Genomic DNA, 72,089 nt, shown 5'->3' on the forward strand with positions numbered 1-72,089 from the left:
TTCTGATTTAATGCATCTACTTCAAATTGGCATAATTTGATCTGATCCAAATTGATGATAGTTGTTATTAAAATTATGATGAGAAATTTTTTTAAGGATGGGCATTTGTTTTTTTTTTTGTCGATTTTTTCGAATTAATTAACAATCTCTAATATCAATTAAACTGATTGATTGATTTAGAATTAACATGCTTAATAACAGATAATTCAATCAGTTTAGTTTGTCAACCAACTTACTTTTTTTTTGTATATTATAGAAATATATTTTAATATAATATATATTAAATAATTCGTTGATCAATTTGATCGTGACCATAAACAATAAAACCACTTAACCAACACCGATTTAACCGAATAGATCAACTAAATCAATTATAATTGATTTCTGCTCACCATTTCAATTAATATACAAATTTATTATTAGTTGAATATGGTTGATCAGATGACCCTAACCATGTAATCAAATAATAATAAGAAAAAAATACAACTTATAATTTAACGACAACAACTAATGTTATAATGCATAAAACCATCATAATAAAATGACTAAAACCATAATTAAACCTAGTAATACAGTTTTTATTAGATGAAATATGGCTCGAAAATACTGTAAATTGATGTATGGAATGAGGACCAATCTCATTTGCTGATTCTTCAACAGATCCAGCTAACTCGTTTCCTTAAATAGCTTCTTCTTAACTAATCCCCCCTTTCTGTTTTTAACCATATTTCTCCCTCTTGGAAAACACATTCGCCTTTGTTTCTCTAGCAAACCCAATATTAACAATGTCGATATAGATCTTTGATTTCATTTGCTTTTTGTGTGTGTGAAAATGGCGAAAGGAGTGGTGAAACAACGAAATTCGAGAAGATGTTTATGGTGCATTGTGGCGATAGTAATATTGGGTGGGATAGCCGGAGGAATCTATTATGTAGTGAAGAAGAAAATCCTTGATAAAAACTCATCATCCACTTCTTCCCTTGAGGATAAGTATAGTGATGCTCTCAAAATCGCCATGCAATTCTTTGACGTCCAAAAATGTAATCTTCACTATGTCTTTCTTACTTTGTGTACTTACTTCGGATCAAATTTTCAATTTTAGGAGGTAGCACCTACACTTTTATTTGATGTTATGACGAGTTGAAATGGGTTACTTTAAGAAAAAAAAATCAATGATATTTTAACCTAAATAGTTAGTTGTATTAATTATGTGAACTAATTATTGCTATTATACTCCATTCAAGGTCTAAATATTGAGATAGGTTAAAATTTTTTTATTAACTTACTACGTCCTAAAAGTGTATGTAAATACAATATTATCGCAAGTTTTCCAATGCTTTGATTCGATACCCTTTTGATATAAATATTATATGTTAAATTTATTGGTCCCTGATTATTGGTAAGCTAATGGATAATACGATATGATGGAGAAGGAATTGAAGTCTTAAATCCTAAATTTGAGCATGTATACACCTGTTAGGATAATTATCATCACCGGCACAAAACTTGAATGGGTTTGGGCCGGATCCTAATGAGCTCACAAGCTAAGTTTGCTCTCCTGCGAGGTTACACGTGCATAAAACTGTATAAATACGTGTTGAGTCTAGAGTAAAATATGTGTATATGCATGAAGCCTATCTAGTATGTCATGTCAATGAATAATACCCATATCATATAAATATACAGATACCACTACTTGAGGGAGATAGAGAGAAACACTCAACAACACTGTTATTTTACCTATGGCTACAAATTGTAATGATATGATATTGTTCTAATTTTTTTTGGCTTCAAATATTGTTATTATATATTAATTTTGAGGTTTGGTTTGTTTGTTGATGGCAGCCGGTAAGCTAGTGGATGATAAGATACCGTGGCGAGGAAATTCAGGGCTTAAGGATGGGAGTCAAGCAAAGTTGGATCTTTCCATGGGGATGTATGATGCCGGTGACAACGTTAAATTTGGTTTCCCAATGGCATTTACTGCCACTGTATTATCATGGGCTATCCTCGAATATGGTGAGCACATGGAGCATATTAATCAAAGGGAACCTGCTGAAAATTCTCTCGCGTGGATCACTGATTTCCTTCTAAATGCTCATCCTTCTCAAAATGTGCTCTACATCCAGGTCATCATTCTCTTTTTATCTCTATCTATCATGTAAAATTACCATGGAAGTTTTTGTATTAAAACTTAGATTATATTTTATTTTTTCTATTTAAAAATAAATAAATTAGTTATTATATATAAGATTAAAGAGTAAATTAATCATTCGGTTAAAAAAATCATTCATTTTTACAGTTAAAACCTAGTCTTTATACATTAGCATGAGATATATGTAGCATGCCATATGTAATTGTCTAGTTACTGTCAGTAAAGCCGATTTTTAACAGTGGAAATAAATAAAAAAATTTTAATAGAAACGACCAGTTTGTTTTTTGATCTAAGGTACATATATTAATTTGTCTATTTTTTGAGTAAAAGGGGAAAATACAATCGGAATCCTAATATATAAGCCTCCATAGTACTTTTACCTATTTATCCTTTTTATGATAAATATTAGTAGTCATCCTACTATTTGTAAATTTCTTTTTTGGTCACTCAACTATGTGAAGTTACAAACTAACCGTTCAACTATTCAATTTTTTCTTTTTTAGTCAACAGCTTGCTAACAATGGCAACTTTTAACATTGGCATAATAGTAACTTTAACCATACACAATTATACATTATGTCAATTTAGTCTTGATTCTAGAAAATTCAACCCTCAACATTTACAAATTGTGTAATTTAATTTTTTTTGTACAGTTTTGCTTTTCTTTGTGATTTCATTTAAAAAACTAAAAAAAATTATCAGCTAATTTAATTGAAAATATACAAAAAAGAAAGGAAACACCCAAAGAAAAACAACATTGAAAAAAAAATTACACAATGTGTAAATATTGAGGGTTTAATATTTTTTAGAATTAAGACTAAATTGACATAACTTATAAATGTTAATGGTTAAAGTTGCTATTATGTCAATTTAAAAGCTACCACCCTTAGTCAACTGATGATAAAAAAGACAATTGAATAGTCGAGTGAATATTTTGTAATATGATATAATTGGGTGATCACAAAGAAATTTACTAATAGTTAAATTACTATTAGCATTTTTTTTCCACTTTTGGATTTAATGTATACGTATACATGAGTTAGATTTCTATTAGCGTAGTGTATTTTTGTTTTTTACTCTTGGATTTTTGTTTTTTACTTTTGGATTTAATGTATACATATACATGACTGGTTACACCATTGAGGCAGGTAGGTGACCCTAAAGAAGATCACAAGTGTTGGGAAAAGCCTGAGAAAATGACAACGAAGAGGCCTCTCAAACTGGTGAACTCAAGTAAACCAGGGTCAGATGTCGCGGCTGAAACAGCTGCGGCTCTGGCTTCGGCATCTCTTGTGTTTAAGAAAACAGATTCGACGTATTCGAGCACCCTTCTTAAGCATGCCAAGCAACTTTTCACTTTTGCAGACAAGTATAAAGGGTCTTACACTAAGAGTCACCCTGAAGTTGCAACATATTATAATTCAAAAGGATATGGAGATGAACTCTTGTGGGCTGCAAGTTGGCTTTACCATGCAACAGGTGACACAACATATCTTCGATATGTAACTGAGGAAAATGCTGATAAATATGCCAAAGTGGATGGTCCAACATGGTTTAGCTGGGATAATAAACTTGCTGGAGCCCAGGTGAGGTTCTCTAGTCAACCTTCGTGTTATAAACATAGAGCTAGTTTATTGTTGTAGTCGAAGCGTGGTTTTGATGAACACAAGCATTAGACAAAATGCCCATGTTCTCAATATTTATGCACAACATATAGTGAGTGTTTGAGAAAAAAAAAAGTAGCATTATTGATGCAAAGAGCCTGGAGGAGGAATGGAAGGTGGTGGATGTAAGACGGGTTTCACCCGAGCGGACGGAGTGCTGTCTGGTTTGGGTGTTAGGTGTTCTTGTGCAATGGTTTTGGGAGGTTAGAAAGGTGTCGATTGTCTCTACCTCTCGTAAGGCGATATGGGTTTATATAAAAACATATCTATGGTACACATAACAACTTTTGATTGGTTCACTTGTTTCTGTAAAACACCTAGAAAAATGAACGATATGATGTTGTAAGGTATGCAGGTGATAGGAGATGATTGTCCCATCAATTTGAATGGAAAACGTAGCCAAAAAGGGAATAAGAGTCCTTGGACCCTCTAGATGAATGGATTAATTGCTATTTTAGTATCTTCTAATCGTAAATAGTTCAATTTAATTCTTTTTAACTTGTTTTAAATAAAAAATTATAATTATTGCCCCTTTCAAAGTTAAAAAGTACAATTGAAGTCATTTTAATACAAAATTTTTAGCTTTGGCCCTCCAATTTTTTAGTTTTATCTCAACCCCATCACACAATTCTTAGCTTCGCCTCTGCTGATAGTGCAGCTTCCCGTTCCCTAAGTCCTGACGTTCATTGTCCACCTATCGTAAGATAACTGGCCTCTTTGTTCAGATTTGATATCTTGGCTTGCATATGCTTCACTTTCATTTTCATTATAAACCACAAAAACTATTGATCTGTTCTTGTTTTTTGCTAATTATGCTACATTCATGCAGGTTTTACTTTCCAGGTTAAGCTTTTTTGGTGACAAAGGTGCCAAAGGGAATTCTGGAATTGATGATTATAAGAAATCTGCTGACGAACTAATGTGTGCTCTTCTACCAGATTCCCCTTCTGCCACAGCCAGCAGAACAAAAAGTAATGTCTTTATTCAAACCTAAATTGTCTTAAGACCCTTATTATCATTAATTCATTTGCAATAATATTGATGCAGGTGGTCTTATATGGATCACTAAATGGGATTCTCTACAACATCCTGTTGGGTCTGCATTTTTAGCTGTTCTTTACAGTGATTACATGCGTGCATCAGACAATGAAATACTAAGTTGTGGTGATGATTCATTTGAACCATCTGATCTTAGAAAGTTTGCACAATCACAGGTATGCCATTCATGTTGTATGATAAATATGTGCATAAAACCAAACATTCTCTACTATGATTTAAATCTTAAATGCATAATAATAAATTTAATTTTCAATGTTTACATTTTTTTATCAATTTGACTGAATTTAGCTATTAACATTTTAAAAAGAATCGAATTTGACCATCAATCATTTAAAAAAAGTTGAGTTGTTGTATTTAAAACAGAAATACTGACTAAAATGTTATTTTTTTTAAGATGATAGCTTGCATGACAATTCATTTGTATTCCATGCTATTTTTTTGAATTTTTTATATTTTTTAAATTATTTTTCAATGTTATATATAAGACAAATTGTGTCATATCATCATTAAGTACATATGGGCTGCCATGCAGATTGCCAAACTAACATCATTAAAAAATTAAAGTTTTAGTCATTATTTTTGTTTTTTAAAAAAAAAGAGATTTGACTTTCTTTTGAAAGATTAATAATCAAATTTAGCTTGAAAAATAAAAAATCAAGGTCAAATTAATAAAAGATATAAATATTGAGGGATAAATTTATCATTATGCTAATTTTAAATTAGTTATCAAACTTTTAAATGTTCTAATTAAACCCTCAAAGTATCAATATCATATTAAACAAGTCTCCTTTATCAATTTAGCGTCAACTTAAAGGTTAAATGCTAGCTTAAATTTGATTTTAAGTATATATACATACATATATATAAATACATGGATCAAATTTTAAACATATGTTTACTTATTGCATATATAGTTTTGATTAGATTTAATGGTTTTGTAACCAGGGGCCTAAGGCAAAAGAGGGTAGATTTGCCGATTAACCCCTTCAAATTTTATGAAATTACATATTAACATAATGATAAAATTTTATGATTCATCTCTCACTCTTTCCTAAATCAATTTTCTGATTTGGTCCCTGTTTGTAATAACACTTTTTGGTGCAGGCTGATTATGTGTTGGGTGATAACCCCATGGACATAAGCTACCTAGTGGGGTATGGTGATAAATACCCAGAATTTGTACATCACAGAGGAGCTTCGATCCCAGTTGATGCAACCACTGGTTGCACTGAAGGGTTCAAATGGCTTAGTTCAAAGAAACCTAACCCTAATGTAGCAATGGGAGCTCTTGTAGGGGGACCTTTCAAAAATGAATCATTCATTGATTCTAGGAACAACTCAATGCAAACAGAACCAACCACATATAACAGTGCTGTCCTTGTTGGTCTCCTTTCAAGTTTGGTCAATACATCTTCCCCGGTTAAATCCTTAAATGAAAATTAGCCATAGTTAGTAACATATGTTACACTTGTGTTCCTTTTACTATATGCAGTTGTACCCATACGTTGTTTTTCCTTCAAAGTGTAGTTTTATATTACAGTTTTTGTTCTAATTGCTTTGGTTTTTTTTTTTTTGGATTTGTATGTAGTTTTATTGCCCAACTTGAACTAATATTAGGCCTATAAAAAAGGGGTATTGGATGCTGACCCAATCTCCTGGTCATCAAGTCTTTAATGTACAATTGAGGATGGAAAATTGCATTAAAGAAGACCTGGATTGATGTTATAGCCTTTTGGGTACAATTAGAGGTGAAAATAGAAAATTGTTTCAGGAGTTGGAGATGAATGATAAAATTTTGGGAGTCAAATTTGTAATTTTAGGTAAAAGTTATCATGGAGATCCTTGTACCAAATGTCAAATTGTATTTTTTCCTCTCTACTAAATGAGCAAATTATTCCTTGTACATTAGATTAAAGAGCAATTTTGTCATTTTTGTTAAAAATTTCATTCATTTCTACTGTTAAAACTAAAATGACTGGCAAAATAACCAAAGAGACACAATAACATGTAGAGTGTCACGTGTACCTCATGTTGACGTATAGGAACCAATTTTTAATAGAAAATCCAATTTACTATTTGAACTAACATACAGAGATTAATTTGCTTTTTTTTTAGTAGAGGGAGCAAAAGATATTTTGACTATTAATATAAATACCTCTATGATATTTTTACCGTAATTTTATCATTATATTAACTTGTAATTTTATAAATTTTGAAAGATTAAAGTATAAATTTTAAAATTTGAGAACCAAGTCCATTTACCCATGGCTTGTCTACACCCTCAGGTCTAGTACCTACAACACTTTTGTTGCATCGTGGGATACTGTCCATAATGGGCCTTCCACCATGCTACCAAATGGAATAGAGCCCTTAATTGGACAAGTTAGGTTTGTGTTGAGTTATTTTGTGTTTAAGTTTTGTATGTTTGTCATTTATATTTTTCGAGTTAGATTATTTTATTTTTTTTCATTTAAGTTTGATATTTAAGTCATTTTTTTAAATTTAATTTAAATAAATTTAAGTTATTAATATTTTGTAGTGAAATCAAATTATATTAAACTTAAATTCAAATTAATTAAGTTTTCGAGCTTAGTTCAAAATTGATGTATCTAAAATGGAAAAGGTTATCAACCAATTGTTGAACTTTTCAAGAGGCTGCGGAATGTAAGAGGAGCTAGGGGATCGAGGCTCCTCAAATTTAAAAGCTTTCATAAAACCTCTAAAATTTTCAAAAAAATCCCATTAATCTTTTCAAGATTTTTAAATATTTTAATTAGATCCCTTAATTTTTTTTTGAAATTCTCACTAAACCTTAATTTTAAAAAAAATTGAAAAAAAATAATTATACCCCAAACTTATTAACAAGTTCCGTCACGGTTTCCAAGAACCTTCATAAACATTTATTTCTCAAGTAGCTATATGGCCTATTGGTTGGGGGAGGAGGGGGTTATAAATTTTGGTTATACAATCATAATCTTCATCTACAAAAATGTCAAATTTCGAGGTTTTTCCAACCCAGGACCCCCCAGTGCAAAACAAATCATCAACACCAGCTGGCTTTGGACCCCCTTCCAATACAAAAATGTTGCTTCCATAAATAAGAAACAAGACATACAGTTGTGTAGTCCACCATCGTCCCAAAGCATGCCATTTATTGTTCCCTCCTCCTTACACACTACATGTGCTTCCCTTTCTCCGTTTTATGGTACTTCCGTAAGTCCGTCACAGTTTCGGTTTCAATTTTTTAGCTGTCAAAATGGGACCATTTCCCCTCTCTTTGTTTTCATTTCGATTTAATATTATCTTTTAGAAATAATGTTGTTCAAAAATCGATTCCAGTAGTTGATATGAATCATAAACTTGTTTGACAAATTTTCATTAGTGTATGTGTGTATATTTCTAGTGGAGCAATCAACTTTTTCATTTCTTTTAAGATTGTCTTTTGAAAATGAAATTGTTTAGAGATAGACCACAATACTTAATGTCAATACAAGCTCGATTCACAATCTAAGATTGTATTTTTCGAAAATTTTATGCCTTCAATTTTTATTTTTTTGGTTTCGTGTGGCTTTGTTAAATTGCCATAACATTTTTCATGAGTGAATATATATATATATGGTTGAGAAGGTAACATTTTCATTTCATTTTAAGATTGTTTTCAGAAATCAAAAACAATACTTAATATCAATACAAGTCTAGCTGACAACTTAGGATTGGGTTTTTCAAAATCTAACCAATACCAAGCTTGATTGACAATCTAATATTGGGTTTTTCAAAAAGTTTATTCCTTCAACTTCTTTTATTACATGTAGCTTTGCTAAATTGTCACAATATTTGAAATTTCCATCGGTGTATGTGTATATATATATCTAGTCAAGCAGTCAACTTTATCATTTCATTTTAAGATTGTCTTTTTGAAATAAGATTATCTAGAGATCGAACCAATATTTAATGTTAATCATAAATTCAATTGACAATCTAAAATTAGATTTCTGAAAAAGTTTATGCCTTCAATTTTTTTTGTCTGACTTGTTAAATTGTCATCATATTTGAAACTTCGACCACTGTATATATATACATATATTTTTCTCCCTAAGCTACCACCATCTTTTCGTTACGTAAATATGGGCTATCTATGCATAGTTTGCTGGTCGATTGTGTTTTGTAAACTCAACCTAATTAGGATTATGTCTGTCATGACCCGACCTAACCCGTTAGATCATATCTATAACTGTTCTATTTGGATATCAATCGATAGTCATTTCGGTAAGTGCACAGCTTTGTGTGTGAAGTTATTAGTTTAAATTCGTGGAGGTGCACCAGAGGACCAAAGGAGAAATCAGAAATCTTTTATTTAGAAGAAGAGATAAATATTATAAATTGTTGAGGGCCAAATCCAAATGTTTTATATTAAAAGGGCCTAAATTGAATGGCAAAAACAATTTCTTCATTCGTTTTTAATGACATGGCCCAATTGGTCGGGTTGAGACTTCATTTTCTTGGCTTTCATGATTAATAAAAGTCAGATTATGCCAACAGTTCCTGGCAGAATTTTAGATTTCATTTATGCACTTAAAACAACTTTTTCGATTTAAAAAATTATAGTTAACCATATTTTTCATCAAAATTTATTTTAGATTTAATTTTTTAAATTAAAAAAGTAAAACAATTTAAATAAAAAATTTAACACGAGGACAAACCGACCCGCATTGCCTTTATTTTTTAAAAATTATTTTTTTAAATTAAAAAATAGTAAAAAGATTATTATTTTTCTCATAAAAGTTTATAATTTCATTTTTTTCCCAACTCGAAATATATTTTTTATGACACTGTCGAAAATCAATAAAACCACAAGAGCATGCGGAGTGGCATGCAGATCCTTGAAATGGAGGCAGTCCAATAATTCTTACAACAATTGACGAGACCAGACCTTACTAATTTGTCTTAATGGGCAAAGGTAACATGGCATTCATGTGCCTACATTTTCTTAATTTATGATGAAATATATTTTTTATATTTATTTTATGATTTATAAAATTTAATATTTTTGAAGATTATAATTATCTTATTTAATAATATAAAATTTTACTGCCTTTTGGTGATTATATTTGGACCCACCTCCGTATTTTTGCATGTGTTTTTCAATTTTCTTTTTTTGCCAAATCACAGTTCAATAAACAAATTAATTTCAATCATAGAACATGGTTTTTTTGGTTCATATGAATTTTATCTGCCATTGTTCAAGTCCTTCAATTTTATCGTCCAGGCGTGTTGTACTACTAACTTTTTTTGTTTTTTACAAACTATAACTATCAATTGAATTGATTCGAGTTGGCTTATTAGTTGATTTGATATAAATTTGGGTTTTTTAATTTTTAAATCATTTCAAATTTAGATTAGTTTTAGAATTATAATAACTTAGGATTCGTGTTACTTGAGATCCGATTCATTTGATTTTGTTGGTTGGGTTTTTTTAGCTTACTTCATTTCAAATTCAATACTTGAGTTCATGTCATTTCGGATAATTTCTTTTGATTTTTTCCAGTTCGAATCTTTTTTGAATTTGGGATACACATATTTAGATCATTGACATTTTATGATTGTTGTACTAGACAATGATAAAATGGTAAAAATCTAAAACTCCCTTGACCCAACTTGAAACCAAAGATAATTGTAACCTATGACCTACTTTTCTCTATTACCAAATACATATATGACTTAAATATCGAAAACTATCCCGAAGCATAAATTTCGGTGTCCTTAACTTACCTTCAACATTTAAACCCATTCCACCTTCAGTGAAAAACTTCTTTTAAGCTTGATCCATCCAAAAATATACAAACAATGACCAAATACAATTAAATCAAGTTTATATTTGATTTTTTCCAATCAAATTTGAAATAACCCCAACAAGTTCTGGTAGTTAATTTTTTTTTTAAATGGAACCTAAAGGGAAAAGAAAGCTGCCTTTGTTTAGTTGATTTCAACTCTTAGTTCTAGACCAAGAACATGGGAGGCAAAGCTAAAAGAGAGAGAAGTTGTCACTTGGATCATAAGGACCACAATAAACAATGTTTTTTGAATTAAATCGGTGATCGCACTAGTTAAGTTATCGATTTTCAGTTCAATCAAATTTGATTGGTCATTTGATTCAAATAAAATTAATTATTTAAAAATTTTATAAAAATTATAAAGCTGATTCAACCAGTCTATACCAATTCTCAAATTAAACGTTTTTTTTTATTTTATTTTGGACCATGTACTAGTCCGTTCCAATTTCAACAAACTTACAATAAATACAAGGGTAAACTACACTAGTAATCACCCAATTATGCTTAGTAAATTTCTTTTTGGGTCACCTTACTATGAAAAGTTATAAAATGGTCACCCAACTATTCAATTTTGTCTTTCCTAGTCACCACCTAGTTATCAGTGGCAGTTTTTAAAATTAGTATGATAGCAACTTTAACTCTCAACTTTTATACATTGTCTTAATTTAGTCTTAATTCTAAAAAATCAAACCCTCCACATTTACACATTGTGTAATTTAGACTTTTTTGTAATTTTTCTTTTCTTTGTGACTCTTTTACCTAAAAAGCTTAAAAAAAATTTATCAACTAAATTTTAAAGAAAATATACAAAAATAGAAACACCCAGAAATCCAATATAATAATTTTCATCTTTTATTTTTCTTTTAAAATTAACCCTTAATGTCACAAAAAAAAAACAAGATTGTAAAAAAAAGGGACTAAATTGCACAACTTGTAAATGTTGAGGGTTAAAGTTGCCACCATTAATTAATTGATGACCAAAAAATATAAAATTAAATAATTGAGTAACTATTTTATAACTATTTTATAATTAGGTAACTACTAATATTGTTGAACTTGAATATAAAAATATACCATACCAAGATATCATTTTCAAGTATCAATGAGGATTGGGGGCTATTCTATTTTAACTCTATATCTTTATTATTGTTATTATTGATTAAACTTTACAGATTTAATAATTTTACCTCAGCTAGCTTCTTCTTGTTGTACCCCTAATCTATTCGATAGCTGTGAAAGTGATTTTTAATAAAAAATGTACGTTGAAGAGTCATTTTCTAGCTCTCTCCACAAAGGACTACGAAGCAGCAACTTCACTTTATAGTGTAGATGATAGCTGCAGCCTGTGCCATCCATGTGGCTGCCATAAATTCGATAATTGCATGAATTTCTCGAGTAAATTCAATTGGTTGAGCACTCATTAGCTCGAAAAACATTAAAATATGAGTCTTGCCAATAATTTCATTTGGTGGACATCAATAGTTATGTGCAAGTAATAGAGTACTTTTTGTATTCTAATTTGGGCAGATACAATTTTTCTTGTTTAGCAGTAGAGAAGAGAAAAATCGGAGATAAAAGCTGGGAACGGTAGTTGAAAGTTAAAACGAAGCATGCAAACAGCAATAGCATCTAAGCCATAAAAAGGCTAGAAAATGAAACAGAAAAGGAAGCACGTACGCACATGCATGTGAATCACTGCTATATTTTCGTATCTGCCAATCGATTCTCGGAATCCCAAGCTCCTGCTGGTACACTTTCAGTACATACAATATATATATACAAAGATTAACCATGAATGACCTTATCCTAGGTACAAATATTTTGTTCCATTTACTTTAAAAAATAGATAAATTCGTTACTATATGTTAGATATAAAAATAAATTGGTTCTTTTTATAAAAAAATTATTCATTTTTATTGTTAAAAATTAGTGTAGTTGACGGAATAATTAGACAATTACACGTGGCATGCCACCTGCACCATATACTAACGCACATGAACTAGTTTTTAATAATAAAAATGGATGAAATTGTTAACAAAAGGACTAGTTTACTATTTGATCTAACATACAAAAATTAATTTACTCATTTTTTTAAGAGAGGGGCAAAATGTAATTTGACTTCTAATACAAGAGCTTCGATGATAATTTTACCTTTTATTATAAGTTTTAAATAATTACAAATTACAATATAAAATGGAAAATTAGATTTGAGGAATGGGATATTTCAATGGAAAATGTGTGTGTCATGTTATACGAAAAAAAGAGGACAAAACCGAATCATTTCAACTTTGAAACTATAAGAAAAGAAATAGCTTCCCAAGGAGGAAAATTTTCACTTTAACTAAGGCAATAAAGCAAAAACAGGTTGTGTTGTGTTAGGCTTTTTTTTTAACCAAATATTATTAAAAAAAATTAAATTATTTATTTAAACAATATGTGCTTGAAAATATTTATAAAATAATGTTAAATTTAGAATTTAGTCCCTATACTTTTATTTTCAATAATTTAGTTTGTCTACTATTTATGTTTTAAAATTCAAATTTAATTGTTAACACTATTAAGTTTTATTGTTGTCAAATTTTTTGATGTGTTATTTTGAAATTAAAAAAAAATCACTCTGTAACAATGTAATTAAAAAATTTAACAAAATAATTTTAACAGTATTAACGATTGGATCTAAATTTTAAAATATGAAGAATAGAGAGACTAAGTTCCTAAAAATAAAAGTACAGGTATTAAAATTTGATTGGCATGGACATTGTTGCCTTTGCAGGAGGACATATGTTCAAGTGCATTAAAGCGTATTATCCTCTTATTTATAGGTTAAGAACGGACTATAGGTAATTATAAGCATTATGTAAAAAAAATCAGATATAAATAGAATCTATAATAAAATTGTTTTAAAAAAACTCTAAATTGCCACCATTAATAAAATTTGAGAATCCCAAGGTAAATTTTTACCCCAAATTCTACCATTGGTAACTATTTGGAACATTATTTTGATAAAGATGGAAAATCTTTGCAACTTCGTGATCCCAATAATTACAATTTAGAGTTTTTTTTAATCAATTTAATCTTCTAAAGATTTTTTTAATATATTTTCAAAATAAAAAAAAAGACTGTTGTGTTAGATTGGTGTAGCAATATAGCACCTAATGTCAACAAAAATGGTTGGTTCCAAACATCCTAGTTTTCTCTAAGGCAAAGGACATGTAATCCAACAAAGTTTAAATGCAAATGCAATGAATAGGAAACATAGGGAGATTAAGAGGCCGGCCGGCCTATATTTCTCATGTACTACAATTAACTACATCACTAGCCATAGTGGGAATAACTAGTGATTTGGTTGAACATTAAACTATGTTAAATTAGATTCATCACATGCAGAACAAATTATGTAATAAATATATCTATAAAATATTAATGTAAAACTAATAAAATTATGAAATGTTTAAAATCATATTATTTTAGGTTTAAATCTTATTATATGAATATATATTTTTAAATTTTATATAAAAATATAAATAAAATAAAATATACTCGTAATAATATTTTATTACTTTATAAAAAGGGATAGTATTAACTCAATCAAAAACTTAAAAGGCACCAACCACAGCATTGTAATTGTTATAGATAAGTAAAATTTTAAGCTAATTGAGGTTTTAGCCTATCAAGTTATAATTTGACATAGATGGGAGGAAAATACGCTTTAATGCACTTGAATCCACGTATTCTTGTATTTATAATAATGTTTATACCAATTGAGTTAAGACTTAATTTGTTATAGCATCCAAAATTTTAATAAACAAACAAACGGATTGATTGTATTTGTTGGATTTTCAAGTGACTAAGGCTTTATTTGATAAATTGTTGAAAAATTTAAATTCATTGAATATTAATATTAATACTTTCAATGAATTAATTTTTTATGATAATCTAAAATAAAAACAATCTAATAGAATTTTTTTTTATAAAAGAAAAGTGCGGAATATGATAAGTAAATAGGAGCCACTCATCATTTAATGAGTAATATTTTCAATTACTTCAATTTTATTTTAATATTATATTATTTTATAAAAAAATTTACTTTTAAAAGTTTATTGAAATGTTTAAAATTTAAGAATAGAATGTAGAATATATTTTTTAATTATTAAATAATCTAATTAATTTTAAGTAATGTATAAAAGAGAAAGAGGGACCATGATGTTGTTTGGGAGGCGCAAAGCCAAAGGAGGTGTTATCCTAATATTATCTAATTATGTCAATTAAAATAGACCAATTATCAATTGAGTTAGTGATGCAATGACAAAAGACTTGTGTTAAAATGAAGCCTGAATTCGACCCAAGTTTCCAAACACAGCTAAAAACAAGTCCCTAGGGTCTAATAGAGAAAGAGGGGACCATAATGTCTTTAGGGAAGGCAACAAAGGGGGTGTATAACTATAATTCCAATAAGGGGTTTGCCCTTTCAAACATGTACTGTGAACTCACAAGCTAGGCCCTAAAAGAAAAACTACACACCCCCAAAGTCAAGTCCTTTAATCCCCCACATGGCTATGTTTTCTCTTACAATTTCATCCATATATACCCCTTTTACCCCCCCTTCACTCTTTCACACACCAACTCTCTAAAAGCTCTTCACTTTCTTTCTTTTTTCCCTTTCCAATCTCTCCCCAAAATAAAAAAAAAAAACATCATGGCTATCGACAAGAAACCAAACAGATTGCCTCAAACAGCTGTTATCAAACAAATCCTCAAGAGATGTTCAAGTTTGGGTAAGAAACAACAAAGCTACGATGATCAACAACAACAGGGAGGGCTGCCATTGGATGTCCCTAAAGGTCATTTCGTTGTGTATGTTGGTCAAAACAGGAGTAGATACATTGTCCCTATCTCTTTCTTGACCCGACCCGAATTCCAGAAGTTGCTCCATCAAGCTGAAGAAGAATTCGGGTTTGATCATGATATGGGTCTCACTATTCCTTGTGAAGAAGTTGTGTTCCAGTCCCTAACATCCATGCTCAGATGATTTTTAAATGGTTAGGCTTTTTAACGAAAATGAAGATGAAGCTGCTCCATTTGCTTCTCTGGTTACCTTTTTTTTTTTGGTTGAGTTGTTTTATGTAACTCTGACCCGAAAACCCATGAATGTTATTTAATTTATCTGGGTTTTTGTTTTCGTTTTTTTAAATTTTGTAAATCTTGAGAAAGATTGAAAATTTTCCTCATTGAGGTGTGGGTTGTAGCATCAACTACTAATGTACCCTTTGAGAGAACCTAATATCAACGATTTGTCTCTTTTTTAATGTTTGTGGTTAACTCGAAGAGCTGAGCAGTTAACGACTGTTTAAAAAAAATAGGTTAATATATCATTTGGTACTTGACTTTAGTTTCAATATTCAATTTGGTATATGGGTTTCTTTTGTTTCATTCTAGTACCAAGGCGAAGGTAAAGGGGCGTCAAGTAGTGGCCTTGGTCCCTTAAAATGGCAGATTTGTCATTTAGCCTTTTAAATTTTATAAAATTATATAATAGTATAATAGTAAAATTCTACTTTGACCTTCTCAAACTTTGTCCCTTTTGTTATTTGAGTTTGGCTTTAATATCTAATTTAGTGCTAAGATCAAATGGCATCATGTGGCTCAAAAACAAATATATGACATCTATGTTCTAGATACTTAATTGGAATACAAAAAAGCATAGGTACAAAATTGAAAATTGGAGTTAAATTCAGACACATAACTAAAAAAAAACTAAAGTATCAAATTGAATATAAAAATTAAAATCAGATGCCAAATAAAATATTAATCCAAAAAATTATCAAACTAGACAGCCCATTGGAATGTTTCTGGCAGAGATGAAAGTTATCAAACAAAAACTTACGAATAAGGGGGGGAAATGGGGTTAAAAACAATGGTAACTTTGCTTTGTTGTAACCATTTTATTTTATATTTTATTACCAAACCTTGTCTGATATTGCAACTATGGTTGAAACACCAGATAATAGTTGTTCTTTTATTTCTCTTATGTTTGTACATTTGTAGCCAAAAAGGCTGAAAAAAGCTGTTTTCCAATTTCAATTGGTCATTTCCAACTTCCAATCCTTTGAAAGTTTCAACTCTTTTCCTCAACATATGCAGATCTTACATTACAGCTGCATCTAAACATTGGAGTCCGTGAAAATATTTTTATGTTTTATACCAATTTTTGGTTCAATTCTGATTTTAGTCCTTTTTATTTTATTATGTTGGAATTTAAGATTTAAGTATTGTACTTTTAATCTGACATAATTTAATTTTTTTATTTTTACCATGTTATTGGTGAAATCAACTTGAATTATAAATATTTAAAATAGAAGGATTAAATGTCGAATTTCGACATGATAGAATGACTAAAACCATAATTTTTTATATTCCTTCACTTGATTTCTTCAAAATTTCATTCATTCATTCAGACTAAAACAAAAAAGAAGTCGAAACCGCCATGCACGTTGATCCATCAGCATCCATCAAAGGATTGCCCTACGATGGGACCCACAAACAAAAAAATCTACTAGTAGATATGGTGATGATGATGATCAGATCACGACTAGCACTGGCCTTCAGTCAAGTCAAGTCTGATCACCAATTTGGCCGGCTCAGATTGGAGATGGAAGTTCTATTATTTTGATGAAGGAGATCGAAATTTGATAGCTGTAGATATACAACAGTATTACAAAGTTACCTCAATTTCAATTTTAAAAATTGTAATTAAAGATAATTAATTATAATATTAATATTTTTTTATCAAATCGTATATAATTTTAATTTGTATAATAACTAATTCACCACTTGATTTAATCATTAAAATAACTCAAGCTTTAAGTACAAAACCTGAATGAAAAAAAATATTCAAACCTGCAACAAATCTACCCAAAAGAACCAGAACTTGAAGTAGTCTTAACCTTAACTCAAGGGCAAGGAGCAGCGGCCTTAGCAGCCTAAAAAATGAAAAATTGCTTATAATATTCTCTTTAATTTTTGTTAGTATAGTAGTAAAATTATGATTTGATCTCACCCAAAAAAAATATTTATTTTTAGCCCAAAAAACAATCTGCCGGCTTTTGTTAGCGTTCCATCTTTAAATTTAACTCTAGAATGGTTCCCGACCCACACTTTGTGTTGAATTAATTAATTTTTGATGTCAAATTATTAAATAAATATTTTAAGGTTAAAATATGCCTCAAGTTCTTATATACACATCGCATTCATCTAGAATTTAATTCTCATTTTTTTAGGAATTTAGTTACTTATTTTTCTGTTAAATTTGTTGCTCTGAAATTTGACATTTTAAATTTAAAAAAAAATAAAGACTCGTTAATAACCAATAACAAAAAAAAAAGACATAAGGAAGATTAAATCTTAACCATGATTATATAAATTAAAAAAACAATAGAGGACTTAGAAATGCACATTCTTTTTTGTATATAGTAGTATAGATAAGTAAAATTCCAAGAAATATCAAGTGATGAGTAAATAGTGAAGCACGTTGCATTTATAGGGAGAAACTCAAGTTTGAACCCTAGTTATGGCATTGTGAAGAGGGGCGATCATAATCCAAAAACTTATGTTCATTAATCATAAATTGGACAAGAAAAATATATGGATAAATATCAAATTTATATATGAATTTTGATTTGGTGTAATTATGTACATGAAATTTGAATCGTGGTTTATATGTGTACATAAAACTTTGATTTTGATTCAATTGTATTAAAAAAATGAATACATACATTTCTTTCATATTATATTAATATAATTGTTTGTATATGCAATATATCAATGTAAAATGATGTTAATTAGATTCTATTGTAAATAATTTGTGAAAATTGAATCAAATCAAAATTTATGTATAAAATTGCACAAAATCATAGTTCATATATGACACTACCAATTGGATCAAAGTTAATGTATAGTTTGATATTTATCCCAAAATCATTACTAATACTAAACTAAATTCTGAAAATTTTATTTTTCTATTTTTTTTATAGATTTTAGTTATTTTTCTAATTTATTTGGACCACACTTAAAAATAAAAAAAAGCTATACAAATGATCACCCAAGTGTAATTGGATTAACTTGCAGTTAAAAAAACAATACTATATCGTACTGACCGGACACTACGAAACCTTGGATGCAAAATTGGCTATTGGGTTAGCTTATGTGTTAAAATGTTAAAGAAATTTGTTGACACCATTTTTTTGGATGAAAAACGGGGTCGACTTGGGTTTTGAAAATGAAAAAGGGAGTCGCCACCAATCCTTTTTGAGGTGTGATTGGGTCACCTGGGAAAAAGGTTGTTTTTAATAAATAATTTGATTTTATTAAAACAACGGTTTTGGTCTACGAAATTTAGAAAATGGGTTCGGGAGTCGGTTACGTACGAGGAAGGATTAGCACCCTCGTAACGCCCAGAAATTGGTACCTAGTTGATTATCTAATGTCTTGATGTCGAAAATTGAGAACTTGAAAGAACTAAAAATACGATCCTTGTATTAAAATGAAAATTTTTGGAAAAAGGAATATATTTCACGTTAATCGAGAAAGAGAATCATATCCAGTAAGTTAGTATACGATATCTCAAATTCTCGATACGCGAATGAAAAATGCTTATTTAAAAGATATTTTAGCCATCTCGGATTTAAAAATGAGATCACAACCAGTAAGTTAGGACGTGATTTTTAATCCCGAGGTCGTCTAAAATTTGAGTTTAGAAAGATTCGTACATTTAGATTTATCGAGAGAATCGAAACCCAGTAAGTTAGGGCATGATTTTCTCGAATCCAAACACGAAATGCCATTTTAAAAAAATAAATTTTGTTATATCGAGTAAAAATAAAGCACAAAATTATAGTGAAAGCAAATTACATTATTTATGCATGGCAAAATCATAATGAACATGAAAATATAAAACGATGCAAGCTATAGCAATCAACATGGACGATCAAACTTACAACATACAAAATAACAAAATAAAAAACGAATAAAGTTAAATCATTCATTCAAAATAATAACAAAATGAAATAAATAAATAGCAAATACAATTAAGTATGAAAAGATATATATAGACATGAACTAAGATATGTGTATACATGAATTAACAAAATATATAAAGTATATTTTATATAAGATAAATAAATATGCGTATATATATAAATATGTACATATAGGTGTATAAAACTATGGAATACGAAGATAAAGGAATACATATAAAAAGTAAGTGTATGTATATTGTAAAATAAAAGAAAAAGTATACATGTACAAACTAAAGTTTAAAACTAATGAAAATATACATATGTATACAAATAAATATGTTAATTTATATACATACAAAAAATATATTGAAAATGTGTATGTATATGCGGATTTGAAAAATATAAAAGGGTGTATTTTAGACTATAAAGATTATATATAAATATGTATGTATTTATGAAAATGAAAATGTGTATATAGATATATATATAGGTACATAAGTTGTAAAATATAAAAATATATATCTATGTACCGGAAGTTTAAATAAAATCAATATAAATAAATAGGTAATAATAATAACAGTAATAATAATAATAATAGGACTAATTCAAAACGGGAACGAAACCTCAGGGTTGAAATCAAAAATAAAACAGAATAAAGGATCAAGATGTAATATGCGCGAAAAAAGGGGGGACCAAAATGGTAAATGCCCCGAAGCCCCAAAACGCAGTGCAGCATAGGGTCAAATTAGAACAAAGACAGAATTCTGGGCTACATTGAAAAATAGGAAATAGCAAAATAGGACCAGATTGCAACGCGCTACAAAGTCGGAGGGACTGCGCGCGCAAATATCCCATTTAAAGAAGACACGCGGATCCTTCCCCTGGGTCGGGTCACCGCGCGGGTCAGAGCTCAATACGACGTCATTTTGGAGCCACTGATCAGACTCCAAACGGCGTCGTTTCACACATCAAGCAAGGGCCAAGAAGAACCCTAATCGGGCAGCCCCCATTTCATTTTCTGAGCAATCAAGAAAACAACAAAAAAAACAAAAAAAGGAGAACTGAGAGCCCGAGTGCTCTCCTCCCTACATCTCTCTCGACCCCTTAGGCTCAGGCCGCCATCTCCGCCTCCATGGCCAATGGCCGGAGTTACGCGAGAAAGGCCTCTAAGCCTCCCAACTTTGCTGCGTCCCCGAAGGCTAAGCCTTCTCAACCGCAAGACCAAAAGGAAAAGGGATGAGATGCCCCTTTCGGCTCGAATCCGACGACGGCAAGGGTGGGGTTCCGACACTAGCCCGTCGAAGCGGTAAGGTATTTTCTCCTCTCCCTTTCAATTCTTTTTTCTTTGTTGAACGAATACGAAAAAAAAAATAATAATAAACAAAAAATAAACAATAAACAATAAATAAAGAGTAAAGTAAATAAGAAACAAGAACAGAGAAGAATAAATTGGAGTCAACCTTTTGATCTGTTTTTCTTTTTTGGATTCAAAAACGCTGTCCCTTGGAAATGTACAGAGATATTGTTTTGCTTTATATCCAATTTACATTGTATTTTTTAGTTGTATTCTTTGCACTATCTCTTGTGTGCTCCGGCTTTTTCTGCCATTTTGCAGGTGTTGATGAAGCTAGGCACGGTGGGTGGCGATGGGACAAGGCAAACGGCAGAGGGATGGATGCGGCGCTAGGTTTGGCTAGGGTTTCATTTTTCTGAAACCCTAGTTGGGTTTTTAGGGGGAATTGGGCTCCAGATTTGGGCCGGTGTGGTTTGGGTATTGGGCAATTTGGGTCTGAAATTTTGGGTAGTGGGATTGGGCTGGTGGGTTGTTTTGTAATAGGTTTGGGAAGGGTTAAAATTGGGCTTGTACAGCTGCCCTCTTTGCTTGTTGTCGTGTAACGATAACAGAGCAAAGACTAAGAAAGCCCAATTTTGCCCGGTCTCGCCGAGTCTCGACTTCTTGGTGCTTTTCTTCTTCATGTAGCTTCATTCCAGTCCACTGTCTTGTCGCTTCAATCCATTGCACTTCAGGGATGTCTGACTTGTATCTTCAATCTACTCTGTTTACAACTTCAGGGGGACGAGGTTTGTGGTTTAAGTCTACTCCACTGTAACGTCAGAGAGATAAGACTAGCTATGATAGATTTAATCTGACCTACTGCAACTTCAGAGGTATAGGCATTGGCGCTTCGGCCCGCTCCACAACGTCAGGGAGATAGAATTACTGGCTTCAATGTACTCTACTGTAATCACAGGGAGGTAAAATCTGCCATCTTCAATGTGCTCCACTTTGGGAGATAAGATCTGAAACGATCTACTCTACTGTAACCTTAGAGAGATAAGATCCTTTATTTTAATCCGTTCCACTGTAATCTCAGGGAGATAGGATTACTAGCTTCAATCTACTCCGCTGTAATCTCAGGGAGATAAGATCTGAAATCTTTCGGTCTGCTCCACTGTAATCTCAGGGAGATAGGATTACTATCTTCAATCTGCTCCGCTGTAATCTCAGGGAGATAAGATCTGAAATCTTTCGGTCTGCTCCACTGTAATCTCAGGGAGATAAGACCTGATGCGATCTACTCTGCTGTAACTTCAGAGAGATAAGATCCTTTATTTTAATCCGCTCCACTGTAATCTCAGGGAGATAGGATTACTATCATCAATCTGCTCCGCTGTAATCTCAGGGAGATAAGACCTGAAATTCTTCGATCTATTTCGTTGTCGATGCAGGAAGGCAAGATCTTCTATCTTTGATCTGCTTCACAGTCAGCAGGATCTGATGTCTTCATTGATCTGTTCTCTAGGGAAGATGACCTGTATAATGAACCTGATTATGCCTAATGATTAGGATGGCATGATCTAAATGAATCAAATGCTCCTAACTAGACATGTGTGAATGGTGTTTGCATGATGTAAAATTTTATTTTTTTCGAGAATGATCCCACTTAGGTTGTCATTACTCGAAGTTTATTAAGGCTTTGTGACTAACGTGCTACGACGCCTTCTTGCTTGACTGGCTTTTCTGAAGAAACATTTAGCGAGGTTGCCCCTACCATGAACCTCGAAGTTTAATCCATTGGGGTGCTAAATTTTGTACCATCATTCTCCCACTGTAATCCAAGGGTAGAAATATGTGGCTTTTCCTCAATCTTCTCCTATCACTATTCGAGGATACATGACCTGAATCGTTCTAGCTCCCCACACCATTCTTAAGGTGTCGTACTTATGTGCAAATGAAGGATCTCTTCTCCGAGGTAACCTCTTCCTATTGCCTGATAATCATTGATTGCTTATTTATTTAGCTTTGTCATTAACATAACATCTTGTCATTTTGTTCAATCAATGCATTTGACGACAAAATCCAAAGAGAAAGTCCAAACTTAGACTCTTCCTTCTCAAATTTCCAACCTTTAAAATTGGCGTGTTCTAAACAATAGTCCTGTTTCAGGTTCCTATATTATTTAGAACATTTCAGAGTAATATGCAAAACTTCCTTTGTGAACGTTTTATTAGTCCATTAATCATCATTCCAATGCAACATGTTTGCAAAAAGGTCATAACAACGGATAAGAATAAAGTTGGTTCTGATCATAACTCAAATAAAACATCAAAGATGGCGAGAGAAAGGTAACAAAGAAGTGGATTGAGAATGTGTGTTTTCACAAAAAGAAAGGAAGAAAGAAAATAAAAGAATGTATTTTCAAGAATACACATAAGAATTAGGTGCCCCAGTTATCGCAGCTTGAGTTTCTCTGTACAAACTTTCCGAAGACCCTTCTGAGTTTGACAGGTGTTCAGGAAATCTACAATACTCTGTCAATGTTCCAAGACGTTGCATATCCTTTCTTATTGGTTCAAGTAAAGCAAGATCATCATATCCCCCCGATCAAAATTTGATCCGCTCAAGTCCTGATGTTCCAATCCTGCCCAATACTTGAGTCGCCCTTTTCGGGTTTTCGACTCAAGCCCTCTTTGGTCTCAAAGTGCCCTTTACGGGTTTTCACCTCAGCCTCTCCAAAGTCTCCCTTTTTTTTTTAGGAAGCAAAGCGCCCTTCACGGGTTTTCACTTTGGTTCCCCTTTCTTTCAAGTGAAGTATTTCTTGACGGAGTCTGCGTTTACAGGATTTGGTAAACTTTTGCCATCCATCTCGCATAGGATCAAAGCTCCACCAGAAAAGGCCATCTTTACGACATAAGGGCCTTCCCAATTTGGCATCCATTTTCCTCTAAAATCTTTTTGCATAGGAAGAATCTTTTTTAGTACGAAGTCCCCTTCACGAAATTCTCGGGGGCGAACCTTTTTATTATAGGCTCGCATCATTCGTTTCTGGTACATTTGCCCATGGTGAATAGCTCTTAGCCTCTTTTCCTCTATTAGGTTCAACTGATCGTACCGAGATTGGATCCAATCGGCTTTATCCAACTGTAGCTCAGATAACACCCGTAGAGAAGGGATTTCAACTTCAATGGGTAATACTGCCTCTATTCCATAAACCAGAGAAAAAGGCGTTGCCCCAGTAGAAGTTCTAACAGATGTTCGATAGGCAAGGAGAGCAAATGATAATTTCTCATGCCAATCCTTGTAGGTTTCAGTCATTTTCCCCACAATCCTTTTAATGTTTTTATTGGCCGCCTCCACTGCACCATTCATTTTTGGACGATACGGCGATGAGTTATGATGCTTAATTTTAAATTTGCTACAAACCTCAGCTATTGTGCTATTATTCAAGTTCATCGCATTGTCGGATATGATCCTCTCAGGCATTCCATATCGACAAATGATCCCCTTTTTCAAGAATTTGCTGACTACTGCTTTCGTGACATTTGCATATGAAGCAGCTTCCACCCACTTGGTAAAGTAATCAATTACTACGAAGATGAAGCGATGCCCATTAGAAGCCTTTGGTGATATTGGCCCAATAACATCCATACCCCACATGGAAAACGGCCAAGGAGAGGTCATGACGTGAAGAGGTGAAGGAGGCGCGTGTATTTTGTCTCCGTAAATTTGGCATTTGTGGCACTTCCTGGCATGGTCAATACAATCTCCTTCCATGGTGGGCCAATAGTACCCAAATCTCATGATCTGTCTGGCCATCGTGAAACCACTGGCGTGCGTCCCACAAATACCCTCATGGACTTCTTCCAAAATTTTCTTGGCTTCCACAGCATCCACACATCTTAACAGTACTTGATTCTTCCTTCTTTTATATAACACTTCTCCATCTAAGACATATTCAATGGCTATCTTTCTCAGAGTTCTCTTGTCATTCTCTGTTGCTTGATCAGGGTATTCCCGATTCTTCACATATTGCAGGATACTCTGATACCAAGGACAATTATCTTTTCCCTCCTCCTCAATATTGCAGCAATTAGCCGGGGTCTCAGAGATACTCATCTGAACAGGCCTCATTGCCTCAAGTCTATTCACCTGAATCATCGAAGCTAGAGTAGCTAATGCATCAGCCATTTGGTTTTCCTCCCGTAGGAGGTAATAGAAGGTGATATCGTCAAACTTCTCAGCCAATTCGAGAACTAGTTTTCTATAACCGATTAGCTTAGGATCTCTAGTCTCCCACTCCCCTTTGAGTTGGTATATCACCAACGCTGAATCCCCGTATACTCTCAGCACTTTGATGTTCCGTTCAATGGCTGCACGAATGCCCATAATACATGCTTCATATTCTGCCATGTTATTTGTACAATCAAAGTCCAACTTGCTAGCAACAGGATAATGATCTCCACTTGGGGATACCAATACTGCCCCAACTCCATTACCCGTAGCATTTGAAGCTCCATCAAAATTTAACTTCCATACGTGATCCATTTGAGGATTTTCTTCAGTATTCGCCACATACATCAAGTCCTCGTTTGGAAAATCGAAGTTCAAAGATTATAGTCCTCCAAGGCTCTACTAGCTAGGAAATCGGCTATTGCACTTCCCTTTATGGCCTTCTGACTGACATATACTATATCAAATTCTAAAAGCAAGATCTGCCATCTAGCCATTCTCCCGTTCAAAGCAGTCGATTCCATCATATACTTTAAAGGATCTAACTTTGAAATCAGCCAAGTCGTGTGATACTACATATACTGCCTCAGTCTTCGGGTTGCCCAGATTAGAGCACAACACAACTTATCAATTGATGAGTACCTCATTTCGCAATCGGTAAATTTCTTACTGAGGTAGTATATTGCCCTTTCTTTCTTTCCCGTCTCATCATGTTGGCCCAATACGCATCCCATGGAATTCTCCAACACTGTTAGATACAATATCAATGGCCTATCTGGACTTGGAGGTGATAAGACTGGGGTATTAGCCAAGTACTACTTTATCTTATCGAAAGCCCTCTGACACTCTTCATCCCATTCACCCGGATTATGTTTCTTTAAGAGCCGGAATACTGGATCACATTTCTCTGTCAGTTGTGAGATGAACTGAGCAATGTAATTCAGCCTCCCTAGGAAACCTCGAACCTCCTTCTGAGTGCGCGAGGGAGGTAAATCTCGTATTGCCTTTACTTTGTCTGGGTCAACCTCGATCTCCTTTTTGCTAACTATGAAGCCTAATAACTTCCCTGATCTGGCTCCAAACGTGCATTTGGCCGGGTTAAGCTTGAGCTGAAATTTCTTTAATCTCAAAAATAACATTTTCAAGACCTGAACATGCTCTTCTTCCGTTCTAGACTTCGCAATCATATCGTCAACATAGACTTCGATCTCCTTGTGCATCATGTCGTGAAACAAAGTCACCATAGCTCTTTGATATGTTGCTCCCACATTCTTCAATCCGAAGGGCATTACCTTGTAACAGAATGTTCCCCATAAGGTAATAAATGTGGTTTTCCTCATGTCTCCAGGATGCATGTTTATTTGATTGTATCCAGAGAAACCATCCATGAAAGAAAACAATGAATAGCCCGCCGTGTTATCTACCAAAGTATCAATGTGAGGCAGTGGAAAGTTGTCCTTTGGACTAGCCTTGTTCAAATCCCTATAATCCACACACATTCGTACCTTTCCATCTTTTTTGGGAACAGGGACGATGTTGGCTACCCAATCCGAATACTTGACCTCTTGTAAGAATCCAGCGTCGAATTGTCTTTTGACTTCTTCTCTTATTTTCAACACAATGTCAGGTCTCATTCTCCTGAGCTTCTGTTGAACGGGTTTACAATCCTCCTTTATGGGCAGACGATGCACCACAATGTTAGTACTTAGCCCAGGCATATCTTGGTACGACCACGCGAAAACATCTTTGAACTCTCTGAGCAAATTAATGAGGTCTTGCCTTGTCTTTGCGGTGATTTCAATTCCAATTTTCACCTCCTTTCCATCCTCTAGGCTCACTATTTCTAATGATTCCCTATGAGGTAGGATATGCTTATCCTCTTGTTCCACCATTCTTAACAAGTCCGGAGATGCATCATAATCTTCATCATTTTCAAAGTCGCGGGATCCCTATAAACACACTTCTTGCTCAAAAATAGGCTCCGCGTTTGAGGCAGCGTCACTCATGTCATTGATATCTGAAGACCTATGAGGGCACATCAAAGAATATACCAAGAATATATAAATTTATGAATATGTTTGTGCAAAAGAATTACAAATGAAAGAATTATTTGTAAGACAATCAACCAAATAAAAATGTAAAGGAAAAAAAAGTGACTGATCGAGATGAACGTAGACACGTATTTCATTAAAATAATGATACTTAGGCCCAATGCCTATTTCACAAAAGATTTCATATCGTTTCTAGGCCAACAAACAACAGGAATGTTTTGAGCATTACTCTGAATAAGCCCTAAAGACTACAGGGATTTCTTCAGCAGCCCAATTGTTTAGCTCGCTTCCAGGCTCATAAGGGCGGATCTCCAACAAGGCCCTCCTTTCCGTTGCTTCTATGGCGTTGGTATAAACGTTTTCCAACATTCCTCCCATGCCGCTACCGGACACTCCACATTCAGAATGAATAAATCCTCCCGACACAAAAGATGTAGATATGTGGGGAAAGGTTAAAGGCTCACACTTAGCTTCATGTCCATTCAAACGCGCCCTTCTTCTCTCTTGTCTCTTCTCTACTTCTTTCTTCTTCTGCTTCATGTCTGGCTTGTACCCTAAACCAAATCTATCAAACTTTTCCTTCGGTATTGGTGCCTCAATCCTTCCCTGAAGATATTTTCCCAATCCTTTCCCGGGCAAGGCTCCTCTTCCTACCATCAATCGTAATCCCATCTCAGTGGTCCTGGATATTTTCGGTACTGGAATTCTATTTCCCTCCGCAATAAACATCGCGTTCACAAATTCTAACGACTGAAAAGAACATTCTAGTGCCTCATCGTTGATGTCCACATAAGGTGCATCGCTGGTCATCATTGCGGTAATATCCTCCTTTGCATCTATTGTTACCAACCGATCCTCCGATACCAACTTCACCTTCTGATGTAATGATGAAGGTACTGCCCCTGCTGAGTGTATCCACGGTCTCCCCAATAGACAGTTGTAGGAGGGTTTAATATCCATTACCAAGAAATCCACCTCATAAGTGACTAGGCCAATCCTTAATGGTACCTCAATTCTCCCCATAACCTCCTTTTTTGTTCCATCAAATGCCCTTACTATGCTCTGGCATGCTTTCATGTGCGAACTGTCTATTGGTAATCGACTAAGAGTGGACAAAGGCAATACATTTAGTGCAGATCCATTATCAACCAAGGCCCCCGGGAGTGTGTACCCTTTGCATCGGACAGTAACATGCAGGGCTTTGGTAGAACCTCTTCCTCCGGATGGTATTTCATCATCATTGAAGAAGATAAAATTGTCAGCACCAATATTGTTGATCAACCGATCCAGCTTGTTTACCGAAATATCGTCAACCACATATGTTTCGTTTAGCACATTTAAAAGTGCATTCCGATGTACTTCTGAGTTTAAGAGTAAAGCTAGTACAGAAATGCGGGCTGGCTGTTTGTGCAGTTGCTCCACAACACTGTATTCACTGTGTTTCAAAAACTTCAAAAACTCCTTTGCCTCCTCTTCTTTTATTGGTTCATTTACCAATGGCTCAACTTCTACTGCTTTCCCTTTCCTCTGTTCTTTCTTCCAATTCTCTTCCCTGGACGACTCTGCTTGAGCGTCATATCTTTTTCCATTGCGCGTGTAAGAACCTATTTCCTGATTCCTTTCTGCTTCTTTTCCCAAAATGGTCACATTACACCCGTAATTCCACGGCACCATTTTGTTATCCTTATAAGAGAAATTTGATAGTTTCTGGATTACAATTTTCGGTGTTACCTGAGCCCTAACCTCATTACCCTTAGGGCGTGAGATAATGACCACAGGATGATTTATTCTTGGAGCCTTTGTTCCCAACTCTGTCGCGCATATGCTCCTCATTTCTTTCGCATCTTCATAAAACCTCATCTCCTTGTTATCCATCATGCTTTGAACCAAAGCCTTGAATCTTTCACATTCTTGGATTTCATGCCCTGTTTTATGGTGAAATTCACAATAATTTCCCATCTCATGCCCTTCTTCAGAATCTGAAATAACCAACCCTCTTTTCGCCATTTCTTTCCAGACCCGTTTCAATGGAGTTTTTACTTCAGCAATGTCAGTCTTGACTTCTTCTCTCGTACCTTCGCTAACCATATTCACCCCCTTATCTGCGTGATTAGGTAACGGATTCTTTGCGTTAGGTGAGTTGTCAAGTTTGACAACACCTAAATTGATAAGTCCTTCTACTACCTTCTTGAAGGCAGTACAATTTTCTATCGAGTGCCCAGAAATTCCCGCATGATAATCACATTGCGCGTTCGTATCATACCATTTTGGATACGGGGGTTGTAGAGGACTCAAGTAGCGAGGAGCAACAACATGTGCATCAAACAAAGTCTGATACAACTCCTTGTATGACATCGGGATTGGCGTGAATTGGGGCTTTTCAGTAGTTTGCCTAGCTCCCGGCTCTTGTCTTGATGATCCCTGTTGATTAGCAACCACTTTCTTTGGTTGATTCATGGTAATTGACCTACCATAAGTATTCACATTATTTACTTCATTTTCTCTTTTCCTCGGGGGTGCCCTCCTATTATTTTCTCCTCCATCTATTTTTCCACTATTGGGTTAGCTTATGTGTTAAAATGTTAAAGAAATTTGTTGACACCATTTTTTTGGATGAAAAACGGGGTCGACTTGGGTTTTGAAAATGAAAAAGGGAGTCGCCACCGATCCTTTTTGAGGTGTGATTGGGTCACCTGGGAAAAAGGTTGTTTTTAATAAATAATTTGATTTTATTAAAACAACGGTTTTGGTCTACGAAATTTAGAAAATGGGTTCGGGAGTCGGTTACGTACGAGGAAGGATTAGCACCCTCGTAACGCCCAGAAATTGGTACCTAGTTGATTATCTAATGTCTTGATGTCGAAAATTGAGAACTTGAAAGAACTAAAAATACGATCCTTGTATTAAAATGAAATTTTTTGGAAAAAGGAATATATTTCACGTTAATCGAGAAAGAGAATCATATCCAGTAAGTTAGTATACGATATCTCAAATTCTCGATACGCGAATGAAAAATGCTTATTTAAAAGATATTTTAGCCATCTCGGATTTAAAAATGAGATCACGACCAGTAAGTTAGGACGTGATTTTTAATCCCGAGGTCGTTTAAAATTTGAGTTTAGAAAGATTCGTACATTTAGATTTATCGAGAGAATCGAAACCCAGTAAGTTAGGGCACGATTTTCTCGAATCCAAACACGAAATGCCATTTTAAAAAAATAAATTTTGTTATATCGAGTAAAAATAAAGCACAAAATTATAGTGAAAGCAAATTACATTATTTATGCATGGCAAAATCATAATGAACATGAAAAAATAAAAACGATGCAAGCTATAGCAATCAACATGGACGATCAAACTTACAACATACAAAATAACAAAATAAAAAACGAATAAAGTTAAATCATTCATTCAAAATAATAACAAAATGAAATAAATAAATAGCAAATACAATTAAGTATGAAAAGATATATATAGACATGAACTAAGATATGTGTATACATGAATTAACAAAATATATAAAGTATATTTTATATAAGATAAATAAATATGCGTATATATATAAATATGTACATATAGGTGTATAAAACTATGGAATACGAAGATAAAGGAATACATATAAAAAGTAAGTGTATGTATATTGTAAAATAAAAGAAAAAGCATACATGTACAAACTAAAGTTTAAAACTAATGAAAATATACATATGTATACAAATAAATACGTTAATTTATATACATACTAAAAATATATTGAAAATGTGTATGTATATGCGGATTTGAAAAATATAAAAGGGTGTATTTTAGACTACAAAGATTATATATAAATATGTATGTATTTATGAAAATGAAAATGTGTATATAGATATATATAGGTACATAAGTTGTAAAATATAAAAATATATATCTATGTACCGGAAGTTTAAATAAAATCAATATAAATAAATAGGTAATAATAATAACAGTAATAATAATAATAATAATAATAATAATAGGACTAATTCAAAACGGGAACGAAACCTCAGGGCTGAAATCAAAAATAAAACAGAATAAAGGATCAAGATGTAATATGCGCGAAAAAAGGGGGGACCAAAATGGTAAATGCCCTGAAGCCCCAAAACGCAGTGCAGCATAGGGTCAAATTAGAACAAAGACAGAATTCTGGGGCTACATTGAAAAATAGGAAATAGCGAAATAGGACCAGATTGCAACGCGCTACAAAGTCGGAGGGACTGCGCGCGCAAATATCCCATTTAAAGAAGACACGCGGATCCTTCCCCTGGGTCGGGTCACCGCGCGGGTCAGAGCTCAATACGACGTCATTTTGGAGCCACTGATCAGACTCCAAACGGCGTCGTTTCACACATCAAGCAAGGGCCAAGAAGAACCCTAATCGGGCAGCCCCCATTTCATTTTCTGAGCAATCAAGAAAACAACAAAAAAAAACAAAAAAAGGAGAACTGAGAGCCCGAGTGCTCTCCTCCCTACATCTCTCTCGACCCCTTAGGCTCAGGCCGCCATCTCCGCCTCCATGGCCAATGGCCGGAGTTGCGCGAGAAAGGCCTCTAAGCCTCCCAACTTTGCTGCGTCCCCGAAGGCTAAGCCTTCTCAACCGCAAGACCAAAAGGAAAATGGATGAGATGCCCGTTTCGGCTCGAATCCGACGACGGCAAGGGTGGGGTTCCGACACCAGCCCGTCGAAGCGGTAAGGTATTTTCTCCTCTCCCTTTCAATTCCTTTTTCTTTGTTGAACGAATGCGGAAAAAAAAAATAAACAAAAAATAAAAATAAACAATAAATAAAGAGTAAAGTAAATAAGAAACAAGAACAGAGAAGAATAAATTGGAGTCAACCTTTTGATTTGTTTTTCTTTTTTGGATTCAAAAACGCTGTCCCTTGGAAATGTACAGAGATATTGTTTTGCTTTTATATCCAATTTACATTGTATTTTTTAGTTGTATTCTTTGCACTATCTGTTGTGTGCTCCGGCTTTTTCTGCCATTTTGCAGGTGTTGATGAAGCTAGGCACGGTGGGTGGCGATGGGACAAGGCAAACGGCAGAGGGATGGATGCGGCGCTAGGTTTGGCTAGGGTTTCATTTTTCTGAAACCCTAGTTGGGTTTTTAGGGGGAATTGGGCTCCAGATTTGGGCCGGTGTGGTTTGGGTATTGGGCAATTTGGGTCTGAAATTTTGGGTAGTGGGATTGGGCTGGTGGGTTGTTTTGTAATGGGTTTGGGAAGGGTTAAAATTGGGCTTGTACAAAATTGATGATGAGTAGGTTTTAACTTTTAAACCCTTTTCGGGATTTATTTATTAAAATCAATAGTTAGATGGCGAACATTGAATAAAATTAAATAGTGTAGTTGGTCGATGTATATAATTTAATAGAACTTTAATTTGCTTAGGGACTAGGCTGCGGTGATCTCCTTCTTTTCTATTTTATACATTACATTACCTTTTTCTTTTTCGAGTTTAGTTATCTCGTTTACTGAAAAATATATAAAAATTGTAAGAGTTTTTGTTTTTTTAAGTTTTATTGTATATAAATTTTTATCTTAGTTGATATTCGGTTGATTCACGATACTAATTTAATCAAAAATTTTAAGTATACTATAAATGATAATAAGTGAGTTTTTTTATTGGCGAGTTTTAACAATAGATTGAATTATTTTTAGATTGATAAACGATTTAAGTTTAAGTCTAGAGGCGAATCTTGAACTTGATTCTTGGGCAACTCTTACGATTTATGAATAATCAATATTTAACAAAAATTCTTGATCAAATTATAGTTTTTTTTCTTTTATTATACTTAAATTTAAAATTTAATTACGATATTTTAAATTGTTGTAATTTAATTTAATTAATTTAAAAATGTCTTAGTATTTTAATCGATATTTTACGGTGTTAATTATTTATTTTAGCAATGCAAATAATTATATTAAATATTAAATATCAATTTTAAATGTAGTAAAGGGATTAAAATTGGAATTTAACCTAAAATTGGCATGCATGTGAATTCAGGGTTGTTAAAATTTAGCCAGAATAAGCTTAGAATTAGATGGCAATTGGCTGGTTTCTACTCATTGGATTCCTTCAAATTTTCCATTAAAAAACAATAAAATAACATAAAAAGAAAGAAAAAACTGAGTGGAGACGACATTTTTCTTGGGAAAATTTTGTAGTAATGTTTGACCATGGCAGAAATTTCAAGGGTTAAACAGTAGAAAAAAACATGGCTGACGGCTCCTTAGCTTCGACTTTTTATAAGTAGCCCTAGCAACACGAAAACCATAATAATAATAACATAAATAAGACAAAAAGATTTAGTGTTTTCTATCTTGCCCTTAAATTCGTTATCCAATCATCAACTGACATTACAAATTTTGGTTCTCAAAATTAATGCACATATATTAATCTATAGGCGTTACACCTTAAACCTACCTCACCTCAACGGCAGGCTGATTTTTGTTGTACTCTTTTAAAGAATATTTTCCGTTTGATTCACTCAAGCCATACGACTTTGATTAGTCTATACATGAACTCAATCTACTTTAATCTAAAATGCAATTTCTTATATAAATTTTGATTTAGCCTATGAAACTTCAATTACAGTTTACATGTATAAACGAATTTTTTATTTTGATTTAATTATATATATTTGAAGAAATAAATACATATATTTATTTTCATATGAATTAATACAATTATTTGTCTATACGATATATCAACTTTAAATGGTGCTAATCCGATAATAATGTCAATGATTTGTGAAAATTAAATCAAATCAAAATTTTATGTATAAAATTACACAAAATTAAAGTTCATATATAACATTACATATTGAATTAAAACTGATGTATAATTAAGATATTTTAGAATACTAATCCAGCAAAATTTCAGCCTCATTATCCTTCATCTTTTACTTAATTAATACATGAAATGAAGTACATTAATAATGCTTATAATCTTGACAAGATGATGAGTTAAACTTAAATTTTGAAATGACTCACTCTTCTACTCGACATAGCATATGATATGATATGTCCTTACTGTATATATTAGTATTAATCTTTTAATTGTACAGTATTAAAATAAAAATATAAAGAAATAATTAACCCGTTTTATCAACTTGGATCTACTAGGAATTAAATTATATAAATTTATAGAAGGATTAAATCACATGCAGTGTAATATACTCTATGTGAACGAAGTTATGACCTTTCCAATCGGGTTTAGCTATTAAAAGGTTAGAGGCTTAGAGCAAATCTTAAGTTAGACTTTGGTAAATTTTGTTGTCTCCTTTAGCCCTTTAGTTCTTCCTAAAAGTAATGTTTATGTAATTGGGATCTTTCATACACGTACGTCCAAAATCATTCAAATCAAGGATAATTTTCTTATATATTGGTACAATGTACACAGCACAATCAAGGACAAATCATTATCATACATGCATATATCACTAGCACAATTCATGTAGCTCCATCATAATTACAATAGGGTATAAAGTGATAGGGTGAATACTTTTGGCCAAGTCCTAATTAATTAATTCTCAAATGTCGTCTATTGAATTGACTCTAAATTTACTGATGATTATCAGTTTTAAAAAAATGAAATGAAATATTATAATATATAACCAAATATAAGTATATTGGTTAAATTAAAAAATAGAAGAAAAATGGTTTTTGGATTATAATCACTATAACTCCATGTGATTGCATCAAATCAAGTGGTATACTGTTTAACTATTGTGCATGATTGAAGGGCATAATGCTTTTCCCGCAATAAACCTTCATTAACAAGATGAGCTAATCTCTGCTTTAATCATGGGAAAGTAAACTAACCTTATCGAAGGGTTAATTCCATCAAATGTCCTCAAATTATTGTCTAGATTCAAAATTTATCCTTAAATTTTGAATCGTTTAATTGAGTCAATAGAATATCAATATTTATCAATTAGGTATTTCCATCAGCCTAATCGTCAATTCAGGCATTAAATGTCGGTTTGAATCTGACGTGGATCGTATTTAAAATACTCAAATCAAATTGTAAACATGCGTATATTTACCGCATGGATTAATAGATGCAAATGTGTTTACAATTTGATTAACACGTTTTAGATTTGATGTGATATTGAATGCTCAAACTAATGACTAAACTGATAGAAAACATGATATTTTGAAGAATCAATTAATTTAAGCTTACCCTAATATTTAAAAAAAGTTTGCCAATAAGAACGACACACGTGACACTTTTTGAAATGAAATGAGATAAATATAGTTTAAAGACTAAATTGTGGTTTAAGCCATAAACGATTGTGAGAAAAGCAGTAAAAAGAAAAGAGATTTGAATCAAAGATATGAAGGGTGTAGTGGATAAATAAACCCCCAAAAACCTCTATATATACAGATGTGTACATAAATATATCACCTCACAAGATTATGCATATATCATAACCTTGATTTTTCATTCATTTCGTTTTCAGGGTGCAGCCAAGAGATTAATTTTAATGGTTGAAACTAAACTTTCATTACCAATCTGATTTATGACCTCTACGTACTATCAAATCAAAATCCATTTCTAAGCCAAAGTTTAGCTCACTAAAGGCAAATAGAATTGGAAAACTAGAAAAAGAAATGAAAAGAGATTTCAAAGAAAATAGTAAAAATATAGAAATGTTTTAGTACTATTCTATAAGTTGTGAACCAAATTGAAGTAACATATTGAGATCTTTTCCAATACGCAAACTTTAAATTTCCAAATTATTCATCTTCTTTATGCCAATGTAGGTTGAAAGTTGATTGATTTTTGCCTATAAAGATATTCGTTTAGATAAATGTTCAGTTGCAGCTGGAGATAAATCTAGAAATTTTTTTAGAATGGGTCACAATTAAATTATAAATTTTTGAGAAGTTGAAATATAATTTTATAGTGTATTAGTTTAAGGTTGCATCATTTTTTAAAAGGCCTAAACACTTTCTTTCTTTTTTTTTTCATTTTGGAAGATTAAAGTGTAATTTTACTATATATAAATTTATAATAATTTAATGATTTTTAAAGGGATTGAAATTATTTTTAGGGGACGGGCTAGGGCCCTGCCTGCCTCCTTTGCATTCGTCCCTTGTTGCAATTGGACTAAGTAACTACTGTAAGTAAAAAAAAATTGGCACCAAAAGAGTTCAAAAACTTCCTACATCCCAAAGAGTTAATCCACTACGACCAATAGGATATAAGCTTCAATTTAAGTTATGCTCATTCACCAAATAGTAATCTCATCCTATACTTTAAAGAGGATCAAAAAGCTTTGATGTAAATAGAACAACGATAATATCTTGCTTACAACAAATTTGCACAAAAATAAATTCCTCACACAACCAAAATAAGTGTTCTCTGAATCTCATAAATAGAACAATGACAAACATTCACTTAAATAGATATTTAACGGCTTATTAAAGTATAATTGATATGAATCAACACCTCAAAAAAATAGTCTTTGGTATAGTGTTAAATATGAAATGAAGTGACAAGGATCTTGATTTGAACTTCTAAGGAAAATGAATCTCTTATTATAAGAAAATATGATCACATTAAATGTCTTCAAAAGAATTCTCACTTCACTTTTAACTTTTTTAAAACATAATCTCTTTAAATAAGATAGATTTATTACATTACGACTCTTGAAAACTATCATTGCTTGATCCAATCTCTTCTACAATTATAATCTTGTGATTTACTTACTTAAAATCCTCAAAAATATGTAAATAACCAGCAAATAAAGCTCGCTATAATGTTCTGCCAGCTTTTTCTTAAGCTGCTATTAGCATTGTAGTCGGCAGTAATAACTAACGCTAACATAAGTTGTACGACTTTCATTTATTTCTAAAAATCAAAAGTTATAAAGAATTCAAGTCTTCGTTTTAAATTTTGTCAACGAAGAAAATAATGTTAAGAGAACGTACTTCCTTTCAATGATTTGATTTAACTCGACTATTAATTTAATTGGGTATCAACATAACCAAACTAAAATGTATTTTTAAATATTTTAAGACAAGGAAAGTCCCTTTATGTTGGGAGGTTGGCTTAGTTGTAGGGCATAAAGACATGTTGGTGTTCAACAATTAGTTGGTGTTTCTTATTTTAATGAAATAACACAAATATGTATTTATGGAATATTTATATATATCTAAATATCTTGTAAGGGATAATGTCTAAAATTACATATAAATTTTGGTTCAATATGTAATATTATATATGAATTTTAATTTCGTATAATTTTTTACAATAGATGTTGATTTGATTCATTTTTCATAAATTACTAACACAATTATCGATATAATATTATTTTACGTTAACATATTATATACATAAATAATTATATTTATTTAATATAAAAGTAAATTGATTTATTTATTACTTTAAATTTATTTTGTTAAATCAAAACCAAAATTTCATTTATACATTTAAACTATAATTAAAATTTCATATGCATAATTGTACCAAAATAATATTCATATTAAACTAAAGTTAATGTATAATTTTGACATTTACCTTTTTCTTATAATGATTTTTACATACATATTGATCTTCTTATGGAAAACTAATGATATAGGGTAATTATTCAAAATCTAATATCCCAAAAAGTAATTTAAAGGAAACACAAGGTTGATGCTTTTGTATATAATATATAATAATATAAAGTATTTGAAATAATATATATCATTAAAGTTTTATTATGCTTTTATATGAGAAAATATTTGATACTAATAAAGTTTTTAAACCCTACAAGTAAGATCATATATATATAATAAAAAAGATAAATATATTATAAAATTAATAGAAACGTGCTTATATATATTAATATACATATGAAAATAGAAGAGAATTCTTTAATATCTTCTCTACGTTTAAACTTTACGAGAAGGACCGGAAGGATGTCATTTACTCTTAATCTTGGTTGCAAGTAAGGGTTATATAAACTTTGATTGGTTGTTTGAGTCCCCACGAGTATTTTTTATAATTAATATTATACACAATGCTAAGACTTCTTCCATAAGTTCTTGCCGGTTGTTTTTCCACCAACCAATATGCTCTCTTCATTAACCGTGCATGATTCTCTACGAAAATTAGGGGCAAAACCTTAGTACTTTCAATTGTTGGGGAAATTTTCTGTTGTCCAATAGACAATATTCCGAAAATTTCTCTCAAAAGAGCCACCCCTAACATGTATAAATTTTGTTTAAATATTTTACTTCAACTATCAAACTAAAGTACTGTTTCAGTTAAATCCTTTTATCAATTTGTTATGATATTGTTCCTATATTAAGTTCGCATGCATTAATACAACATCTAAATTAACACTTAATGTTAAAATTAAATCTTATATGATAACCTATTTAAATTTTATTTTATTATTATAATTCACCAAATAAAAATATCAAAATTTTACATGAAATAATCTAAATAAAAAAATACAATAAAAAAATTTCAAAATCAATCAATCGAATTAAAATTCAACCTATAATTTAAAAACCTTATATACAATTGACTCTCCTAAGAAAACACAACCTTGGTACGTGTAACGTAGAAATGGAAGCACATATAAAGTCATGGGATGGGATGGGATGAAAAGATGGGGGACTAGATTGAAATAACTACTGAACAGCTCAAAGATTGATAAAACAGACAAGACATCCACATTCATGATTTCAGTATACAACTGTGGAAAGGGTCTTTCAAACAGCGTGTCATTTCATTCCCTTAATTTAAATATTCAATAATTTAAGATAATCATAATCATAAACATTTAATATTTAATATTTAATTTTAAAAATAAATTAAATATTAATAATAGTGAAAGACGTTAAAATATACTATTTTTTTATTTTTAAAAAAATTAATTTTAAAATATAAAATTCAAAATCCATCCAATTATCCAATCGATAAGACAAGTCCCAGCGGGCGTGTTTTTCCCGTCAATTATAGAACAGGGGAAAGCAGCCTTTTGACCTCTTCAATGATTGCTTTACATTCTTTAGCATGCCTACTAATTTTTGCTATTAATTTTTATATTTGCGAATATTATGTATTTAGTTTTTATATTTATAAATATTTTTTAATTTTAAAAATTTTAGTTCTAATTTAAAAAGTAGTAATTAAATTTATTTGATTAAATTTAATTGTTAGTCTTGTGTTTTGCGCACAATTGTAGATTTTGGTTTATGTTTTTTATTTGGTGAGGATCGAAAATTCAAAATTTGAAATGTATAGGTATTAAAAAAGAACAAATTAAAGTATAAGGATTAAATCCATAACTTTTGCAAAGTATAGGGATTAATAGCAAAATATAACCTATTATATTAGGAGAAATCTTGAATTTTTTTTATCATATTCAATATACAATTACTTATTTAAAAAATATTATTTATTTTCGTGGTAAAAATTCCTCTTCAATTCCTTTTAGTTTTAATATTGAGTAAATTTGTCATTTTAAAAAAATTAGAGTAATTTAATCCCTACAAATTTGGAAAGTGAGCAACTAAATACAATGCATTACGGTGTTAAGGCTTTTTGCCAGTTGTACATAATTTTGATTGTTGTAATAACAAATCTAGCCCGCAACAATTGCGTAAATGTGTAAAAATTGAGGTTAAATTTTTTTTTAAGAATAAAGACCAATTTGACAAAAAAATGTAAACATTGATACCTAAATTTATTATTATACCAATCAAAATTATATATAATTGATGTAAGACATAAGCACCCTGATTAATATCCTTAGTTGCTCATTTTTAAAATTGACATACATCAAATTACTCCAATTTTTGGAGAGTGACCAATTTGTTCAATTTCGAATTTGAAATAAACTAGAAATATTTTTTTTACCCTTTACCATTAATGTTTGAGGTTTATAATTATTTCTTTCAATACTATCATCATTAAAATTTGAACGTACGTTCTTTCTTTAAAAATATAATCTACTCAAAGAAAAATATCTAGTAACAAGTAGATAAATATTATTATATATTATACCAAATATATAATAATATATAATGATATAAGATATAAAAAGATATCATCCAAATGTTTAGATTTTTTTTTTGTAGGTTACGAGACATTGGAGTGTGAGCCCAAAAGGACATATAGGACCAAAATCTGTACTGCAATTTGCAAGCCATCAATATGTAGTTGCTTCTCCCATTCTTCATCCTTACAATGGTGGGTCGAAATGGTTATAGTACATATGTTGTTTTTATCTATAACCAAATATTAGATGTTTTTATGTTTTGTCTTCATTGTGTTTTTTCTATAGTTTTAATGTGGTTAGATTGGTTTAGTTAATATTAATTTGTATTGGCGTGTATTGATCTATACCAATTAGTAAAAAAAATTATACTCAATTACTTTAATATTTTTATTTTGATTGCTCAATTGTAAAAATTTTTGGAATTTGATTCTATGAATGACTAAATCATAAAATGGAAGTATGAAGTGACTATTTTTTTTTTTTTTGTCTTGAGGCTTACTAGCCTCAATCAATGGCGGGTTTGATTTCTGTTCTTCATTGGGTGTTTCGTATCTAGGTTTATCCTATTCTTCCTTCTTGTCCTACTGCGCCTTTGGCTTCTCCTCAACTATGTCTGATTTTTGCTTCATCGCAAATTTCACCGGTGCTAGAGGTGCTTGCTCATCAATGTATTCACCTTTAATTTAAGAAAACACACTATTTATTTTCAATTCATAATAAAAAGGAGTTTCTTCCCCAACATTCACATAAATACTGGGATTATACGTCGGAAATGAGATTTGGGTTTGAAGAGACTGCAAATTAAGTAATTAAATACATATAGATTCTTATGTTGTACTCTTTTTGATATATTAATGGTCAAATTTATCATTATGCCAACCTTAATCTATAACTCTTAGATTAGATAAAATTAAAAAAAATAAGCTAAAATTAAAATTCGTTGCAATGGTATCAGTGGCTAATCCAAAATTTTCAGTAGGGGCTAACATTGAATTATATATATAAATTTTATCATGTATTATTTATGATTTTATAATATTTTGAAAGATTTGATTTTTTTTTATTTTTAAGAGATTAAAACGTAATTCTTTTATATTAATTTATAATTTGATGGGACATTTTATTAATTTTGGGAAGCCACGGTCTAATCTCTAGATGATTCAAGTAATTTTGGGTTTAGAAATTAGACCATTAAACCCACTAATAAATAACCTTTAAAAACCCTTTTTAATTTGGTCTAATTTGGGTTTTAGTCCCCCTATGATATTAAGATTTAATCTTAGCATAATTTAATTTTTCCAATGAATTTTTTTTTCCTTTAAAATTTATTATTGGAATTTAGAGTCGGATTTTCAGTCCATTGCTTTTAGGTCGCATAAAATAATATTCAAAATATATTAACCAGCTTTAAAACCATATATGTCACACGAAAACCATATACAGTCATTACTTACAAATTCACATTCAAAGTCCAACAAAATACTATCATGCACCTATCGACTTGCTGGATTAATGTCCGTTCTTCGCTTTGGAGGAAAAGAATCTACTAAAGCCTCGAGATTGTTTCTCCGGTGTCGATGTAGACGAGGAAGACTCGGAGCTTGACATGGTAGACCTGTGATTTGAGTTGTTCGAGTTGATTGGTGATCTCAAAAGGTTTGCTTCAGTATCCGAAGGGCTGCATGGGGTGTTAAATGACGACTCCATTGGTGATTCTGCACATGATCTGCTTGCATTCCCCGAACCAGCTGTTTCTATCTCTGCCTGGTTTAGATCATGCAAGTTAATGCTGCTGGTAATGGTTTCATCCTCACGGAAACCTGGTATCCTCTCGTTGTACGGCGACCCCTTCGTTTCAGTTTGAGGGCGGAAAGCTTTTAATTGCTTGCCGAGAAGGAATATGGTTTCTTGACATTCTGCTAGTTTCTCCGCCGCAGCTGCTAATTCTTTCTCCTGTGTTCAACAGAAACGATACTAAATCGGGTGGTGCTTAAACTAGAGATTACATGGTACCGATGATTGGTTTACTCAAGAAGCAATTATGTTGCTTCGACCATACACTTGAAACAAACTAGGCTACACAATAACTTGTTGAAGAAGCAACACCAGACACCAGATGAAATATAGGCATACCTGCTTGCTCGTGCGGTCATTATCGGCTGCTGAAGAACAAACCGAGCAGATTTCCTTGCTGAAAATCACGAAAAGCATTTATGTTAATGATAATTATACGTAAATACGATGGTGAGACAAAATTGTAACAAAAAGAGTTAGATGCTTTACCTTTGCAAATGCTCTTCAAGTTCCTTACATCTAGCTAAAGCATCATGATGACCTCTCTTTTCATCTTGAAGCTCATTTTCAAGAGTTTCGGTTTTTACCTGGAAAACGTTCAGCTCAGTCGCTAACTCCTCTGCACGCGTTTCGAGTGATCTATACGACTCTGCCATGCACTTAAGCTGTGTCTCAGCCAAGCTGTTTGATTTCTGAGCAGAAGCCAATTGAGATTTAGCTTCTGTTAGAAGCAATTCGGTTTCGTGTAATTTAGACTTGGTTATCTCCAGGTTTTCGGTACATCGAGAAAGATCCATCGCCAAGCTTTCTTTCTCCAACTTCAGTTCCTCGAACTCTTCCAACGAGAATTTGCTCAATTGTTTTGATTCAAAGTCGGAGACCAAGTTTCCGTCATCAGGAACCTCGGGATTAGAAGTCGGACTTGAAATGTGGGCACATCCATTTTGATATATTCCTCCCAATGAACCGTTTTGTGTCACCTTATTCTCCGATAAAGCGACCTTGTCTATGCAATCCGGACTATTTATTTCAACTTCATTACCCTTGTAGCCAAGCACATTGAATCTTAATTCACTAGCTTTGACTAAAACCGAAGAAAGATCGAGAACAAAATCGTCCAAACTTACGTTGCTGCATAGAACCTTATTGTAGGTGACGGAGAACTCGCCAATTTTATGGCTTAATCCATTGCCATCGAAAGATATATCATCAACTGCCCTCGCTTCGTCTCCTAGGGACAGTACAAAGTCATGAATCTGCGAAACCGCAGCAGCTAAATCTCGACTTAAGGTTTGCACACTTTCCGAAGTCAACTTATCACCTGCAGACATAGCAATTTCCTTCTCTGCGGTTAAGCTACCATCTCCGGGACAAGCTTGATCATTGCATGTGACATCAGAATCGTGCAATTGCTCCGAGACACTATTCTCCGAGTCCTGCATAGCAGATTTGATGTCCTCCAAAATTTTCTGCACATCCGCATCCTTAGATATCGATTCAAGCACCATATAGAGCTTTGCTCGAAGCTTCATAGCAGGCAATTCGTCTACATCGGGTTCCTTGCAAGTAATCTCACCAGAAGCATCGCCATTAACAGTTTCAGATACCTTATCGTTGGTACAACCTGAAATGTTGATTGCACCGTTTGTAGTTGAATCATTTGAAGAACAAGCCAACTTCTCCATCTCGAGAAAGTCGTCCATAAGGTCCAAGTGCTTTGAATTTTTATTTTTGTTCGGCGTATCGGTACCCTTTTCCTTTTTGAATTGAGAGAGCTCGGAAACTAAAGCTGTCGCCCATGATTCGGCACAGCTTCTGTCATCATCATTACCATCTTCGGATACGGAAGTAACACTCGGCGGAGTACTAGCATTTTGACTCGAGTAAACTTCTGCTTTTGAGGGACTTCGGGCAAGTTGTGCTTCTAAACTCTGAAGCTTGCTCGACGTCTTAGCACACAGACTCCTTGAAGCTTGTAGCTCACTATTACGTTTTGCTAACGCTTCTTTCAACATCTTTGTTTCTTCTTCCATTGCCAATAAACGTTCTGTGAGAAACTCGTTCTCTTTTTGGAATTTCTGCGCATTGTCGAGTGAAAATTCACTCACAGCCGGCAAGTGTGGAGTAGAAGGCCGGACAGGAGACCTCTTTAATCGTGTATCTCCATAATCCTGTCCTAAACTCTCAACCTCTAGCTTCATTTGAGCGAGTGCTGCCGGGCCGGGCAACTTTTTCCGCACAAGACCACGTAATCTTTGGCATTCTGCTTCGAGCTTTGCTATCTTTTTAACACCCTCCATAAGCTGCTTGTTAGCCACTTCTGCAGACCTCATACTCATGTTCTTTTCTTCGTTACGAATTTCGAGCTCTTTCGAAACTACATGGATTTCATACTTCAAGGTATTAATTTCCCTTTTGCACGATTCAATATTACCCTTTAGAAGCTCGATCTCAGCCTCGGCTCGTGATTTCTCTTCGCTAATCTTAACCAGCATGTTAGAACGTTCTTGCAAAGACCTCGTAATCGCGGCATTGTCGGCTTCGAACTTAAGGAGCTCTTGGTCTAAATTAGCAATCCTAGCTTCAAACTCGAGTTTAATCTTTTCACATTGCTTGTTTTTGCTCACCACCACGTCTTGCACCTTCTGCTCATGTTCTTCCTTCAGATTCCGGATTTGCCGCATGCACTCCTTGAGCGCACCGTCTAAGTGCGATGCCCGATCTTCGGCGGTGAGCTTCGAAAGTGTAACAGATTCAAGGTGATTCTTCAATGCCAATGCCTCTGCTTCGGCTTTTTCCCAACCTACACCAAAACCAACAACAAAGATTAAAACCGGAACACCATTACGACATCAATCGTACAAGCATATACTAACCTGAAACGGCTTCTTCGGCTACTTTAGCATGTTGTTTCACCATGTCTTCCTTGGTAGAAATCTCCGAATTCGCCGCATCGAGCTTTTCGTTCAAGTCGTTAATCTCCTCCTCCAATGACCTAACTCGATCCTCATACAACTTCACTCGATCCTCCAAACCAGTGAGATGTGAATAGGATTCGACCGAGATTTGAACGTACTTCGGTTTTTTCGGCACATCCTATCAAATGAACATAGCTCAACACTCCATCTATTATACAATGAACTACGATGAATTAAAAATTCATAAAATTGTACCTCATTGCCTTGAGATGCAACTGGAGCCGCAACGTTGGCGGCAGCATCCACCGTAATGGTGGCGGCAGCGGCGGCGGCTTTATGAGCTTTATCAGATGATTTTTTCTTCCAAGGCCAATGACGGTCCATCACTTAAATCTCCTTCTATTGTCTAGCTCAAAAAAGACAATATAATAAGATTAACACATTAATGACAATAATTAAGGCAAGAAAAAATATTAATTAAGAACAGGAAGCTGTCGTATAGAGATATGAAACAGCTAGATGACAACTAATCATCAAATTAGATAACTTTTTTTTTATTGCATGACACTAAATTATTAATTGTCTATTATTTACTGTCACCAAGAATTGTAAGGACAATTTTTTTTTTTTTAGAATTCACGTTGACCACGTCAAGTACTAATACAGCTCTGAGGAAAATCGAAAATTTTCTTTTCTTTTCATCATACATTTTCTCAGTAACCAAACAGAAAACCCAGTAAGCTAGAAAGATTGTTAGTGTAATCAGATGAGATCACATTTTAAAGGAAACCAAGTTCATCAATGGCCTCTCCACTTCAAATGCATAAAAATAAAATAAAATTTAATCACGAGAAAATACAAAGATTTAGATTGAAAATGTAAAAGCAAAAACCAAAAGAAAAAACATCACCGACAAAACAGATGAGAAACAACAATCTTAAAAAAGCCAGACACCAAAAACCGAAACAAAGTGCAGAAATGGAAACAAAAACAGAATCTTTTTATTGCATAAGCTTGGGCTAACCTTCAAAAATGCAGCTTTGTAAAGGGATTCTAAATGCTTGGTTGTAAAGAGGAAACTGTCTGAGATTCAAAAGATTAAGACCCAAATTTGTGGTGTTTTCTGTTCTTAGTTAATGTTAATGGTGGGTGTTGTTTGAGAAAGGGGAAACAAGTGGTGGTGGAGGTGGTGGCAATGGCTGATGGCGGTGGAGAAAAAGGAGGAGGAGAAGTGGGTAAGCTGTAAAAATATGGTGGACTTTAAAAAGAAAAGGCAAGTGCTTGGCAAAAGTTCTAAGCCAAATCACCTTTTAATATGCTACAACTTCGTATGCTACGTGAGTTTTTTATTTATTATTATTTTTATGTTAAAATTATGCTACATTTCTTATATTTATAATTTAGTCCTTTATATTTATTTCAAGTACAAATTTAAAATTATATGTCGGATTGTCATTATTATTATTAAAATTGTTCTCTAAAATTTAAGTTGATTACAATCACATTTTTTCTTGTTATATGCAAGGGCGAATTGAAAGGGGCAAGTAAGGGCTTCGGTCCCTCAAATTGGTAAAATTATTTTGTAAGATTTCTTGAAAAATCATAAAATTATATTAGTAAAATTACCTTTTCACCTCACAAAATTTATAATTTAATTATGTCCCCTTACAATTTGTTCTTAGAACACACAAAAAAAAATACTAATTGGACGAAATTGCCATTCAAAGAAGTAAAGAATGACAGAAAGACCTAGCTGTATACAATAATAAGAAAGTTCTCCATGTCTTTTCCTTTTAAATGTTAAACTGAAAGGGTTATTTTCATTAGAAATCCTTACACTATGGTACAAAGTCTAAATTGATCCAAATTTTTAAATTGAAACTTAATGTGTGAGTTTCATATCAACTCAGTCTTTTCATCGATCTAGTAATTAGCTTGGGGTTAAATATTAATTCGAATATACATTGTATCAAAAATTATTATATTCAAAATATTCAAACAAATTAAATCATATAAATAATAATAATAATAATAGCGAACCAACGAAGAAGATACTTTTCCTATATATATATATATATAATAATCATCTTATTTGCATGTTTTGGATTAGAGAAACGTCCAAAATACAAGTCAATTTTGTTATTCTTGAAAATTTGATGCTATTAATTTGTATCCCAAACGGATGTAATTAGATTTTATGATTCAAAAATCAACCTAAGTATTTAATTTTGGATAAATAATATTTAAAATACACAAATTAAAAATGGCTGAATAAGTAATCCTAAATAATTTAAATTTGAGATGATTCAATTTGAAAAAAAAATGTAAATTGCAAACTTGAATAATCCAAATACAAATGCAATTTACCTAACATGTGGTCGGAAGAAATGGAAATTGACTTATTCCCTAGGTATTTGAATTAAGTTTGATCTTGGAGTAGTCATTCTTCGAAGGACTTTACTTGAATGCCATGCTAGTCTGAACATGAATAGTTTTAAATCGTAAAATGAATAAAGACACCTGTAATTATAAAAAGAAAAAAAACCTAAATGATCCAAATGAAGTTTAAAGTTTGTATTCGATTAAATACATTGGATTGTTTGTATTCAAATATTCATGTTGAAGTCGATTGAGTTTTAGTTCAATTGACATTTATATTGTTGCTATAGTGTAGAATGAGGTATATTTGAGCGCACTGAAACATATTTATCTTATTATTTAAAGGTTGGTGAGAGATTATATGTAGTTTTAGATTTGTTTGAAGAAAAAAATTCACATTAAAGGAAAAAAAAGGAGTTAATTTATGTTATCAATAACTTTTTAGTCCTTGTATTTTATTTTTAGTTCATATACATAAAAAAAACTTTCAAAATCTATTGAAAAAAATATATTATCCTTTGTATATTATAAGTTAATTATCTCTTTCTACATATTATTCAGAGAAAAACTATGTAAATTTATGCATTGTACAAAATTAATAACATAATTTAACCGAAAAATCATGAAAAATAATTTTTGTTTTTTGGGGGAAAAATTCTAGCAAGTGACATGGCTACAGGGTGAACAGTTTTAACTGTGAAACCTACATTTCCTAGGTTGCTAACCTCCAAAAAGAAAGTCAATAATAAAAGTCAAAAACCTGTTTGGTTTCTGACAGTCTTTTTTTTCAGACCATTAACAGGTACCTGTTAACACTGCTTACTGCCCACCACAACATCGTTACTTGCCTTTTTTTACCATTTCTCAATTCCTACGACCGCTGGAATTTCATATCCCTCCGATCTTCCATTTGACGGCTACGATTGTTTCTCACAATAGATTCCTTTAAGGAATTTACCTATACAAGTATAATTACAAGTACAGCAAGGTAAAAGTAATGCGACGGTTTTTTACTATAAGTTATAAGTTAGATTATATTTTGTTAAAATATGAATAAATTAGTCTTTGTATGTTAGATCATAAGTAAATTGATTATTTCTGTTAAAAATTTAATCAATTTATACTATTGAAAACCAGTGTGGTTGATAGAATAATCAGACAATTTATCTTATGCTAATGTATAGGGACGGTGTTTAACAATAGAAATTGATGAATTTTTTTAATAGAATGATCAATTTGCTATTTGATATAATATATAAGAACTAATTTCTTTATTTTTTCAGTAAAAAAGACAAAATACAGTCCGACTATTAATACAAAAGCTTTTATAGTCCTTTTTACCTATAATACAAATTACAAATAAATAATTAAAAATAAAAAGATACTTAAACATGATTTTAAATATAATCAACACATAACATAAACCCAAAATAATTTTAAAAAATATTATTTACTCGTGATAAAACTCACTACCACAATATCTAATAACAATTGTGATTTTAATCCCTTCTATTATCTAAAACATAAGTAGGTCCAAATCGAGAATACCTTTATTAATACCATTAAAGTAATGGTATAATTTTTTTAAAAAATAACTTTAAGCATCAGATTAACATATAAATTCATTATTGAACTCGCACCAAAACCTAAATGCATGATCGAATAACAATAAAAAATTCACATCACCATTTAAACATCAATAATTAATTATATTATCAATTTAGAGTTACTAATAACATTAATGTCAAATTAAAGTAAAAGGATGAAATCGCAAATTTTAACATAATAGAAGAACTAAACCATTATTAATTTTTACATAGGAGGTGTAGCAATAAATCTGTAATATAAAATGTGGCGTGTCATGGTGATTCCACAACCCAACCAATTTGACAGGCGCGTGAATATGGAATTTAAGGCGCGTGGAACACGGTGCATAAGTCACTCTCTCTTGTAGTAGGACATAATTTCTTCCTATTTTAAGGAAAAATTTACGTACCCATTCCCGGTTAAATTGATAGGCAAAAGCAAACTAATTTAGAGATGAATAATAGAATAGGGCTTTAGGGTTTAGGAATATATTAATCCCTTACCTAATTGTTATTTTAAGTATTTAAATTGATAAGACTTTAATGTTTGAACTATTTTTCAAGTGCACCAACTACATCCAACCACTATAATTAAAATTAGCTATCCACCACTCTCAACCACATTAACTAATCACTTGTATTTTCTATATATATATTCAAGTTATAATTTATATGATAACTCAAATTTGACGTAAAACATATTTATCATGTGAATCTATTTTAAAAAAATGTGTATACATGCTTCAAAGAAGAACTTAAAAAAACAAAAATAACCCAATAAATTTTATAAGGTTAAAGACGAAATTATAAATTTATTTTAGAGGTTTAAAATTGAATTAGGGATCACACTAAAATTGTACCAAGCTATGAGGTTCAAAACTTCGATCTATATGTAATAGATATTTACTTGTTTTTGATTCACGATAAAAAAAATGTGATTGATATAATATCAATTTTAGAAATTAAAAGTTGATATAAATGGGGTAAATTGGAAGTTGTGTTAAACCAAGCATGCGGGGTAATAATGAAGCTGAAACGGCACTATAATCGGTACTAATAAATCCACAAATTGGTACCGTGGAAATGCGAGACCTAATAATAGCGCGAGTGGAGGATGAACACAAATGGAAGCGCGTTAGAAAGGTGAGATCCGTAATAGTGGATGCAGCATCCAAGGGAACTGAGGGGCAGTTTAAAAGAGAAAGAAAAAAAAAAGATGGTGTGTCATAAAAAAGACACGTGGTCCCCACTGTCCACACGTTTCTGTGTTGTTATAATCTCATTTTTATCAAGTGGGGTCCACGATGAGAAAAAACAGGTTGAGGGTTACACGTGGCAACGGAAAGGAGCCACGTTTACATTCGAGCCTAGGGGTGCTTAAGCCAAATCAAGCCTTAATTACAGTAACGCCACGGACAGCGTCGGCAGAGAGAAAAAGCCTTCATCTTCTCTATCACGACAAAATTATATCTGTTTTTTTCTTCACTATTTTGGGTTTATTTTTGCTTATTTATTTTATTTTTATTTTAAAAAAATTTGGAAATGAAAATAAAATTAATTTAAAACCTTTTAAGTATATACCTTAAATATCAAACTTTGCTAAATAATATATTAGGTTATACTATGATTCATGCATTTAGAATTTTATTTTTAAAAATTGAGTTTTTATATTTTTATCGATTTATAATAAATTCATTTTATTTTTTTATTATATCACCGATAAAATCAAATGAACTATCAATTTTCAGTTTAACTAATCGATTCATGTATTTGTCTTCATGATTTGAAGTTTGCGTATGAAGAATGGTGAGTAAAGTTCCCCACTTGTATGTCAAATTTATTTGTGTGTAGAAAGCTTCCATAAGTTGGGATCAGGATTGGTTCAATGTTTTGAGTCCCCACATTGTGTGGAAGGTGCCATAAGTTTTGTGGTTTCAATGGAGTTGATTGAAAAGATGAATGCAAGTACTTTTGACATGACATTTTTCATTTCTTCTTTTGTAATAAACAGTAAAATATTTGATGACCTACGACCGACAGTTTTTATTTCATCTGTGTGTTTGTAATGAGTTTAAGCATATTAGCCAATGGGATGTTAGGGAATCTCAATTGCTCCTCTAATTTAGTTTAGGATTTAATAAACTCGACCTTTAGGATATAATACTTTATTTTGGACCAATCAATTTTTATCGTACCTTCTGAATTATTTAAATTTGGAATGTAATTTGAAAGAAAAAGAAAAAGAAAACATATTTGTATTAATTTGGTTTATTCGGGATCAGATATTTCAACTTTAATTCAAAGGCTCAGAACTAACAAATTTTTAAATAGTCTCATTTGGAAAATCATAATTGAGTGGTTTAAAATTAAACTTTTCATTTTTCTTTCTCATATTATATATAATTAATTTTTCAATAATCAGATAAAAGATTGAATCAATTAGATTATCAATTCTCAATTTAATCGATTCAATTGTTGATCCAATAATAATTAAAATTTTATAAAATTGAATAACAATCGATTTTTTCTCAAATTTTAATTTTTTACAAGCTCTGAATGATTCATTGAAAGGCCGGTTCAATTTCTATAACCAAGCTAATATATTAATCAATTCTCAATTTAACCAATTTAATCCGATTATATTCAAATAATATTATAAAAAAAACAAAACTTGAATAAAAGGGAGTCTCACACTTATTTAAAGCTCAAAAAATGTGGGATTTATGGTTTTGCTTTGGTTAATGTGTTATGCTAAATGTTATACTGCACTTTCTTTAATAAAAAACATTAAAGGCAATAATTTAAGAAAAAAAATAAACACAAGAAAAGAAAAAAGGAAAACAATGTTAATGTATAACAAAGAAGAAGAATCATATGGAACTGTACTTTGTTTTTAATTGAAAAAAAAAATTGACCTCCTTAGGCTTAAAAGTAAATTTTTGGTGGTACCATTGGTGAAAACAATGCTCACATCAATGTGGAGTGAGTTAAAAAAAGTACTGAGTCGTGTCATCTCAACTCTAAAGTTAGGAAAAAAAAGTTAAAACACAGAATGCAGTACATACCATCTACTCTACTGCCACAATTTAATCGATCGGAGTTGAGTTTGTTGGAGTCAATTTTTTATTCGAATTATTTTATATTCATATTAATTGAGTTTTTTAAATTAGATTATATCGGGTTTAAATTATTTTGAATTATTTCAAGTTTCGGTTATATTTTATGAGAGTTCTTTTCAATCACATTATTTTGATTTTAGGTCATTTTTGAGTCTAGATTAGTCGAATTAGGTAAAGTTAAGAAATGCTTTAAATTAATTGAAGTGATAAATGTCAAATTTATTTATGAACACCGTTCAATGTGGAATTTGATACATGGATTTTGATTTGGTGCACTTATATACACGAAACATTGATTTTGATTCAAATGTACACATTTATTTTAATATTGGATTAATGTAATTGTCTGTGTATACAATATATTAATGTAAAATAGTACTAATTTGATAATATTATTAGTGATTTTGTGAAATTTGACTCAAATCAAAATTTCATGTATAAAACCACACAAAATCAAAGTTTATGTATATATGATGTTGAACATTAGCTCAAAGTTCATGTATAATTTTTATAGTTATCCCATTAATGAGAACAAAACTTTAAATTTCAGTAGTTATAGAAAATTGCTAGTCAACAAGTTGAATTTGAAGTGTTCATAAACCACGCTGAGTCAGACCGAAACTCAATTCCAAAAATTTTCGAGTTAAAACATGATCCATCCAAATAATCCATTTCACTAATTAAAAGTTAAAAATATTTTAATTTTAATTTTTGAACAATAAATCAAGTCAAATCAAACCTCCCACCCCCATGAACCTTTTAACTTAAATTCATGAAACATTTGAACACAAAACAGATGCTGTCGTGCTCGGATAATTGTCTGTCACACACCAATTAGACCTAAAGTCGTTTTCATTTGATCAGATATTTGAAATTAATATTACATCACATAAGGCTTTGACATTTTGATAAAAAGAAAACATAATTAGTACTATATAATCTTTGCAACTAAAATTGTATTAAGTGACACTAATCATGCATGTTATATACCTACTTTCGCTGTACGTCCATGACAACGAATTCAACATCAAACTGTCCACTTTAACAAATAATGAGATTAATATAAGCTGTCTTTGTCATATTATGATATTTATTAATCAAATTAATGTGTGAGATTAGATGTAGTTTTCTTCATTTAATCTTAATTTTATCATGTAATCATATACAAAACATTGCCATTAGGAAATTGATTACCCACTAATTAGGTTGCGTAATCCAAAGAGTCTGTCTTTTTCTCTCTTCATTTTAGTTATATTTTCTTTCTTGATAATAGTGAGATTTAATCTCACTAATTCTACATCTTACCAACCTCTCTTTTATCATTATTTTATTTTAAGACTTAGAGTTTGTACAGTTCCCAATATTTATATTGAACGAGAATTGGCACTATTATTGTATAAATAGACTAAGAATTGATTAATCGAACTAAAACCTATATATGATAACAGTTCATGGTGAAACTAAAAAATTTATATATTTAATCGCAAATATAAACTAAGAACTGATTAATCGAACTAAAACCTATACATGACAACAGTTCATAGTAAAACTCGAAAATTCATATAAACAAAGAACTGATTAATCGAACTAAATCCTATACATGACAACCGTTCATAGTAAAATCTATATATTTAATCGCAAATTTAAAACCTAAAATCACTACATTTTCCTACTGTAGGAGACAAAAAATTTGATCAGTCTCACATCAGTTACTTAACAATTCGTATGGCCTATAGAAATTAACAATGTAAAAAGACTAAAAAAGAACATCATAGAGTGTGGAATAAGAACATTATCGGGTTGATTTGCATATCTTCTTTTAATTGCAACTGCACATGCAACTATCTCTAAAACATGTCATGTGAAAAGGCGTGCGAATGTGTTTACGCCAACTTAAATTTATTCTACTTTCTATCAACTTATATCCTCAAATACTAATTAAACGTATTTGGTTATTCTTTTAACGAAATGAAATGTTAAAAAATAAGATAATTCATGAATAATAAAAAAGTCCATTTTGAATTTATAAAATAGAGAAATTCAATGTCCTACTGGTTAGTTGTAGATGTTCGTGTCACAGTTCACGTCATCGATTTGAGACGTAAAAATTACTTGTTTGTGGTATGTATGACTGTGATTTATTTCTATTAAAAATGTGTAAAAAATATATATACAATTTTCTAATTATTTAGGATCGAAATAATTATTTATTTTAGTGCTTGATTTTATTAAAACTATTAGGGAAAGTATTTGACAATGATGAAAAAAGAAGAGGATGGATAGTGAACTAGTGATTTTAGGCTTTTTCTTTTCTTTTCTTTGAGCACCCAAAGGAAAGAGGTTAGTGGAGGAGAATGGTTGCCAAAGCTATAGATAATAGAAATACACAACTACAACTAGTAAGTATAGTAAGACAATATTATTATTTGGTTAAATTCTGATTTTGATCCCTATATTATGTTTAAATTATAAATTTATTCTTTATATTTTAATTTGATATTATTTAATTATTTTATTTTTTATAATGTCATTAATTAATCCAAAAGTTTAACATTGATAACTATTTGGTTAAAATGATAATTCAAATTTTCTTTTATTGAAAATATCTTTTCCGACACATTTGCAAAAAAAAAAAAACATGTCAACATAATGAGTTCAAATTGGTGTTTTTTTTTAAATTTATGTTATCATTTTAATTGAAGCACTGAAGTGTGTTAACCGTTTGGATTAACTAATGAAATACAAAAATAAAATATCTAATTATATCATACTAATATAAAACAGTTAATGAAATATTGACTCAATAGTAAGGTTGAAGCTATGAGAATTTTGAAGTTCTATGTTCGAGTCTCACATTATATAAATATCGAGGCTTTCTCCGATATTTATTCTGATTTGTTAGTCACCTAGTTAGCATGTTTTGAATTAGTTAATTGTTGAGTTATTTATTCAATTGGACTTCAACCATGCAACTTCAAAATAGTAAAAGGACTAAATCACAATTTGAATATAAGAAAAGGATTTTTTTTTTTTTTGCATGATGGGAATTTTCTACCCTTTGCTTTCTTTGTACGAAAGAATTTTAAAAAGTGGAGTTGTAATAAATTACCAAAAAATAAATGGAACAGCAATCATACCACTAGGGTTGGGTACTCAAAAAGTCTTTGGCACAAAGATGACAGCTATAGCCCACCTTCCTCCCCATACTCCCTTATTATTATTTTTCTTAATAGCAATGGCAGTGCACAAAAGTAAAAGGTTTTCTCTTCGGATTCGATCCACATTTCCCCATCGGTATTTCTACAAGTCACCACCACTTTTCTTTTCCCTTTTTTTCTTTTCCTCTCTTTTTGGTCATGCTTCTTTCACTGTATAATTCGAGAATCATCATCATCATCATCATCATCATCATTATTATTATCTTTGCTTCCTTTTTAACTGTTACTACATTTGTCTCATTCTATTGTTACCATAATAATTAAGGTTTGTTTTTTAACCATTGCGGAATCCATAAATTTTTTAGGTTAGAGAATAAGTTATATATATTTATTAAAAGTTAAAATGTAATTATTAATTTATATTTGGATAATTTTTAAAATGGTTAAATCGAAATTCTAATATCTTTTTAGGGTAAATTATACTTTTATTATTGTTAAGTTAAAATTTTATAAATTTTAGAAGGATTAAGACACCAATTTTTCATTTTAGGAAGGTCAAAGCCCTTATTTCTCCTTCCTTTTCCTTTGTTCTTCACTTGTTTATGACATGAGACTAATCATGTCCAAGCTTGAGTGATATTCAAATAAAACCATCCTAATAAGGTTAACTCCAATATTTGAATTCTGTCAAATTATATGAGGATGAAGTTCACTCCTGTTTCTTCCAACTACCTATTGATACCATAATAATTTACTATACTGTTAATTGCCTTTTACTTAGTTGTGTGCTATTGAATCACATAGTAGTACATATATAGGCTAATGCATTATTATGGGTTTGAACTTGATAAGTGTTTCTATATTGGGTTTTGAATTTTATTTATTCGAGTTAATCTCTGAACTTGACAATTGTTCTTATGTCAGGGCTTGAACATTTTTTTGTCCAAGTTAGTTCTTAATACTTTCTTGAAGATTTTTTTTACCAAAACAAGGTTCAGGCCCCAATGTGACAATAATTATCAAGTTCAAGAGCTAACTTAGACTAAAAAAAATCAAATATCAATATGAGAACAATTGCTAAGTTTAAGCCACTATATATATATGTGGCTTTATCATTAGCTCAGGGCTACTATTACAGGTAAACCTAGAAATTTTTTATAGGGGTTAGAATGGAATAATAAATATTTGAGAAATTAAAACATAATTTTATAGGGACTTAAATAATAATTTTCCATTTGAGGTTCTCCCCTTTAGATTCACCCCTGATTACTATAATGTTGTTTCAACCAGATCAAGTCGACTAATTGGATTGAGAGCTAGCTAGAGTATTTATCAAAAGAGGCAAAAAAAATTGATTGACTTATTAATCGATATGAGACGATTGAACCCAATTTTAAAATTTTATAATATTTATATAAAATTTAATAATTTATTTTATATGAATTAGTCGAATTAAAAATCGATGATTTGATCAATTCTACGATCAGTTTGATTAAAAAAAAACATTGGGCTAGTTGGTGTTTATGAGGCTCAAATAAGGGGCCCTTATCTAACTAAGGGAAATGTGGTGACCCTTTTTCTTTTAGGATTTTTCACACATAGTGTTTTGAGTAGAAACAAATCATCAATGGCATTGTTTGTAAGCGAATTCTCGAAAACAACCAAGTAGTGAAAATGAGATTACTTTCAGCTATGTACCTATTCACTTATCACTATCATTTATAAATATATAGCTAAGTTATAGGCGTCGTTTCATTATTATTTTTTTTTAATTTTCGTATTTGAATTTTAAACATTGAATCTATAACACCACATTTTTAGAGGGTGATTATCACATTTGGATAATCTTATATTTCTTTCGCATTCTGATGCTTTTGGTAATTTTACTCTCATTTTTAATTGCATTAACTTATTTTACTTAAACCAACATGAAATCAATTGATCAAAATCTGTAGTGGTGAACACTTTAACTATCAGGCCAGCACATAACACAGAAATTTCATTATATATTTATATTTTCTTTTCCCTTTTCTCTATTTTCCCTCCATTCCTAACTCCATTAAATTGTTGTTTATAAAAATTGAATTTAATGATAATTATTTATTTTTTTAATTTCAGTTGTCTAATATCTATCCTTGAAGTTGAAACAATGTTACAATTTATGAAATAAAAATGATAAGTGAGATGGAGTAAATTTTAAATGTAAACTTACATTTAATTAAAAATGATTTCCACCTTAAATTTGATTGATTTGAATGTGTTAAAAGTTGAACCAATTTGACATTGACAAACAAAGATATTATGATAAAAAATGCATGGTTGAGTAGTGCCTATATAGTAACATCATAATCATGCTTTTAAACACCACTTTACTTTAGCTACAAAAAATGCTAAAAGTGAAATATTGACATTCAAACATCATAATCATCATAAATCATTATTAAAATAATAATCTAATCCTTGCTAGAGGACAATTCAAGGAATACAATGAAGCTGGCAAATGTTGAAGCTATAAAAATTTGGTTTTTTTATTTTTATTTTTTATGTTGGTACAAATATTAAAAAAAAGTATAAAATTATAACATTTTAAAGGGTGGAAGCTAAAAAAAATCATGTTAAAAGCTTAAAATGGACTATAAATTTTTCAGAGGGCTAAAAATGTGATTTTTCCATTTGACTAAAGGCTAAAATCTTAAATTGAATGTTTTAGTTTGGTTAAAATATGTGATAAGTTTCTATAATTTTTGAAAATTTGAAATTTAGTCCCTATATTTTTATTTTTAAGAATTTAATCTCTTTACTTTTTAAAATTTAAAATTTAGATACAATTGTTAACACAGTTAAATTTTTGTTGGTTAAAATTTATTAGTGTGATATTTTGAAATAAAAAAAAATCTCACTTGGTAGCCATGCAATTAGAAAAAAATGAGTTGTAATGAACTTAAATTTTACAAGAAAAATTTAACAGTGTTAATAGTTAGACTTGAGTTTTGAAAACTGAAAAGTATAAAGATTAAATTCCTGAAAATTAATGTATAAGGATTAAATTTTAATTTTTTGAACAGTATGAAGATTTATAACATATTTTAACTTTAAAAATTTTAGAGAGATTAAAAGACAATTTTCTCATTCAGTCAAAGGGTAAGGTCCTTACTCTTAAACAATTTCTTGAGTTCAAATTTTATTCTGGATTCCAAATTTAAGTAAGAGTCGAACGTAACTACAAGTAAATGGACAAATCTCAAACCCAAAAAAATTGTTGGAAGAAAAAGTAGAATCCATTATTATAAATATGTTTCCATATTTTGGAGATTTGGTTGTCGAGGTGACTCAATATCATGACATTTAAAAACATATTATTTGTTATGGGTAATGTAACAGACAGAGATTGCAGCTGCCATAGGGCATTTCTAAAGATTCTTCAACTTGTTTTACTGTATAAATATTTTTACATTGACCTATGCATATGGTCTCAAAACAGTACTATGAAACAGTGTTGAAGCTGTGTTTGGTCGTAAGGTGAAAAGGGTTTTCACTTGACCAATAGAACTGGGAAGGCCAAGATTTTGCCATCAAATGTTCGAATCTATTATTTAGATGTTAAAATCTTTAAAATCTCAATATCAACCGGATACTTTTGCTAGTTTAGTTATATAGATTAAATTATAAATACGTATGTATTTATTGTCTGAATAAGTTGGATCCAACGTATTAAAATTAAGACAATGCTAATTAAATTTTAGGAGGCTACTTATCTTTTTTTGTGACATATCAGATTTAAATTGTTCATACAGTAGGTATATACGTTTTATAATTTAATTCATACATTTTAAATATGTTCTATATCGTATTTGAGTTAGCATTTAATGTTCAATCAAATAGTAAAATTAAAGAAAATGTAAAATAACAAAAAATTGAAATAAGAGGAACCGATGATGAAAATTTCAGCTTTAGGTGCAATGTTCGTCTTGGTGCGTATTATAAAATGTCTTCTTATTCAACGATAACCCAATGTGATAAAAAAACAACTTCAAACCATAAATCTTCTTCTTAAATTATAAATTAACTACGAAAATAGCCCAAACAATCTTAAGATTTACTCCTAGAATTATTAGCCAAAACTAATTGGGCCACATTATCAATTTCCCACCCACCTCATGGACTACAGCAACATCTTGGTCCATATTATGCCCCATCGCCAATTATTTTTAACCTTCCTCGACTCTTTTTTAGCAGCTACTAAAGTATGTCAAATACCCAAACTGAAAAATAATTTGTATTGTAGAAGGTAACAAAAGAACAAGGGCGAAGGCAAAGGGGTATACAAGTCCCTTACTGTCCCTCAAAATGGAAAATTTCAGCTTTAGTCACTTTTATGTTTATAAAATTTTAAATAAATATATGATAAAATTATAATTTAGCTCTTTTAGAAATGATAAACTTTTAATTTAATCTTTTTAAAAACTATAAAAATATTTGTCAATACAATGATAAACTTGCATTTTAACTCTCATAACAATATATAATTTAATCTCAGCCTCTTAAAAAAAATTTGTGGATTCCCTTTTGCAAAAGAACATAACCAATAACAAATAGATATATGGATCGAAAGGTGGTCCATTCTAACGTACTGTCTTTTATTACCAGAACTACAGATTGCAGAAAAGAACCCAAAGCTCGTCCCATTCCCAATGTCCTCAAGGGGCATGCATGCATGCATGTCCTTATTATTACATAACCATTTTTCATTTGTTGTTTTGTATATGGAGGTTTTATAAGTCAGTGGACCTTGTCATGCAAAGGCCAGGCATACAAATCTTATAGGACACTTTTAGGTGCACATTTCATTTTGGTTGGTTCACCATTCACATGCTTCCCCTTTTGAGTTTGTCTCGCTCCACTCTATCACTACCCCATTTCTATTACTTTTTAATTGTTGGAGTTTAACACTTTTTTTAATCTTATATTTATGTTGTTTTTGGTCTAATATAATATTTGTATTTGATAAAAGTTAATTATTAATATTATTAGGTTTAAATTTTTCATGATTTTATTGGTAGAGTAAAATTAGTGTTAATTATGATTTTTTTTAATTTTTCAAATACAATCTCATAGATGTGATTTAATTCAGATTCTAGAGTTGTTTGATGAAAGCTAATTGCTAATATTACTAATTGATTATGAATTTACATCCATTACTTTCAACTACAGCACGTATAACTTTTATCGAATACAAACACCAAAATATTGAACCATAAATAAAAACAGATACCACATTAAAAAAAATCAAACTCAAGTATTAAGCCTATTTAATTTATGTATTTGGTTTACCAACCTTCCAATAATTTTATTTAAGTCCTTTGCATGCCATGGATGAGTTTTTATATATATAATATTATGGAACAGCTAGAGAATTTGGTGCAGGTTTTGTCCATCGTCCCACAAAGTAGTGATTGAGGTTTTGATTGCAAGAGTAATGACAAAGCAGAATATCAGGTTCTTGATCTTTATCTTAAGCTGCTTCTTTTCAACAACCGGCAGTTGTGATTGATATTTTTGTGTATCTCTTCGAGGTTGAATTACTCACTTGGGTTTGAAGGTTGTATTGTTATTTGGAAAAGTTTAATGTCTATATAAGTTCTTTTAACTTTTTAAATATAATTAGTGTTGACATAACGTCTATTAACAGTCACATTAACATTGTCCTTAAATATTAACGATCAACGTTAATCAAATAATCTTTTAATCAATTTTGTTCAAGAGCTCAATAGATGTAAAAAAAATTAAAGAATAATTGATTTTTTTAATTCAAAGGCTTATTTTACCAATAAGCCAAAAACATAAATATGTTTAAACTATAAATAATGCTTAGGCTTCAATATCCAAGGATGAAGCTTAGCTTGATTTTTCAATTCTATAATATGTTTTCTTATGTAATTAATTTCATGTGAAAATTAAAAAAATCAATACAAGAAATATACATAAAATTAGTAAAGGTTAAATAGAAGTAACACATTTTTTATTAAAAAATTAAAAAAAAATGAACAGGCTTAAACGGATTTAATTTGATTATTTACAATTATGAATGCGATTGGACAAATTTTAGAATTCATATTTGGAGCTAACTCGAGCTTAGACAACCATGTATTGGGTTAATGTCATACATAAAACCATGAATGCCTTGACTAAATACTAATATTTGTTTAGGTTGAATATCATATTCAAGTCTTACTTGCTATAAAACACGTACGAGTTCTCTCCAGATTTATTCAGGTTTAAGTCTCATCATACATGATCTTTATTTAGATTTATTCTTATCTAAGTCTGAATATATTTTAGTTACCATTATAACTATATTTTGTAATAATTAATTACGATTAAAGTTACTCAGATCCCCATTATTTATGATTTTGATTTTATTAATAACTTCTTTAAATGGATATATATATTTGTTTATGTTTGCAATTTGAGTTGAAACCCAAAATGGCAGCCTTATTTTCCAACTGGGTTAGGTTTTGGGTCAGGGTCAACCATTAAAAATTATCAAGGACCAAAATATAAGTTGTTCATATTGACCCAAATCCAGGACTCGGTCCTCTTCTGTTTTGCCCATTGCTAGATTGTGGGATTCCTCTCATAATTGTCTAATGGATTTATTCAAGATTAAAACTCAACTAGAGACAGAAGCTATATTTTGGGCTTCATAAACAGAATTGCATACTCATTCTATTTAGCTATAAATATTAAAGTTATACATAAATTTTTATTAAATATATAATTTGATGCATGATATGTATTATAAGTTGAGAGAGGGGATAACAATAACAAAGACTGAACCTTGGTCTTTGGGGTGTCAACAAGGGCTTTAACCGGTGCTCGTTTTATGTAACTATACATATGAACATTAGTTTTTTTATTCAATTATACATATTTGAAAATAATAAATACGTCATTTTATTTTCACATTGGGTAACCATAATTATTTGCGCATGCAGTAAGTAATATAGATAATAGTATTGATGATTTGTAAAACTAAATCAAAATAAAAATTGTTGCAAATACCATTGCACCAAATTAAAATTTTGCTGACATTTCACACTCAAAGTTTGTGTATAGGACTATACAAATAAATTGATAGATAGACTTTTCAATTGGATGATTCAAATCAATTTGGGTGAGGTCAATTTAAGTTTTAAAATTTTTGAGTCATTTCAAATTTGGATTATTATTTTTCAAATCATCAAGTTCAAATTATTTCGAGTTAGTTCAGAATATATCGAGTTTAAATCATTTTAAATTGCCTGTTGTTAATCTCGAATAATTTTTTATCTTGAATTATTTTAAATTTAAATCATTTTTAAATTGTTAATTTTTTATAACAAATCATATTAAATCGAATTTAAATTTGAAATAGTAATATCTATCTTCCAAACTCAAACAATCATTGAGATGGAGAATTATAGGTTCGTAGCCTTTTTTTGTGTGTGTATGTGTGTGTTTTTGTGATGGCTGACTTATATAATCAATCAATCAAAACCAAACCGTCCTAAACAACAGAAATTTGACTTAACCATAAAAACCCAATCTTTATCTAAATTTTGAACCCACTGTGAAAAGACCCCATCTTTGGAAATTTTGAAGATGAAAACTTTCATCCCATCCCCAAGAAAGTGATAATGCTCCACTACCTCTGGTTCTTATACTTCCTTCATTATACTCCTACCCTAATCCTACAAATCCTACATGATTCCTTTTGAATTATAGGGTCCTTCATAAACAACAATGATTAAGACATCCATTTTTTCTTTTTTGGCAAAAACAACACAAAGTCAAAATCTTCACATGTTTTTAAAGTACTAAACTTTGTCATTTTCACCAAAGATTGTATTTTTATACTCTGTGGGTTTTATATGGAGCAAGATTTTTAAGCAAGAAAACTTCTGCCTAATTAAACTATGACTCAGATCTTAAATTGATTTTTACTTTAGCTTTAAAAGTGTTAATATCATATTAATTAAGTTATTCCATCGGTTTTATTGTCAATTTGAACTTAAATACTAAATTAAAAATTGTTGTGAAATATATTTAAAACATGTGGGGTGAAATTGCAAAACACAGACACCTACTGCATGAACAATTTAGATGTGACACGTTAAATAAAATGATATTTCTAAATTTTAATGACATTGTTTGTTGTTCTTTAAACACATCGATAGGGATGAAACTATGAATTTATTTAGGAGGCTGATATAAAATTATAAAATTTGAGTGAACAAAGTTAAAAATCTTATGCCAAAAGTCTTAAAATGGAATATTTAATATTTGCAGAAAGTCCAAAAATATAAAAATTTTCATTTAATTAAAGACTAAAACAAATTAAGTTGATTGTTTGAAATTTTGTGAGGGGCTTAAAAGAAAATTACCCTTTAGTCAAGAGGACTATTGCCCTTGCCTCCCCTAGCTACACTCCTACAGACAATTCATAGGATAAGTACATGTAGTAAGAATTTAATTTTTCAACTTAGCATTTAACATGTGACTAAACATATAAATTAATGAAAGGATATTTTTAAAATTTAAGAACCAATTTAAGATCCGACGTTGGATTAAATTAATCCATTTTTTGACAAATTTTGGGGAAAATGTGTTTTGACTTTTTGGGACAATTTTGACCAAATGGCTGGCTAACATTTTGACATTGCAATCACAGCAATGTGGTGGGTTCAGCCTCTGCCATCATAAGCTGACATAAAATCAGGTTAAAGGCCAATGGTATAATGCAAATGAGAAGCATTGCGAAATTGGAAAATGAAGTCAGATAATACCAATGTGAACATGCAATGTATATAGTTTTTGTGTTTTAATATGGTATGTAACAGCCTAAGCCACTGATTTTATATATATATATATATATATATAGAAAACAATGGCCAGCTTTGAAATGGGAATATTTTGATTAATTCCAATCAATATTTGCATTTTTTAATTCTTTTTAGTCTAAATCCTGTGGTGGGGGCCAACTAAATTAGAACAAGCTAATTATCAAGTCAATTGTGTTCATCATTGCCTTACCCATTATTATTGGTTGATCAATAAACTTTCAAGTTGTTGGCTACCAGCAGAATTATCAATCTACAGTGAATTATTTGGTGTGAGTTTTTAGACTCAATTAAAATAAATATCAAATGTTTGTAAAATTAAAATATTTTTACATCAAGTATCTTGAAATTCATTATTGTCTCTAAAATTTAAACATAAATTCTTTTTTTGAGAACGTAATATAATTTATCAGTTCATTCAAAAATACATAACGATTTTTTAATCCGAATAAAATAAAAAAATCGTAATCCTTGGAAGAAAAAAAATGTTGCTTTTAATTAACAATTTCCAGATAATTTACATTTTACCTAACTTAATTACCACCGAATAACTGTCGGTTAAGTGAAAAAGATTTAACTTAATTTCACCGCACAGTTAGTTGCATCTCCTCAATTATTGAAAAATAATTAATACATAAATAATTATTTGTTATATATGCATTGAAATTTTTTTCACAAATTAGATTAAAAAGCAATCGTATATTTTTTAATTGAAATTTTGACAAAAATATACGACAATTGTTTAATTTTGGTTATCTGATTAAAAGATTCGACTATTGATATATTAAATGATTATTGTTATACATATATATTATAAATAAAGTATTTGATTGAGTTTATATAATAAAATTAATTAAATTATTTACATTTTTAATTATCTGACCAATAATCATAATTTTTTTCTTTCTTTCACTCGTATAGTAATAAATATTATTAAGGTAAACTATTAAAATAGTCACTTATGTTTAAAATGTTACGTTTTAGTCACTTATATTATTATGATGTAATATTTTAGTCACTGAGCCATTTATTACCGTTAACGGTGTAATAGTAAGTTAATGTGGTATTAAATCATCATTTCAAACGGAAATTTTAGGTTAAATCCTACAATTGGTCCATATATTTTTTCATTTTGAGTAATTTTTTTCTTTTATGTTATTTTCCATTCTCTTCTGGTTCTCTTTCTGTTTTCCTCCATTCTTTATTTCTTTTAACGTAGTTTTTCTATGTTTTCTATTTGTTAAAACTAGTCTACAAGCTTACCTCACTCAAAAAAAATAAATTGTTCAAAAAAATAAAAGTATAGGGATTGGTTTTAACAAATAGAAAACATAGAAAAAGTATGTTAAAAGAAATAGAGAATGAAGGAAAACAGAGTAAGAAACAGAACAAAATGGAAAATAAAGAGAAAAAAAAAGGAAAGTTAAAAAACATAAAAGAAAAAAATTTAAGTTGCTCAAAACGAAAAAATATGGTGGTTGATTGTATAATTTAACCTAAATTTTTGTTTGAAATGACGATTTAACGTGCCACATAAGCTTATCGTTACATCGTTAACAACAATTAACAACTCATTGACTAAAAGGTTACAACGCGATAACGTAAATGACTAAAACATAATATTTCAAACATAAATGATTAAAATGTAACCTGAGGCAAACAAAAATAACTATTTTAGTGGTTTACCCATATTATTATGAGAGAATATTAATTTACCTATATAAAATCTATAAAAACCAATTTAAACACAAAATAAATCTAGAAAATACACATTTAAACCTAAAACACCGGTATTCAACTTTATAATTTCAATTAAACCCTAAATTATTTTTTATATACAATTTACATAAAATTTTTTATTAATATTATGAGTGCATCATAATTATTATTAGTTACGGAGTCAAGGGAACTGGCAAGACTTTGCCCCTGAAATGAAAAAATTTCTATTTATAATTTATAAAATTTTAAATTAATAATAAAATTGTTTAATAAAAATGCAAAATCATTGAGCATAAATTTGTTTAATTTGGAGTAAAAGGAGAAATAATAATATTCAAAATTGTATATATTTGTTAGTTATAATTATATTTAAGATAATTGTGTCTCTCTTTCATAATTTCTTTTATCATTTCATATTTTATATAAGATTAATACGTATTTTGGTACTTGAATTATATTTCTTTTTTCAATGTAGTATTTATATAATATTTACTCAAAAAATAAAATATATTAATGATCTTAAAATGTAAATTGTTGATATATTAAAATTTATATGAACATAAAAAATGGATGAAAGTGACATTGTTTCACGTGGGTGGGTGGGGTACCATCATAACTCCCAAAACCGCTACCATCATGTACTTTGTAATTCTCGATTACATTATATTGTTCAAAATTAAATAAAATGAATAAACGGTCCAATAATGGAAAATAATTAAATATCATTGATTGGAAAATATATTATATAATCTCTACAATTTTTTTTTTCCTCCTCAATCACGGAATTTACAGCAGTGAATTTTCACGTGTGTCAAAGTCTGCATCCGAACGCGGGACGACTCGGCGGATCACTCACCCACCTTTTCAGCCATCTCCATTGACTCAACACGTTTTAAACTTTTACCCCCCTCCTCCCTCAATTATGGAAAAAAAAAGAAGTAAAATAACCAACCTACCTTTTTTTTACAGTGGTAAGTAAAACCCATGAATTAGTATTAAGTATGAACCTCCTCAACTCGGCCAACTCGTTGATTACTCACTTGACTTGAGCTAACACGGTCGGGTAAGAATCAAAGTTTCCTTCTTTTTTTCACTTTCCACTGTATTTTTTTTATTTACCAAATTGTTTTTTCAGCCAACCCATTGAGTAACGGTCGAGATTCGGTCCACAAATCGAGCTTATTACTCCACATTCCGACGTGACAGTTACCCTCGATGTTGACGAACTTAGCGGCGGCGGATTTACCCGACTCCGACCGGGAAATGAACCGGATCACTTCCTCGAATACCGTCTCGTCGCAGGGGATCGCCAATGGGCCTTGGTTAGTGAATCCGTACTCTTCTTCGGCTTGGATGAGGAGTTTCCTAAACACGGGATGGTTCAAGTACGTCGCCCTCACGACGAACCTCCGGCAACTAGTCCCCACTGTGACCGCCACATGTCCCGCCGGAACATCAGACGGGATACGACTGGCCGACATGCGAGCCTTGTTCCTCCACCGCCGCAGCATTTGTCGGAGCCTCACAATGTGGCGGATCTTGCTGCATTTTCCAAGTCCCGCCGACGACGACATTTTTTTTCCGGTTAGACTAAAACACCCACAAAAAAAAAAAGCTTTGATTTTTTTTATTTTTTTTTTGGCTTTGCTTTGAGAATCGAGAAAAAAATGGATCTTTAGAGAGGAATTTAAGAAACTAGGAGGGAATATGGTTTTATAGAAGAAAGGGTATGAAAGTACCCATAAAGTTTGAGAAAATTACGATTAAAAAGTCCCAAATGTCTTTCGGCAAACTGTATGGATTATACAATGAATAATTAATATGATTAAATAAATGTGACAAAAATAAAAGGGGTAAATTGAATAATGTTTAAATCATGTTTTTGAATTTTCTTATTTGAAATTCGAGCTATTTTGAGTTTATCGGCTCACGTTAAGATAATTTTGGTTTAATTGATTTTAGGTTTGAATTATTTATTAGTTTAGATTGAACAAGATCAGGTTGATAGTCTTTTACGATAAATCAATTTTAAATTTAAGTTCATCGAATTAAATTTTTTGTTTTGATTTAAAATTGAGTAATTTAATTCAAAAGATAAGAGAATAATGAATAACAAAGAAAAACATTATCTTAAAAATACATTGATCATTAAAAAGTAGTCATTGAATGAACCATGATTGTCGAAACTAGATCGATTAGTTAAAGAGAAAATCTATCCAAAAATCATGAACTGGATATTTAAAATTATAACTTTTAGAATTTATTACATTGATAAAAGCATGCTTAACTAAGATGATAATAAAAATGTGTTAAGCAATTATGTCTCATCTCCCAAGTAGATCCATGTTTATTAAAATCTATTTCAAATTGCATGTTAAACACAGGTTGTGTTGTGGGTAGTATTAAAAACCAATAAATTAAGATTTCACACACTATTTGTTTTACTCTTTCCTTTTAACTAGATCTGACAGTGAAATATAATAATAATAAAAAAAAACCAATTACCACATATTCTGCCCATTACCATGTGGGCTTCTGCAAATCAAACGGTAAATCAAGCTTTGACTAATGTGTAAGTAAGGAATTTTCAACTTTGATTATTTCTAAGTTTAAAAAATATTATTGACTGAGGTACATAATTTAAAACGTTAAACCATGAGCGCCACATTAATTTTTGTGCAATTAAGCCACTATGAGCGCTTCTCAAGTAAACCCTAAATCAAGTTACAAACTTAAAAGTGTTTCATTCCAATCCCATCAACCAGGGTGAAGTCAGAAGTTTATTTTAAGGTCAAAATTAAAATTTTAAATTTTAAAGGGATTAAAATATAATTTTATTTTTTTATATATTTGTTACTTAAAATTTTAATAATAACTTTGCCATTGAAGAAGGGGACAAGCTCCTGCCTGCCTTCTTTGCGTCGTCCTTGCATTCAACTTTATTGTTTTGGTTGGATTTTAATCATGCCTAAAAAAATTATAATTATAAGTAAACAAAAAGTAATTTTATGCCCTAAACTCTCTTCAATGTGGATTGAATGACATATAATTAACGTTTGATTAGTGTTCACTTTATAATTTATGTTATGAGTTCGAGTTATAAGGATACTTATTTTTAATGTATGCGTGACAATAATTTACATTAGACATTTTGAATTAGTGTTAAACTGTAAATATCGAACATTTTCATTTTTTGTAATATTTATATATATTTGCTACAACGATAATTAGAACTCAAATTATTTTTTAAGGAGGTGAACACTTTTTCAATAAGCCACAAATTAAAATTTTACAAATAATTTATATAAGTTGTAAAGTATTTTAAAATATATTTTATTTTATCATATAATATTAATATTCATCACTTTTCAGTGTAATATAATGAACTAGAACTAGAACTAGAATCAACTCAATATAAAAATACAATAGATTGAAAATCGAAATATATCTTAATAGGGTCTACACATAGTGAGACTTAAATCAAAATAATTCGAGAGAGAGCATGACGCTCAAAATCCCAAGACTTCAGCCTTTACCAACAGACTGAATGGGTAAATTGCTTTTTAGGCCTTTCCACAATTGAAAGATTCAATTTAAGCCTTTTTAAAATTGCGATTAAATGAAAAAAATTTATATTTTTAATCCTTTTGAAAAATTGATAATTTAATTTAAGCATTTTTAATATAAAATTCTGAACGTTGTCTCTGCTAAATAAAATTTAGGTTCTGATTATATTTGTTTCTTTTGGCATACTATTTAGAACTACTTATAACCCTTCCTCAACCCACAAATAAGATGATAATGCGCTTTAGTACACTCGAACACTCGCCCTCTTGCATTAGTAATAATAATTATACCAATCGAATTAAGGTTGAATCAATCTTTAAACACTTTTTAATCACAAGAACAATATTAAATCATCTCAGAGTAATATATATATATAAAATAAAGCCACCACATGCAAAAAAAAATCGGAAAAAAGGTACTGGCTTTTTCTAAGTGGTTGAGTCAATTGAAGATGCTTTTGTTTGCTAAAACATTAATATAAATATTAAAATCCAGCTCTCTTCTAAAGCAAACGATTTTGTATTCTCCATATCTGGCCAATGCCCCCATGTGCTGGGATACCCCATCTTTCCTTTTCTTTATTTCCTTCAAACAAACTGCCAAAACACCCCCTTCCTAATCACTCTTTCACCTTTGGTTTTAAACACCGATTAACTTCCCTTCTAATTTATCCCCCTTCTTTCAATTATCAATCATTTTCGTATCCTTTTTTCTAATTAATTCATTTTTACTTTCTTAAACTACTATCCCATCTTTAAACTTTAGATTATTCTAATTAAATATTTAAAGTATTGTTATCAGATATTATATCAATTAAATTTTTCTATCAGTAATTTAAGTGTTGAATATCAATCCAAATTTAACTAAGAAAATATTTGAAACACGTGCATCGAAGTTAGGAGTTTTCTTTTAAAAGGTGAGAGTCGAGATAAAGTTATAAAATTTTAAAAATTAAAGTTAAAAAAATTAAATTAAATTATAATTTCTTGAAAATGCCAAAAATGTAAAATTTTCATTAATCGAAAAGCTTATGTTGAATACCCACTAGTTACACTTAAGACAATTTTGATTTGACATTAAAAATATATAAAAAATAGCACTCGTAAGTTTTATTTATATTAACTGTTTTTTAACAAGTCAAAACCAATCTATCTATATGATAAGTATAGATATGTATTCGATTTATTTTTTGTTTTAAGTATGTTCCGAACAATATTCAAACTAATGCATAAATTGACAATAGAATGACAAAAATTCTACTATTCTCTCTCCAAAAACAAAAAAAATTTATAATTTAACCTCTTGAAAATTGTAAAATTTTACATTAATACAATGATAGAATTATTTTTTTAACTCTCTCAAAAAGTTACAATTCAAATTCGATCTTTAACAAAATTTGAAAGCCAAAACGAAAACCCTCGCCCTAAATAATTTCATAGAAGAAAATCATCTTGGATCAAACGTAGAAAACTCCCGATAACAAAACTAATTGGCCTCTACTCCAACCAGATAGCTTTAGAATGGTGAAGATGGGGTCTGGATTCATGGATTCACGTGAAGTTATGGGGAGGGTAGGGTGCATCCCCCCCAATGTCATAGTTTTTGCACACTGAAAAACCCCACTTGCTAGGATTTAAGGATCACATATCATTTATTTCGTTTGTATTCACAAAATGCTTTGGTTCTTTAACCAAAGACCATACCCAAAAAAAACAAGAGAACCAAACGGATTGTCAAAACATAAAGTTGTAATAATATCTTCTCTATATCATATATATGCATATAGATCACATAACATGTTCACTATTTTCGCTTACTTGTTTTGTTTCAATTAGGACAACAAATATGGGAAGATAATAGGGAATATATATTAGTTTAGATTCTTTGTTTTTTCCCTAGTTAACATTGATGTAATCTTTTTTTCAATATATATATATGATTATGCTAATTATGTTAAATTTCGCATTTAATCCCTCTACTTTAATTTGATGTAATATGGTACGTATACTTTTATAATTTTATTAGTATATCTAAATTGATAATTCAATTAATTGTTATTGTTAAAGTGATAGTGTGGGTTTTTTTTAAAGAGAATCAACCTCAAGAATTTAGTTGATGAAAACATGGTTGATTGGGTTTTTATGTAGCTTCGTTTTGTTGTGTGATCAGGTAACAAGAAAAATAATATTCACATCATCTTTTTAATGGTAAAAATAATGACAATATTATCAAATTGAATCAACTAATAATAATATAAAAATGTAAAGATTAAATCTGAAATTTTAATATAGAGACTAAAACCGTATCTACAGTTCTTTCTTTCAATACTTTTGGTTCTTATTCAATACATTATTAGTAAGTTTATTAAAATTCATAATGGCCCCTTATGATTTTTTTTATCGACATCTTTTCAAATTTGGATTTTTTACTTTTAATCAAATTGAATTCAAACGAATCGAGATCCGAGATTTTTTAAATTAGAATTTCAGAACTATTTCCCCCTTCAAAATGTATTTGAAAGTTACCATTTATAGTAAAAAATAATAGATATAATCATTGTCAAACTAATCCAAAGATACATAATTTGTAAAGCTTTAGCACTTTTTTTTATTGCTTAATTCATATCAACCTAAATTATTGAAAAAAATAAATAAATCATGCATTA

At 30.8% G+C, this 72,089-nt stretch overlaps 4 protein-coding genes across 4 annotated transcripts; 2 read left to right on the plus strand and 2 right to left on the minus strand.

Moving 5' to 3' along the window:
- Positions 1-722: 722 nt before the first annotated feature.
- On the plus strand, positions 723-6,415 carry LOC107938127 (endoglucanase 2). Its single transcript, XM_016871193.2, has 6 exons — positions 723-1,040; positions 1,846-2,129; positions 3,304-3,741; positions 4,649-4,790; positions 4,867-5,033; positions 5,983-6,415. The coding sequence occupies exons 1-6, from the start codon at positions 833-835 to the stop codon at positions 6,319-6,321; spliced, it is 1,578 nt and encodes a 525-aa protein (XP_016726682.2). The 5' UTR covers positions 723-832; the 3' UTR covers positions 6,322-6,415.
- Positions 6,416-15,255: 8,840 nt separating this feature from the next.
- LOC107938128 (auxin-responsive protein SAUR50) lies at positions 15,256-16,015 on the plus strand. Its single transcript, XM_016871194.2, has one exon. The coding sequence runs from the start codon at positions 15,406-15,408 to the stop codon at positions 15,736-15,738; it is 333 nt and encodes a 110-aa protein (XP_016726683.1). The 5' UTR covers positions 15,256-15,405; the 3' UTR covers positions 15,739-16,015.
- Positions 16,016-41,681: 25,666 nt separating this feature from the next.
- On the minus strand, positions 41,682-46,334 carry LOC121230246 (filament-like plant protein 4). The gene is made up of 6 exons (XM_041114718.1): positions 46,042-46,334; positions 45,273-45,423; positions 44,976-45,195; positions 42,589-44,902; positions 42,439-42,496; positions 41,682-42,258 (listed from the first exon to the last, which is right to left on the minus strand). Exons 2-6 carry the CDS (start codon positions 45,399-45,401, stop codon positions 41,815-41,817), a joined length of 3,165 nt encoding a protein of 1,054 aa, XP_040970652.1. The 5' UTR covers positions 45,402-45,423; positions 46,042-46,334; the 3' UTR covers positions 41,682-41,814.
- Positions 46,335-66,562: 20,228 nt separating this feature from the next.
- LOC121230247 (auxin-induced protein 6B) lies at positions 66,563-67,670 on the minus strand. Its single transcript, XM_041114719.1, has one exon. The coding sequence runs from the start codon at positions 67,429-67,431 to the stop codon at positions 66,973-66,975; it is 459 nt and encodes a 152-aa protein (XP_040970653.1). The 5' UTR covers positions 67,432-67,670; the 3' UTR covers positions 66,563-66,972.
- Positions 67,671-72,089: the final 4,419 nt, after the last annotated feature.

The sequence above is a fragment of the Gossypium hirsutum genome, chromosome A06 (genome assembly GCF_007990345.1).
Source record: "Gossypium hirsutum isolate 1008001.06 chromosome A06, Gossypium_hirsutum_v2.1, whole genome shotgun sequence".
NCBI lineage: Eukaryota > Viridiplantae > Streptophyta > Magnoliopsida > Malvales > Malvaceae > Gossypium > Gossypium hirsutum.

Excerpts from the sequence above, each read along its gene's own strand:
- LOC107938127 (XM_016871193.2), top strand. The coding sequence starts at position 833 with ATGGCGAAAGGAGTGGTGAAACAACGAAATTCGAGAAGATGTTTATGG. Across the intron at positions 1,041-1,845 it reads ATTCTTTGACGTCCAAAAAT|CCGGTAAGCTAGTGGATGAT; the intron begins GTAATCTTCACT and ends TGTTGATGGCAG. Across the intron at positions 4,791-4,866 it reads CACAGCCAGCAGAACAAAAA|GTGGTCTTATATGGATCACT; the intron begins GTAATGTCTTTA and ends ATATTGATGCAG.
- LOC107938128 (XM_016871194.2), top strand. The coding sequence starts at position 15,406 with ATGGCTATCGACAAGAAACCAAACAGATTGCCTCAAACAGCTGTTATC.
- LOC121230246 (XM_041114718.1), bottom strand. The coding sequence starts at position 45,401 with ATGGACCGTCATTGGCCTTGGAAGAAAAAATCATCTGATAAAGCTCAT. Across the intron at positions 44,903-44,975 it reads AGCCGAAGAAGCCGTTTCAG|GTTGGGAAAAAGCCGAAGCA; the intron begins GTTAGTATATGC and ends GTTTTGGTGTAG. Across the intron at positions 42,259-42,438 it reads ATGACCGCACGAGCAAGCAG|GAGAAAGAATTAGCAGCTGC; the intron begins GTATGCCTATAT and ends TGTTGAACACAG.
- LOC121230247 (XM_041114719.1), bottom strand. The coding sequence starts at position 67,431 with ATGTCGTCGTCGGCGGGACTTGGAAAATGCAGCAAGATCCGCCACATT.